Source organism: Dipodomys merriami, unplaced genomic scaffold, assembly GCF_024711535.1.
Source record: "Dipodomys merriami isolate MVZ:Mamm:240054 unplaced genomic scaffold, mDipMer1.0.p SCAF_31, whole genome shotgun sequence".
NCBI lineage: Eukaryota > Metazoa > Chordata > Mammalia > Rodentia > Heteromyidae > Dipodomys > Dipodomys merriami.
In genome coordinates, this window is record NW_027204604.1 from 13,946,917 (window position 1) to 14,016,710 (window position 69,794).

At 50.2% G+C, this 69,794-nt stretch overlaps 1 protein-coding gene across 1 annotated transcript; it reads right to left on the reverse strand.

Annotated features, from left to right (window-relative positions):
• Positions 1-522: 522 nt before the first annotated feature.
• On the reverse strand, positions 523-46,558 carry Pkp1 (plakophilin 1). The gene is made up of 14 exons (XM_070041850.1): positions 46,153-46,558; positions 35,084-35,190; positions 17,426-17,820; positions 14,428-14,572; positions 13,204-13,411; positions 11,709-11,886; positions 10,152-10,266; positions 8,672-8,827; positions 7,914-8,090; positions 6,780-6,933; positions 6,314-6,500; positions 5,775-5,859; positions 4,978-5,084; positions 523-2,989 (listed from the first exon to the last, which is right to left on the reverse strand). The coding sequence occupies exons 1-13, from the start codon at positions 46,352-46,354 to the stop codon at positions 5,010-5,012; spliced, it is 2,184 nt and encodes a 727-aa protein (XP_069897951.1). The 5' UTR covers positions 46,355-46,558; the 3' UTR covers positions 523-2,989; positions 4,978-5,009.
• Between the last annotated feature and the right edge of the window lie 23,236 nt (positions 46,559-69,794).

Here is a 69,794-nt window from a genome sequence, read left to right on the forward strand (position 1 = left end):
CTGGCCCTCACACATGGCACAGCAGTTGCTCCCACGCCACCCCTGGAATTTGCCACGTGTCCCGGGAGGCTCTCCATGCACGTGTCACCCCCTCATGGGTCTCTTGAGGCTGCAGTCCTCCACATGCTTGGCATTTTTGAGCCTTCTGCCTCTGCCACAGACAGTGCCTGGTGGGCAGAGTCCAGGTCCTTGGACATCACCTTTGAAGCTCCATGACCTGCAAGGCGCGTTGGGTGGCTTTTCCATTTACAAGCTGGGTGGCATTTGGCCTATTTGCCTCCACCCTACGCTACACTTTACTTATTTGTTAGACCAGGACAGCAATGCCAGCATCACAGAGGTGTGGTGAGGCTCACGTGGCTAAGGAGGAAGGGAAAGTAGCTATGATGATTTCATGTCCTCTGTTCCCATACCACTTTCTCCATTCTTGCCTGAGCATGGGGTTCGAGGGAGGGGATCTTGGCAGAAATAATAATCTCTGCTTGAAAACAATAATCCACAGCTTGAAAGATTTCAAAGAATTGCTAGCAATTTATTGATTTTCTCTATTTCCACCACACAGACACACAGACACACACACACACACACACACACAAGCAAGTACATGACATGGTATATCATACAGGGAAACTGGGCCTGACCCGCACAGGTTCTTATACAAACATGAAGCAAGGGTGGTGGTGGGCTGAAGAGAGACTCCCTAGGCAGCTCCCAGCCACAGCCATCCTCGTGGCACTGAGGTAACCAGAGAAGGGCACCTGGGCCTCCTGGGTTCCTAGGAGAAGGGTAGCCTCTGGGTGGCTGGACTGGGCCCATTGGAGAGAGTGCTGGTGGCCACTGGCTGATTTGTCTTAGGCACAGGAAATTCTGGCATCATTCCCAAGGGTCAAAAGCCTGGGTGACCAGCCCACCTGGCCAGCATGAGAAGGCACGAGAATGGCTCCTACAATCAGGCCTGACCTAACTGTCCATGCTGACCTCATTTGAGCAGCTGCCTCACTCTCAAAACAAAGGGTACCCCTTTCCCCAGACCAGCTCTTCATCCTGTGTGGAGGACAGAGGGGCTGCGGGAAGTGAGGACTATGCTTGGGGCGGGGTGGGGGGCAGTGCCCTGGGCTTATAACAGTTCCATTCGCGTTGGTTTGTTACTCTCTTGCTTTGACTATTCTGTACCTTCTCTTAGACTAAGGCCTGAATGTCTATCCTAAGGTCTGAATGTCCATCCTCGCAGGAGAAGGTAAGCTATGTGAAGACAGAGTGTGGGCTGCTTTCTTGGTATATCTTAAGTGCTTATAGCACTGGCTGGCACTGAGTGCAACCCTGCAAGCATATCTTAAGAAATGGATTGCTACAGGTCCTGGTGATGTCCTATGCCAAGACATCTTGATGGGACAGGCTCCCACATAGGCCCATGAGAGGGTGAGGCAAGCCAGGAGTAGACCTTCCACAACGAGCTAAATCTGGGGCAGCTGTTACAGACCCACAGTGCCAGCACACATCTGGTGAGGGGGCTTGGGACCCCTCTCAGAGGACAGTGTCTTCCATGATGGCTGCATCTCTCAATACGCCCTCCCGAGTCCAGAAGCTTTAATTCTACAGCTGGCACGTAAAGTAGGGTGAGCTGGGTGTCATGCAGAGGGGAGGAAGGCATCCTGTGTCTCTCTAGAGAAGGGCATGGCCAGGCAGTCAATATCTACCCAACACCACCCACGCCAGGCTGAATAAAGAAGCCCAGAACTGCTCTGTCCACCCCATCTGAAGGGCTGTTAGCACTGAGAGGCCTTCTTACCGGGTTCCCAGAAGCCTGCTGCTGCTGCTCATTTGAGATGCACAGTCTGGGGTCTTGGAGGGTGGCCCTGATGGATCTGTTATTCCAGCTCTTACAGATTTTGCAAAAGCAGAATGGGGAAAGGATGGCTGAAGTTCAGGAGAAGGAATCTGGGTAGCTCCTGGCTGAGATCTGGGCTGATTGGTGCCTTAACTGGGGAGGGACCCCAGACCCTTCCTTTCCTGACTGCAGACTTGGCAGGAAGCAGCTGGGTAACTTCCAATGCCCCTCCCCAGGTTCACTGGAAACAGCAGTAGGAAGATTTCCAGCCTCAGCCTGTTCTTTACTCCACTGTTCAGCTCCATGGACAGCGCTTGGACTTCAAGCACTGTTTTTACCTTCGTTTCCTGCAGCCGGATGTTTGCAGGTTCCCTGAAGGAAGGACTCTGCAGGTTGACTCAGCTGTGCATGGCACAGCCCAAGAGAAAGTCAGCCCATCTCTCTGCCCTCACACAGCTGAGCACCGAGACTCCCCTGCTGTCTCCACAGTCCACACCCTGCCCAACCCAGACCTCGTGGCACTGTGGGAAGGGCAGCATTGTCAGATGCAAGAGATGTTCCCACAAGATACACTGAGCCGTAACACCCCAGCCAACCTCCCTGACTGCTAAGGGACCTCAAGGGGGGGGACATTAGCCCCTGCCATGGCTATCTTCCCTGCACTCCTCCCCCCCCGCTAGATGGGGGATGCCCCGACACGATGTATTTCCAGCTAATTAGAAAACACCTGTGGCCCTTGTCTTAAGGGAGAGACGTGTAAAGTCCTTTGCTCTGCCCCATGAGCTACAATGGAACAGCACACCCAGCTTTTATAGTTCATGGTTATGCTGTTAGACTCACGCACACACATGCACACACATGCACACACACAAGTGCACTTGCACACTTACATTATACACATATATATATACTGTATCTTAGAGAAGGAAGTATTGACATCAGATTAAGCCCCTTTAACTCAAGAAAGTCCCCTCCCAACCTCCCCAACCCCCCTCTTTTGCCAGTTCCCCCAAGGAAAAAAAAAAGAATCTAAAAATATTTCCATCATCAACAGTTTTCAGGTTCGCTCTTGGTTGCATTTGAACTTTTTCAAATACTGCACAGGCTGAAGAGAATAACCCATCATCGAGGCCCAAGTCTTCTCAGCTGGGTTGTATCTTTCTGGGGAGAAAAGGGAAGAAAAAAACAACTGTTAAGCTGTAGTGAGATGTTTTCTACATGTATTACCACTCCTATCTTACTCACACCTGTGCTAAGATATGCTCTGGCCTGAGACTGGAGTCAGGGTCATCCTTAACACGATTGATGGTTACTCAGGATGGGTTAAAAAGGTGGCCAGCTTTGTCTTAACACCCCTGTCCCAGACCTCTACCACCACTATGCACAAAGCATCAGCCACACTAATTAAGAGTCTGCTGAAACTAGGCTGGACTCCAATGGCTCATGCCTGGAATCCTAGCAACTTAGGAGGCTGAGATCTGAGGATCACAGTTCACAGTCAGCCTGGACAGAAAAAGCACGGAGGCTCCTATCTCCAATTAACCTGGAAAGGGAGGTGTGGCTCAAGTGGTAGAGCTCAAGCCTTAAGCAAAAAAAGCCAAGTGAGAGCTCAAGGCCCTGAATTCAAGCCCCAGTACCTGTACCAAAGCAAAACAAAACAAAACTGCTGAATCGAATCTCTCCTTCCGGCTCCCAAGTTGCTCAAGCTCATCTTCCAGGAGCAGTAGCTGCAGTTTTAGTAGCTTCTTCTGGACCAGTGACAGCCCACTCTCTCCCCAGGGTCTCCTAGTAGTGGGAGGCCCCGTTCTCATCCCTAACAACTTGCAGAGGACTCTAGAACATCAGAGCTGCCTCCAGCGAGCCTCTGTATGTTTATTGACTTCTGTTTTTCTCCTCAGAAATACTGATGCTTGTTTCAGATGTATTTCCCTGAACTCCACTGCTGCGCTGCTAAGTCAGAATGCCTGGCTGGGAGCAGGAGTGAGCATTTTTAGCAGGCATCTCAGGTGATTCTAATGAATGCCAAGGCTTGCAAACCTTTGGCACAGTATTGGTTCAAGCTTGTCCACACTAGGTGCCTACAAAGCCTGGAAAATGGACCATAAAGAGTATGAAAAAGGGGGCTGGGAAGGTGGCTTAGTGGTAGATCGTGCTTGCCTTACATGCATAAGGGCCTGGGTTTGATTCCTCAGCACCACATAAGCAGAAGAAGCTGGAAATGGTGCTGTGGCTCAGAGCACTAGCCTTGAGCTGAAGAGCTGAGGGACAGTGCCCAGGCCCAGTCATAGGCCCTATGACTTAACAACAACAACAAAAAAAGTATAAAAAAAGTACATTGTGAGTGACCAAATCCAGAATGACACATATTACATAAACAGAGTAATCCACATAAATGGTACTACCTGAATTGTGTAGTGGACAACATAGTTGTACCTAGCAGTATTGCCCAGATCCTCTGCCCATTTTCTTTTTGTTGTTGCTTTTGTATTTCACTTTTTTTTTTTCTGCTGATACTGGGGCTTGAACTCAGGGCCCAGGTGCTGTCGAAAAGCCTTTGTGCTAGCATTGAACCACAGCTCCACTTCTAGTTTTTTTTTGGGGGGGGTCTGGTCGTGGGGCCTGAACTCTGGGGCTGGGCGCTGTGCCTCAGCTCTTCAGCTCAAGGCTAGCGCTCTACCACTGGAGCCACAGCGCCACTTCCGGCTTTTTTTCTTTTTGCTTATGTGGTGCTGAGGAATCGAACCCAGAGCCTCAGGCATGCAAGGCAAGCGCTCTACCACTGAGCCACCTTCCCAGCCCCTGTTTTTTTTTTAAATTGGATTTAAGTGTTTCATGGGCTTTCCTGCCCAGGCTGACTTCGAAATGAGATCCTCAAATCTCAGCCTTCTGAGTAGCTAGGATTATAGGAGTGAGCCACCAGCACCCAGGCCTCTGCCCTGGACGACATTCTTTATCACTAATGCCCTGTGGTGGGACAGCCCAGCCCCCTCTGCCAGGGCTCTACACAATTGTCCTCCCAATCCTTGTGTGGGTCAGAGCCAGATTGTCTGCCAGGCCAAAGGACGCTTCCATGTCCCTAATGAGACCAGGGCCACCGTGTTGAGTAGCCCGAGACACCCCTTGTGCTAGAGTGTCTTGATGATTCTTACCTGCAAGCCAAACTTGCTTCAACCATCTTTTCTTAGAACCGGGAGGTAAAGTTCCTAAAGTTGTTGGCTCCGGCCAGGCTTCCTAGCATATTCCTGTCAAAGCCTTGCTGCAAGGGGAGAAACACGAAACAGAAATCACATCCAACAACAAGACAGTGGGGGTGGCTGTAGGGTCAGACTCAGGCTGCTGCGGCTGCCTCTGGACCCTGGTGTGCCCTGACCACTACCTATGTGTGTGTAGAAGCTACCACGGGCCTGATTGTGCACCCAACCATAGGACCACTGATATCCATAAACTAGGAAGATACGTTTGGATTTTCACAAGCACATTCGAGTTTCCTATTTGCAGTTGCAGGAATCTGATCCAAGGCCTGAGAATTTAGGATAATACTTGTCACTCTTCACACAAAACACCACAAAAATCAGATGAGAGAGCACAGGCTATTTTTCCCTCTGCTGATCCCTGTCTTTGTTTTAAATCCCAACGAGAGATCTGGCAGAGTAGGCAGGTCTGTGTTTCTAAGCTGGTGGTTGCTGGTGCTGAGCTGTTCTTGCTCTAAGGCTCCACCCATCTTTCCTCCCTCTTGTCAAGTGGCGACTGCCCAGAGAGACCCAGAAGCCTGGGTAAGACAGTGAAGAGCACAAGGCAACAGCTTCCTGGAGCTGGGTGAGAGTGGCCCAAAGGTGAGACCCAAGGTTACAGAGATCACCTGCCTGAGACACACCAGTCCCCTCTCTTAGTCCTGGGACTTCCGTAGAGATCAAGTCGGGAGAGAGCTCCTGGTGTGGGCGCTTACCTGTCTGAGAACACCCTGCAGCTCCTTGCTGGACCACATATCCGACAGGAGGAGCCGCGCAGCCTCTGCAGCCTTGGGTGAGGCACTGCACAGGAGGGAAGTGAGTGAGAAGAGACGTCCTCCTCCCTCCATCCCACCCAGCCCTTGCCGTCTGAGTGACACAGAGGCCACGGGGCCCATGAGGAGCCCCAGCATTGTGCAGTGGGCACCACCCCATACTGCTGGGCACCTAGGAGTATCCCGAGGGCCAGGCCCACCACGCCAACCTCCCAGTTCGTGTCCTGAGACCGCAATGGAGCACTGGAGAACTACCCTCAGAGTTGGGGAAGCCTCCCTAGGTCTCCAGTTGACCCCCTGAGTATCCAGGACATGTCTACCAGCTGCAAAGTGCTCTGCCTCCATCCCTGCTTTGCAGCCCTGGGGCCTGGAGGCTGCACAGCACAGCCCCTCAGCACTCTCTGCCCTGGACGATTCCTCCCACCCAGCCCGCTCAGGGTTCTGGCGTGAGCAAGGCTGGAGGGAGCCCCTTCCCTGCCCACCTGCTGCGGCACAGGTTGACAACATTGTTGAGCATGTTGCTGGAGAAGTACTGCTTGGCCATCTGGGGCTGGGAGGCCATCAAGTTCCTCACGGTGTAGCAGGCGGAGGACAAGATGTCTTCCGAGTTGCTGGTGTTGCCGGTGTGGGTGGTGAGGAGCCTGGTCACCTCTGGGAACACCTGGTTCCCTGGAGAGGAAGGAGTGGGGAGTCAGGGCGGCTAAGGAAGAAGAGGCTGAGGGGGTTCCTACTGAGGCCGGAGTTCTGGGCTGCCCCACACCAGGCAGTCTGTCAGGACTCCTTGCAAGCTCCAGACGAAATGGACCTCTGCACACCCACTCCCCTCCCATCTCCCCATCTCTCCCAGGCCAGCTTCCCCTCAGGATACTGGGGAAAGCATTTCCCTGGGTGATCTTGCAGCAGGCTCTGGGAAGCCTCCTCTCTGATGAGGAGGGCAGGCATCCTTACCCATCGCTCTATGCAGCACAGGATGGCGGGACATGTTGCTCAGGAGGGAGGCCCCGGATCGCACCACATCAGAGTTGCCAGATTGCAGAAGGCGGGCAATTTGTGGCAGGCCTTTTTCCTTCAGTCCAATCAGCTGGCTCATGCCACTGGACATCTGCAAGAGAAGGCCCAGGGACAAGTTACCCTGTGAGCTAGCTTCCTGGGCACTGTGGCAGGCAGAGAGGCAGGTAAGCCAGAAAAAAAAAAAACACCACAAAGAAATTGTGAATTTGTTTTCTCTTTCATGTTGGAAGCATGGGCAGAACCCCAAGCAGCTCATACTTGGGTGACTATAGAATGCACCTGCTCATCTGTCCCCTTCTTGACCCTGCCCTCTGCTCTTGAGGAGGAAGAGCAGGTGTTTGTGTGGTGCACAATTGGCTTCTAGACTAACAGTGTCCACTTCTTCCCCCTACTCTACCTTCCTCAGCAGAATCTGTACACAGGGTCAAGGGCATTGGACTATGAACAAAGGGTCTGCCCATCTTCTTCCAACTTCCCTACCTCTGTAGAATTCACCCCCTGTGTGTTCACAGCTTGCCCAAGAACAAAGATGGATCATGGAGGATCTGGAGACATAATTGGAGCCTCTGGAGGGGCTCAGAACAACAAAGGTATGCTGTTATAACCTGTCTGGGCTGGTTTGGGGGTGTTCAGAGACCCCAGTTTCTAGTTAGATAAGTTTCCTTTACCTTCTTCTTTGTCCATGTCCCCTTGACCTGAGAATGGTAGGGAACAGCTGCATTGTGTTTGGTCCCCAAACTTAACACTGATTCTGTCTCATCTTCCTCTGGTGCGACTCACCAGACTCTCTTCTCACATTTCTCAGTTCAGACTGATGGGCACTGTTGCCAAACACACCGCGCCTTCCTATCCCCACTGCAGGCAGAGTGCAGGAAGCCACAGGACACAGGACAGCGGGCAGGCATTCCCAGAGGGCAGGGCCCTCACACGCTCGTGTCTAAAGCCTGAGGCTGGAAGCCTGTTTGTGTGTGATAGACTCGGCCAGAGACAGGACAGGCTGGTGAATAAAAAAGTAAGAAGCAGACCCTGGAGGGTGGGTTGTAGAGGGGCAGTGGAGAGGGGCCTCCTCACCAGTCCCTTGCTGGCCGTCAGGTTCTGCAGGGCACCCGCGCAGGCCTCCAGGGTGGCATCTTTCTTGCTTTTGCCCATGAGGTTCAGGTAGGTGCGGATGGCATCTGAGTGGTAGAGCCAGCTGCTGCCCTTGGGGTTGGTCTCTTCCTCAGGAAGGGGGCAGTCATAGTTGTTGTTCTGAGGACAGGGAGCATGTCAAGGGGGACCCTGGGAAGGGGACACCACCCACGCATCCTGCCCCGCCCCCAGTATCAGGTTGTGCATCCAGCTGCGGTGAGCTTGACCTGGCTTGGAGTCTATAAGCTGGCCTAGGGACCTGCCTGGCTTCTATAACCATGCTCGGTGGAGGAAGCCTGGCTTTCCCTCCTTCCACGGCACCTCTCAGGAGGCTTGAGAGAGGCTAGGAACTAAGGAGGGAGAGGAATCTGAGTTCTGCACTCCTCACAGCCCAGGGTCAGGGAGAAAGAACATGGGACACACTTTATGTATGCTATAGTAGGACAGACTGAGGCTGTAGTCTATCCTACCTAGAGCTTGTTGCCCTAGATAGGTACCTAGAGCTGCCCTAGGATGGTTTGGGTTCCTACAGCCCCAGGAACTCAGCTCTCCTCTGCAGGCAAGATGGACAGGGTGTGGCAGGCCCCACAGGCTACTTTGGCAGAGGCCTGTCCCCAGGGCTGCTTTCACATCCCAGAGGAAAAGGTAAGTAGGACAGTGGACCCGGTGGGAGCTTGGTGGGGCCAACGGACAGTGCTTACCATCATCTTGTCGCCCCTGTTGCTAAAGCAGCCAGTGGAGGACTTCTCGGTGTAGGCATTGCGGGCGGTGTACTCAAGCTGGCGGTAGCGGGTGGGGACCTCGGCATCCAGGCGGTAAGAGAGGTTGTGCAGGATACACATGCAGTTCTCCACAGACTGGGGGCAAATAGAAAGCACCTGAGCCACTGCTTAGCCCTGTGAGGCTCCCGGGCCCATCACCCACCCTGACCAAGCAGACACCTGCACATCCTCAATGTGGAAAGACCTCCCACAGACATTCCTGGACTTGAAGCCTGCCTCTCTCACTTCCTGGCGGTTTAAACCTGAGTGACTCACCTGGCCTTTCTGGGCCTTGGGTACAAATGTGACTTCACCGTACTCCTGGGAAGAGGATACAGCTGGCCCTCTGTTTCCTTGGGTTCAACCAACCATGGACTGAAATGATTTTCTTTTAAAAAAAAGTTCCATCTCGGCTGGGTACTGGTGGCTTACACCTGAAATCCTAGCTATTCAGAAGGCTGAGATCTGAGGATTGCAGATTGATGTCAGCCCAGGCAGATAACTTTGAGAGACTCTGATCTCCAGTCAACCACAAACATGTCTACTGAGCAAGTACGAATTTCTTTCTTATCATTTTCTCTGAACAATACACTATAACAATGAGGGTCTGAGGGAGTCTGACGGCCAGGGCTGTAGGACATGGGGGAGCAGTTAGACTTGGGGCTACTGAGGGGTAGAGGACATTGTATACAGAGCAGAAAAACACCTTGCTCAGAGGGAATGGGGCTGGACAGACAAGTGACAAGCTGTCCTCTGAGGCCCTATTGTCACTTTAGGGAAAGGAGATAAACTCTCTCAGAACCCAGGTGCTGTCACTCTGCTCTCCTGTCCCCTGGTGACCAGCAGCCACACTATCTCCTGAGACTTTCCTGTCCCCTGGTGACCAGCAGCCCACACTATCTCCTGAGGCTCTCACTGTTCTCCTGTAGAGGAAACAGCTCAGCCCTTGGGTCCATCTTCTCTTTGTGATTTGTCTTTTTTGTCTCAGGGGCCTAAATGTCCAGAGAGGTCAGTGGCCTGTGGATGCTTTTTTTTTTTTTATTTTGAGGCAGTGGCAGAAAGGTGTCATCATGGAAAGGACATGAATTCTCCTGGGGGAAACATTGAAGGCTCTTGAAGGCTGCAAGGCAGAGTTCAGTACCACTGCTAACTGCAGTCCCAGAGCTCTGCCCTCCTGCCTCTCGATGTCCCCTCCAGTGGCCCAAACTCTGTGTTCCTGTCCTGTCACTGAGCCAGGCCTCAAAGACACTGAGAAAGGGCAGCCTTGACTCATGGGGACTGGGAGAGAGAAATGTCAGGACCAGGAGCCCAAGCATCTGACCTCATGATTCCAGTCATGACCCTGGGCTTCACAGCTCTGGACACAGGGGACTGGGCTAGGGCTACGAGAGGAGGTGCCACCAAGGGGCTGTACCCTTACCTTGTCATCACAGCGGCTGGCTGCCACACAGTTCTGGACATAGGCCACGAGGGAGTCAATGAGCCCTGAGTAGTTCCGCATGGTCTGGCGGCCTGCATCAGCAGAGCTCAGGTTCCTGCAGGAAAGAACCAGGAGGGCATGAGGATGTGGACACGATGGAGAGAGAGCACAGGAGAAAGGGGAGGGAGTGTTGTGGGAAATTCATGAGGGTGAGGAGGAGCAGAGAAGAGCAGACAGTCAGGATGGGCTAATATTGGAAGTTGTGGTAGGAAGAGGAAAGAATGATAAAAGGAAGGAAATGAAGGAGAGAGGGAAGAAGGAAGGAGGGAAGAAGGGAAGGGGGAAGAGGAGAAGAAGGGAAGGAGGAAGGGAAGGAGGGGAGGGGGGAGGAAGGAAAAATGATTTAATCAGTTCTGCTTAGTGCTGGTTAGTGCGGTCTCTTGTGAACTTAGCTATTCCTCTTTTTCTTTCTGCTTACTTAAATCCTCAAACTTGGTGACCTTTTTGATTCTCAATGGCTCCATTGCAACTGGCAGTCTAACCTCCAGCCCTCTAGTGGCCACTTGTAGGGACAGAGGCTGGAAGTGCCCACTTGCTGTGTGCAGGGGAGGAGGAGGTTAGGAAGAACGGAATGGAGCTCAGACAGGCTTTGCTGGGGACCAGATGCACCTACATTCCTCATGGCTGTGAAGCAATCTGGCCTTTCTGCTGTATGTGGTGGTGGTGGGGGGCACATGCATACATGCTGTCTGTGTGTGTCTACTGTTGCCCTTAGCAATCCTGTAGTTCCATAGGATCCTTAATTACCCTGGCTTTTCATCTCCCCTGCCTCTCTGCTCCCTGGAGGGTCCCGGAGGCTGGCTGGGGAAAGCACAAGTTGAGACAGAAGCACATGCCAACTAGGCCCCACTCTGGAAGGTTCTCAGGAGTTGGGGAACACAAACCCCATTATAGCAAAGGGAGACCCTAGGGGGAATCTTGCTCTCCCATTTCTCACTTCACACAGTATCCACCCTGCAGCTTGTAAACCTCGGCTCCAAGAACAAACACAGCCAAATCCCCTCCCCACCAGCCCCACAGGGGCTTGCCACACCCTGGTGTGGAACTCAGGCAACTTTGGGCAAAGCGGGGCCATCTTCTTGCCAGTGAACATGGCACAGGGTTTTAGTACCACCGTCGGGAGGTGACTCATGAGAAGCCAATCAGTAGGTTTTTGTCTAAAAGAACATTCTTCAAGATAGTACAAGAAATACTCCCCTCCTCCCCCCTGCCCCCGGGGCTAGAGGAAGGGATATAGTTGAATCAGTCTGGATATTCAGATCTGGGTATTTTTACTCTTAGATTCCTAACCACGCCCACTTTATCTCCCACCAAAGGAAGTCTTCGCTCCATTCAGGGATGCTGCCAATGCCTGGACCTTGTCTTGGAGCCCACCCATGGGGACCAGAGCCAACAGGATGTTACATTCTTTGTCCTGGATGAATGGTGGCGGAGAGAGGGCTGCCCGGAGCCGCGCGTGGGCTGCGGGGGAAAGGCCCGTGTGCCCTCTGCTCTCACCTCAGGCAGCCTGTGGCATTGAAGAAGACCTCAGGATCCACCATTTCGCGGGACATGTTGCTGTTGCCATCACACCAGCCAGAGAAGGGAATGATGACCCGGTCGGTCAGAACAGGCAGGGCATCGGACACCAGCTCTTCCTTCAGCTCATCAGTAGAAGACAGGTTCCAGAGCAGCCCTACAAGGAAAGGTGTTCACTTCACCATATGCAGCCCCAGAAAACCTGGGGGCCTGGGTGCCACTCCCAGCCAAGGCTCTAGCAAATGGCTCTTCCAGATAGGCTTGTTCTACCAAACCTAAGTCTGACTTATGAGCCTACCCTTTGTACCTCCAATGGACTACAGGCCCTTTGAGGGTCAGGAACACCTCAGAGTTGCTGGTCTATCTAGGTAAAAGTTCTACATAGGCAACTGGGTGCTGGTGGCTCAGCCCAGTAAGCTTAGCTACTCAAGAGGCTGAGATCTGAGGATCACAGTTCAGAGCCATCCCAGGAAGAGAAATCAGAGACACTCTTATCTCCAATGGAAGAGCAGAAAGCTGGAGGTGGAGGTATGGCTCAAGTGGTAGAGCACAAGCTTTGAGTGAAACAGTCAAGCAAGAGCACAAGGCCTGAGTTTAAGCCCAAGTAGCAGCACACTATGCATACTGAAGGTGACCAAAGTATAGTTGATTGATCTGTGGTTTTACGTCTAAGTGAATACTATTCAGAATATTCTAATGTTTTCTCTTTTCCATCTGAAAATCACCCTAGGATTTCTTTCAGTTGTTCCTCCACATGGATTTACCTTCGTAGTCCAATTTGAGGTCTTCATGGTGCCCTCTGCCTGGTGCTTCATGTGTAAGTTCTTACCACCTGTTAACTCTGCCTTGCCAGCCTTGCTCTCCCTCACCTCCAAATCTCAGGCCCTGTTGCGGGAGGATCCTGCCTACATACCCACTTTCCTCCCCTTGCTCTCTCACCTAAAAAGACAATGAGCTTTGCTGGGAATGGTGGCTCATGCCTGTAACTTCAGCAACTCAAGAGGCAGAGATTGGGAAGATGGCAGTTCCAAGCCAGGCTAGATAAAAAATTAGATTCCCCATCTCAGCCAATAAGCTGGGCATGGTGATGGGTGTTTGCCACCATACTAACGTCATGAAAGACATAGATATGGGAGGATCTAGGTCTCAGGCCAATTCAGACCCTACCTGAAAACTAAAAGCAGAAAGGGCTCAAGAGGGACAGTACCTGCCTAGTTAGAGCCCAGTTCAAACTCCAGTACTGCCAAAAAAGAAAAAAGTCTTCCTGTGGGTGTGCATGTCACCCCAGGTCACACCACAGGATACCAGATGTGGCCAAGGTCGGTGTCATGGGACTTTTAGGGTACTCCTCTGGGATAAGTTGCATGGCTGTGCCTGGGTCTTGGCCCCAAGCATGGCCCACACCCTGACTGGAGGCCAGAGCCTGCGGTGTGACACCACCCCCTCCCGGACTGTCCATGCTGGGATGCCCTACCGGTCAGTTGTTTCTGGATCTCAGTACTCCCGGTTCTCCTTAGGAGGTTGACGGCCTCACGGATCCCGTTCTGCCTCCGGGTCTCCAGCTTATTGGTGGTACTCCTGAACACCAGGTTACGCAGGGCCCCAGCGGCAGCCTGCTGGACATTCTGGTTGGGGCTGCGGAGGAGATCCACCAGCTTGCAGATGCCTCCCAGCTGATACACCTGCGGAAGAGCCGCCATATTGCTTGGTTGGGGTTGGGAGGGCTGAGCCAGTTACTTTCTGCTCAAAGTATATTTTTCTCAGATCCCCCAAAAGAAAATTCTCCTTTCAATGCAGAATCCAAAGCAAATAAGCAGCAAGAGGTAGTGTTAACCAATTTAGACAAGAAGGCAAGAGACCTGAATTCAGACCCTAGCTCCCTCCCATTGTTGCTAGGAGCTTCACAAGTTGCTCCTCTGTCCTGAGTTCCATTTTCCTCACCTTGAGTGTGGTGGAGATGAGAAACACACATGAGTATACTTCACAATCACAAGGTTGAGCACAATCATAAGGGAGATGCATGGTAGAGACTTAAATGCAAGCTACACATGGTTTGTAGGACACCCATTTCTGGCACAGCATCCTTGGGCTGGACTGCTGAGCTAGCCTGGGATGTGCCCATCTAGCCATGTGTGTGGGCATCACTAGGCCCTGTTTTCTATCATAAGGTGGGGGGTAGGGGTTAGTGAGAGAAAAGAGGGAGAGAGGTACGAGAGGGAAGGAGTTGAGATTTGGGCATCATCATATTCTTTCATGGACTTTGAGCAAAAGAAATATCTGAACTCATGGCGGTCACTGAGTGACATGTCCTCTGTGACCAGATGGGGCCAAGCAACACATTCCCAGGTGTTGCTGGACACAGTGACATGTTTTCACGACAGCTGGCTTCTCTAACCTTCTCTGGTTAGAACTTGTGACCTTTAAAACCTCGACACTCAATGTGTAGCTTCTCTCTTCCTTTCACGTTGACTTGTACCTGCCCAATGTTCACATAACAGAGGGTCTGGCTCTGCCAATGGGAGTGAAGATGCAATTCTGACCTTGGAAAATTCCAGGCATAATCCTCACCCCTGGCAGCTTCTCAGGGGGAGAAGGAGCCAGCTGCAAATGCCCCCACCCATCTTTAAGTTCAAGAGCCAGGTGGATGCACCCAGGCCTGGTTCAGGCCTACGGGGGAGAAAGGCAAGCAGTCAGTTACCTGCTGTTTGGCAGATTCATCCTGGAAGCAGGTATGCTGGATGTAATAGGCTCCAATGGCCTGGTACTTCTCATCCTGGGAGGTAAGGTACTGCACGGCCTTGGGGATGGTCAGCCCACTGCACTCGATGTCCTCACTGCAGATCCTGAAAGGGACGGGGACAGCACTGGGGTGTTACGGAGGGAGCTGGGAACCCTGGTGAGCATGCTCAGAGTTCTTCCCTGTACACCCAACCTACTGCAGCCTCATCTGCCCTACAGAGTACCAGAACGAGTTAGCCAGGTCCACCTGGCGAATGCCCTGTGAGCAGCTCCCCCAGATAACGCATAGGCTCCCCGCTGCACTTTCCACTCAAGGAAACACTGGCTGTGACCATGCTCTCACTATAGGTTAAAAGATCCAAGCAGGTGAAGTATCTCTGCACTGAGCCGTATCTCTTCCCTATTTCTAAGAGGAAGTGCTCTGCCTATCCTGCCATCTCTCATGTTCATGTCTGCTATTGGAAAAATGGAAGAGAATGGCTGTGAGCCTATCCATTCCATTCCATCCATCCATCCATCCATTCATCCACCCATCCATCCATCCATCCATCACTAAGTTTAGCTGTCCTTCGTACACACTTACTTCCTGTCCTGTGCACACCACTTTTCTCTGGGTCAGGATCACTTTCCTGGGGATGGTGGCAAGAGACCCTCACGGCTGACTCTTCTCCAAGCTCCTCCATCCAACATGTTATAACTAGGGAAATGGTCCTAAAACCCTGTGCTCTGTGTGTTCTCCAGCTCAGAAACCATGAGCATTTGCCATACTTCAAATTCAAGTTCAAACTGCTTAGACTGACAGACATCACAGGACTAATGAGACATTAGTTACTTTATTCTTTGGGCTATTGTTCTATAGCTCCACTTCTGGCTTTTTTTTTTTTCTGGTTAATTGGAGATAAGAATCTCACAGCCTTCGATGTCCAGGCCTGCAGGAATTCTTAGATCTCAGTCTCCTGAGTAGCTAAGATGACAGACCTGAGCCACCACCACTCAGCTGACATTTCCTGTTTTAACTGAGTGGTCTAGCTCCAATGTGACCTCTTGCGGCTTCCCCAGTCCCTGTCAAGGGTATTCTATAATGAGGCTTTAGGTATCAGGCAGGCCTGAATGCCCACCCCAAGACTGTTGGAGCTCCATTCTATGAAGCCTTCTGGGGGGGTAGTCACCAGCAGCTTTTCCCCCTGAAGATGTCCTCAATGGCAAAGGCAGACCGCAGTGATACCCAGCCAGACCCCACAGAGGCCCTTTAGCCCTTGTAGAGACAGTCTTCTTCTCATTCATACCAGACTGGTATGTTGCTATAATTGGCACTCAACTGTCACAGTTTTCAGTGGGTAACCTACTTCACTTCTAGAAAAAAATCAGCCCAGGAGCAGAGCTTTCTGGTAATAGGATGGCAGCACCCAAGTCTGGTATGGACACCCTCCCTCCACCAGTTAGACGTCACTTCTGAATGTCTGTAACTCATCATCTCTCCATCTCTTCCGGACCCTTCATTTAAGGTCTTAGCTGCAGTGAGAGAAAGGGGGTGGGGTGGGGTGGGGAATTCCTTAGATCTGTTCACAATTGTCCTCCATAGACATTACAGACTTCAAGTAGGAGAGGTTCACTTTTCATTGGAGATAACTGCTTATCTTCAGAACTGTAGAGTAGCCGGAGTGTGAAAGGGTGATAGAGTCAGCTGTGTGGCCTTGGGCAAGCTAGTTAACACCTCTGTGCCTTGTTTCCTCCTCAGGAATACTAGTGACTGCCCAGAAGGGATGGTGGTTGTTAGAGATGAAGAATGCAAAGCTCCTGAGGCAGGGGGGAAAGTTGTTAATCATATCGCCCCCCCCCTCCACCCAGCAGACTGGGCTGTCCTGTTCCAGGCCATTACACACAGTAAATATTTGTCAAAGAAATGAATAGTGACCATTAGGTTGGGAAGTACAGTTGGTTGGAAGTACAGAGCACTGAGTACTGAAGGGCAGATGCAGTGTCACTCCTGACACGGATTCTGACAGGGATCCAAGCCACCTCGGGTCTGAGTCCGCACAAGACACCACACTGGGTCTCCTTCATTCACCCCAGCAGGGACCCATCAGCCTGGGACAAAAGGCAGCTCATGCCTGTAAGCCCAGCTACGTAAGAGGCTGAGATCTGGGGATCACAGTTCAAAGCCATTCCTAGCAGAAAAGTCTGTGAGACTCTTACCTGGAATTGTGGCTCAAGTAATAGAGTGCTAGCTTTGAGCAGAAAAGTTCAGTTATAGCACTCAGGCCTGAATTCAAGCCCCAGTATTGGCACACAGAGAGGGGAGGCGGTGATGGGGGAAAGAAAAGAAAAAAAAGAAAGGAAAGGAAAGAGGTATGTTCATTTCTTAGCACAAGACCATGACCCTCCGTTCTCATGTCTGTCCATCTGTCCTGTTTGTCCTTTGGATTTTCCTTTCTCATCACCTATTACCCCTTCTGGTCTCAGGGCACATTCCTTTGCTCTTTCCAAATGCCACTTCCCTAAGATCAGAGCTTCTTAGAATGGAGGGTGAATCAAAATCCCCTCGAGGGCTTGTGGGAGCACACACTGCTGTCCCCCCTCCCCGGCTCCAGCCCCAGGTGTTACTGAGTCAGATGGTCTGGGTGGGGCTTAAGAACAAGCATTTCTAACACATTCCCAGGTGATGAAGGTGTTACTGGACACAGTGACACATTGTCATGACCATTGGCCTCACACCGAACTTGTGACCTTTAAAACCACAATACTCAAATGTGTGGGCTCTGTTTCCCATTCATGCTGAAAATGCCCTGAGGCTCCCCTGCCCATGATCAGGGGGCCAATAAAGCTGGGAAGTCAGAGGCTTTACTTCTCTAATCTTCCTGGGGCTCTTGGCAAAGTAGCCAGGCTACTGGATTGCCTGCCCCGACCCCCACCCTGCCCAGTCCCTCCCAACTCCAGCACGGCCCAGCAACACTCACTTAGAGCTGGCCCTCGAGTGGCCGAAGGACAGGTCCTTGTTGCAGGAGATGGGTGGCCCATACACCGGGTCCTGCTTGGAGGTACAAGAGGGCGGGCGCACAGGGCACTTCTTGACAGCCTTCTGACCACTGCAGGTACTGTAAAAGCTATAGCGGTTCTGGGTGGTTTTGTGGCCCTTACTGCCCAGTGTGCCCTTACGCAAGGTGCCCCTCGGGTCGCAGTAGAGGTCAGGCTCGCTGCGGCTGGCCTTGATTTTCTGCATGAAGCAGATGTCGCTGCCCGCACCGGTGGTAGCACAGCTTCCCCGGGGATATTGCCGGCTCCAGTTCTCCGTCTGGCTGTAGGAGCTGAAGCGCCTGTTGTCAGGCTCCCTTTTGAGGGTTCCGTTGTAGATCTAGATGGGGAAAGAAAGAACATCTCAGTCAAGTCTGTGACCGGGGATCCGGGACCCAGCTGGCTGTAAGAACAGCCCCGCCACGGCATCCTGAGACTCCCAGGATACTTACAGAGCCATTGTCTGTGGCACTTCTTCTCCAACTGCAGGTCGTGAGCCATTATGGATTATGAAACCACTTTATGGGCAGGTTGTGGTTATCATTGTTAAAAAACAAATGTAGACTAGAAGAAGCTATCGGCAAGCAGAAACCACAGAGTACAATGCAGACCATAGTATTGTGAAACCGTGTGTGGATCTCTAGGACACGGCCAGGTATGTTTGACACCACTGATCTGGGCACACAGGCACAGTCCGGAAGAGGAGGGGCAGGCCAGAGAGAGGCTTTCTCAGAGTCATTCAGTGAGGCCTGGGCAGAACTAGGACTTGACCTTGTGTCTTTAGATCTTGCCTTGTCACCTTGGGCCAGCTAAGGGCCAGCACCCAGGCCTTGAGTTCAAGTTGTACTACTGGCACACACACATACACACACAAAGAGAGACAGAGAGAGAGAGACAGAGAAACAGAGAGACAGAGACAGAGAGAGACAGAGAGAGAGAAGAGAAAAAAAAGAAAAAGAAAAAAAAATTTCTACCCGACTGTTTTCCACTTTTTTTTTTAATACTCCTTGTTTTGCCTTCTCTAAGCCAGGACAAGAAGGCCCTTGTAGGGGAAAGCCTTCATGGGCCGCAGATGGATGATATTATTGCCTCTAAGCCTCTGATATGAGGAACTGCCAGCTAGGAGCCCCCCTGGCACATGGAAGTGGCCCTTCAGCTGCAGATCAAGGCACAAGGAGACCTCTGGGCTTTTGCTGTTGGGCTGGCCAGGATACAAATTTGGGCATAGGCTCAATCCAATAGGAATACATTGGGAATGATGAGGTGCCCCTAAAGCTCTGCGTGTGTCTAGTACAGAGGGGTTTGCCTCCCTTGGAAGACCAAAGCTGGAACTTGGTGGGAATTAGCTCTGGGACAGAGCTGTCGAGGATGACTTTCCTGGGAACTTATAAGCTGGTGGGTCTGGCCTGCTGGGACTTGTTCTTAGACTAGAGGATCAACATGGAGCCTGATAAAAATGTCTTCATACAGGGGCAGACTTGGGACTCACTTCGGCTGAGATGAGCCAGGGCCAAGTCCAGCCCAGAGCCTATCACTCTGGGGAGAGAGGGACACAGAGAGACAAAAAGAGAGAGACAGAGACAGAGAGACAGCGAGAGACAGACAGAAGCTTAAGCTGGTACAATATCTAACACATTCAAAGGAGCTTAGGAAGATGTGATTAATACAGAGAAGAGAAATAGAATGAAAAACCATTAATTTTAGAGGAATACAATGTTCTTCAATAGAAGACAATTTTTATAGCATCTTACATGGCTCTGTTGTACATAGCTCAACATGGTCACAATAATATAGACTAGATGCAATCCAAATTATCATAGGGTTCTCTCTAGACACTGAAAAGGATGGAAAACATGTCAGCACAAGGACAAGCAAGAGAGTGAGAGTGGGATTTGTGCAAGTCTCCTCTACACTGGATCTAGCCGCACAGAAGTAGAGACTGGCTGGTCTTCGTCTGGGTCCCTTTTCAACTCTGCCGGGAGTCATTGAGAACAGGAACCACCCATGGTGTGTGTTCTCAGAATAGATGGGTGTGAAATTACCAGTTTGAAGTGGCATCCAAAGTCCAGAAACCACAGACTGTTAACCTTGGCAATGGTAGTGCATGTCCCCTCAAGCAGACTCCCTGCTGTGCATTCCAGTGAGTGCGGCTTTCTTCCCCAGACCAGGTCAAACCAACCTTCTCCAAAAGGAGCTGGTCCAAGGGGATTGGGAGAGCACAAGTGGACAAGGACTTGGCAGAGACAAAGGAGTTGGACAGCTGTCTGGGCGTTTGGACATGTCATGAGTAGGTACTTGGACAGGTTATAGGCAAAATGTGCAACAGGGTCCCATGACTACGGCCAGTGGCCACATTCAATATTCTCATCTTGGGAAGGAAGGTGGCAGGTGGTGCTTTGGGAAGGAAAGCTGGGCACTCCCCAAACCAGGCTAAGCCGTAGAAGGAAGACAAGGAGCACCCTTGTTCTCAGTAAGTGACACACCTGGACGTCATCTCAGGCACCTCATGGGAAGTGCAGATGCTCTCTTGGCCCAAACCCAGAGAAGAGGTGATCCTTCTGATTAAGCCTGACAGGGATTCTGGGCTCTGTTCCCTATGCTGGGGAAAAAGCACAGCAAACAGCCCTGGCAGGCCCCGGCGAGGTGGGCTGCCCCAGGGAATGGGCGCTGGTTTATCTGCACAGATGCCCCCGTGAGACTGCATTTGCCAGCCCCCCCCACCAGCCACACCCTGGTGTCATCACCCATTCCTGGAAACCCCACCCCCAACCTCTTCAATTTTGGTATTGGTGGGCTATGCTGCTGAGTTTGATTGACGGCAGGATGATTCTCTTTAGTCAACACGGCCTGCCATTGTCACTTTAAAAGGCAAGAAGCACAATTTGGGTCAGATCCTGTCCTCTCTAGTGCTAGGAGGGGTTCTGGATCCTCTTGGAGACTCAGCTGAGACAGGCTGGTAGGAGCCCCCAATGAACAGGTGGCTGTGGCTGCTACCTATAAGGTAGAAATGTTACCTGTAGCTTAGGAACCCAGACACAGTCCTGAAGCTCACTGGGCTTGAACTTACAAAGTAGAAGAATACCCAGCAATCAGCATGGACCCAGAGCCAGGCATCTTTGGTGATGCCAATTGCCTTTTCAGTATGGCATTGGATAAGTGACTTAAGTCCAATGTGCCTCAGTTTTTTCCATCTGTATAACTGGTATTATAATTGTCCCCAAATGTATAAGTTCATTGGGAGAGGTTAGTGGATTAAGGTTTATAAAGTATTTAGGACAGTACACCACATGTGTGTTTGTTCAATAGGGATGTGTTCATCTCTTTGATGTCAGACTGTGGACAGGTTGGCTACCTTTAGGAGCTGGCTGAGGGTTTTACATGACCCACGCCGTGTGTGTGTGTGGGGGGATAGATCCAGGAAACCAGCAGAGCCCAGGAAGGAAGCCCACCTTTTATTTATGCCCTGTGCTAGGCACAGAAGATATCTTTTGGAAAAAATAGAGGAACCTGATCTGATCAGATAGTGCTTGCAGAAGGCGGGCAGGCTGTGTGCTGGGATGGTGACACTGGCAAGAAAGAAGGGCACTTCACTGCGTGTGACCATGAGTGGCCTTGGCCTCTAGACTACTGTGACTACAGTGACCAAACACTGTCTCCCAGTCCTGCCTGAACAGCTGCAGTCAGAAGAGAATGCGCGGGCACATGTGCCTAAGGCTTTGTTGCCAACGCTGGTCTCTAGCCACCCCCTCTCTCAGGAATCTGTTGGCAGCTTCCTCTTCTTTGAGCCCTCCTCTTTTTTTGAATACAAAGGACCCCTCCCATACACACACCACATTCCTTGTCTGGGTATCCCATGTTTCCTTGAGAAACTCCAATGGCAGGTGTGATGGTTCATGGATTAGAACATTTCAGACTCAACACTGAATAGCTGGAAGCAGAGCAGACCCTTTAACCAGACAGCAGACTGGGCTGGATGGCCAAGTTGTAGCTCAGGTGCACACATTAAAGTATGCTTTCCCTCTTGGATGACCAATCCTGGGGACCACAGTGCCAAGCAGACCAGGGAAGGCTGCTCTGGCTGGAAGCCTCCCTTAGCCAGCCCCTACTCTACATCCCAAGTCAAGACCTTGCGGTCCTTGTGATTCACCTGCCTTGCTTCCCTTCTCCCCTTCCTTCTTGAAGAAGTGTGGTATTTCAACCCACACTTGATTGTCCCCTCTCTTCCAGTTATCTTGTTAAGTCAGAAGCTCTCTGAGGCCCAACCCTCTGAGTAGACAAGGAAACTGAGCCCTGGAGTAAGACTGGACCAAAACAAAACAATAGCATCCTTAGCTCCAAGGCCCTGGAGGCCTGAGTACAGTCACCGTCTAGAGAGTTAGGTCGTCTGAAGAGGCCTCTAAAGTAGAAAACTGCATGAGACAGTAACTAGCCATTTAGGAAGAGATAGTGTCATGTGTCTTTCCATCCAAGCATCCTTTCTGCCTCTTCCCTTTACACTGCCACTGCCCAGACTGTGGTTCTAACTTTCCTCAGTTTACCTATGAGGTAACTTCAGCAGCTAGCACCAGCCCTCCCTCCACCTCCCCAAACCCATCCAGCCCCCCGGGCTCTGGTCCCAGCCTTACAAGACTATTACTTCCACCTTACTCAGGCAAAGCTTCTCTTGCTGGAGAGCTTAGTGTCTCTCATCCTACCAGGCAAGCATGACAACCTGCCCCAGCACATCCATCCAGACCTCTGTTCTCCTCCCAACACAGGCTCCTACACTGTCCCAATATCAGCCATATCCCAACACTCTCCATCACCTACTTTCAAAGCCTATGTTCATCTTTGACCTCTGCTTAAATCCATCATCTCCCTGAGGCCTCTGCTGCATTTCTCCCTAAGGGCCTCCAAGAGCCCAGAGCTGGAATCTTTCACCTGCACATGCACTCACCTGTGGTCACGTTAGTTTTCTAGTTACCAATGTACAGTTCTGCCATCCCTCCAAGCTCTTCCAGGAAGAGATGCCTTTTATGGTACCTAGCACTGGGTTGCACTCTCAGCAAGTGCTCAGAGAAATGGGAGCTCTGCCTGGTCATGAGAATTTGTACCAAGGATAGAGATTTCTGGGTGCTGATGGCACAAGTGTTCTCATGGCCTCTGGGCCATAGGAAGCCACTATAGATGAACTGAGCTGTTGGGAAGGCCAGAGGACTCTGGACAGGGTGAACCGCAGCTTGGGCTCAGCCTATGATGGTCCAAGATGCCTCCTCTATCCCAACCTGGCTGATAGCTGCTGGTTGGCCAAGCCCGGAGAGTTCTCTTTCGGCTCAGGTTAACCAGAGCGAAGTTGCCTGGCTCCTTGGGAACTGGCTATGTACTGGGCAGGCCAAGATGAAAAGGGTATCAGTGTCCCTAGCTATTAGCCCATTTTGAAACTGCGCTTCTGCCAGCAAGGTGGGGCTGGCCAAACCGGCTCTCCCGAGAGACACGCCCTGCTCTGCCCTGGGAGTCACACACCCCATTCAGTGCCCAATAGGGCCATTTTCAGCCAAGCTATCTCCCTATACCTTTCTCATGAAAACCATGGGATCCTTGTGTCTCGTGGGGCCTTAAGAGGGCTCCCCTGAGAAAGAAGGTTGGTCAGAAGCCCCTAAAGGACAGGTTCCCAGTGGCATTTTCCTCTAATCCCCACCACTGCCCGACTTGGTCCATAGAGGGCCTCAGGCAACAGGCACTAAGTGGCCCTCTTCCATCTTGCTTGTTTCATTTTAGCCAGGACTGGAAGACTGGGCAGACGCAAGCAGTCCTGGGCAGTGAGGTGTCCAGGAGGAGCACACAGAACCCAAGGCATGGAGGGCTGTCCCAGAGGGCCAGGGTGCTGCTTACTTGGCAGTCTCAGTCAGCCTGGGAACCATTGGGCCTGAGTCACCAAAGATGGCACTTCAGGAGAAAAGCGTCAGTCTCGGATCCCTCTGGGCACGGCTCATTCTCACAAAGTAGGGGACCCACCCTGGGCCAGGGTGTCTTCTTCTCCTGGCACATTGCTGTAGAGCAGCCTCACTGCTCAGCAATCCTGAGAAAAGAACAACCCAGCCTACCCTGGGAGGAGGCTGGGGTGGGTGGGTCTTCCTGTGAAATCCTTCAAGGCAGGGAGAATTTGGTCACTAGTTCCCTAGAATCCTCAGTGTCCCCCTCAGGGACAACCCCAGAAGCCACTGGTGAGCACCTGTGCGTTGAAGGGCAGTGACTGATCGACACCCCACTCTGTCTACCGAAAGTATGGATGCATGAGGCAAACGGAGACCGTCCAGCCCTGGGGTGGGGCATGCTTTGTCACCTGACCTTTTTAAATGCAGAAAATAAAAGGTTTTGGTGCCTGATGAGTTTAGACTTTCTAGAGACCTGGTTAATAATGGCAAGTGTCCCTATGACCTTTGAAGGGTGAAAACTTGAAGCACACATCTGTCAGTTGGATGAACAAATGTTTGTGGATAATTGGATCTTCCAAAGTCTCAAGGTAACTGAAAGCCTATGTCAAAATGACCCTATAAAAGTTGAGGTTGCAGCCTGTGAGTCTTAAAGGAGATGCTTGTGGCTCTCTCCAGGGAGGCTGTGAATCTGGAACAAAGGAGGCATGGCGGCCTTGTGAGCACCGGTCTCCACGTCCTCCCTGCAGGCATGCAGAAGGCCATGCATGGCAGTTCCTAGTGTCCAACGGGCAGCATGCAGCTGAGAGCAGATGCTCAGAAGTCACAGCCAGCTCCAGCACCAGCTCTGCCTCCCTGTACCCTGCTCCCTGCCCTATCATTAAACTGTGCGAGAAAGAAAGCAGATTCTCTGCAAGGCTTCTCTGTGACCCACCCCCTTTGCACTGGAGAAATAGGTTTTCCTCAGCTCCTGCCACTCCTTAGAACATCTGAGGTTTTCTATGCAGATATCTGTGGCCTTCTAGAAGGGAAATCCTGGCAAGCACTCATCTCATCATACACAACTCTCACAAGCAAAACACACGGCCCTCCGCCATCTCTCTCTCATGAGCTCAGACAGGTCAGAAGCACAGTTGCTTTGCAGCACATTCCATGGTCTCAACTGGGTTTTGAATCTGCGATGGTTTGTCCCAAGGAGGGAAGGCAAGGGGGCCATTCCAACTTGAAATAATGCCTGGAGTCTTAGACAATGGGCCTCCTCCTCAGGAGAGCACACTGAGGTCAGGACAATCTCCTTGGGCCACACGATCCCATCCTGCCCTGTTCTAGGACATGAGGGGAAGGTGGGTTGTACCCAGAAGCACCCTGTATACTGCACCAGGAGTGTCCCGGTCCAAGAAGTGGAGGTCAAAGCTGCATGATGTGTGCTTGTACACATACATATGCATGCGTTATACACACATACAAAGAGCCATATACATTCCCACTTGCTCTTATGGGAAAAATACACTTCCTTTTCTCAGGTGGGAAAAGACTTAAGAAGTCCCCTGGGCATGCCTCGGAACACCTTAGCAAAGGTGCTGTGGGTGAAGAGGGGTTCTCCACGCACCATCTTGGTGGAGTCTCATAGCACCGCCCACTCTCCCACCTAACCAATGAGGCATCAGGGCAGAAAGCCACAGTGTTAATTCTCTACAAGTATAATAAGCTCATACAACCTGAAGCTCATTCAAAACCACTTGTCTGAGATGTGGCAGACCCTGAACTAAGTCTAGTCTCTGTCATCTCTGTCCTCCAGACATCCTATCACCATAGTCTGGTAATGAACATGAATGAAATCTACATGGCAGAAAGCATTCATACTAGGTGGCTCTGGGCAGGAACGCTTCCAGTTCCTCTGGCCAGTGGCTGACCTGACTCCTAGAAGACTCTCTCCTAGGGACACCAAATCCTTGTCTGTCCTCTTTTAACTGATTGTGTGAAATTCTTGCAGACTTGTAAGAGTGAAGGATTGGGGATATAGCTCAGTGTGAGAGCACTTGACTAGCACATGTGAGGTCCTAGGTTCTATTCCCAACACTGTACAAAGAAAGAATGAGGAGGAAGAGGACAAGTGGTAAAACTATAGATGCTCAGCTGTGTGATATAATTCTACCGCCCAAAAATGAGAGCTGAGAGACCTTCTGGCCTATGGGACACTGGTGCAAGGGGACTTTGTGATCACAATAATGGGTCTGTCCTGGCCAGGACCATCAGAACAAAGGTGGGGAAGTGACGGTGTCTTCATCCATCCCTTACTGCTGGGCACACATAAACTGGGCTGAGGACACAGGCATTCATGGGAACATTGGTGAAGAGACTGAGCTCTGTAAGGTCTGGGAAACATCCAAGTCTTGCTGAGCTTCTTTGGATTCTGATGGTTGGGGACATAGTGCTCTAAGCCTCTGAGGGTGATCAGGAGAGTGATGGGATTCTGGCTGTCTCTGAATATCCCCATTACTGCCTCTGGCATCGTGGGACCTCCTGAGAGCTGATCAGAACCATAGGTGAAGATGGAATTAGTTGGGGCTTTCCTGGGCTTCCCCAAGTTGGTCCTAAAGGGCCATCTATCCCACAGATGGATTGGAAAGTCCTGAGCAGCACCGAGAGCTACAGCTGCTTGGACAGAAGCATTATTTTTACAGGCTCTATTAACCAACACATTCAGCTAGGCATGGGAGGGGTGGCCTCAGCAGGGGGCAGGGGCTCCTCTTCAATGCTTTTCTTCTTGGCCTTCAGCTTTCCACCTGATCTGCTGGGCCAGGCATAGAAAAATCACCCTGAGCAATGAGCTTCTGATGTAGCATCTCCTTGAGTGCCAGCCATGCACCATTGGTAGCTGTGTGGTACATTAGGGCAAAGATACAGTACGAAACAACATTGAAGCACACAGACTTTCCCATTTTCATTACCACAAAGTGAAAGCCAAGGCGTGAGACAATATATTTCTCTGTCACTCATCAGCCTCCCTTTCTGAGTAAAACAGGCCAAAGTTTTCTCTAGAATCAAATGACATTCATCTTCATTATCGGCCTTCCTTTGTGGCAAAGGACACGGTTTTGCATTACTTGAGTTAGAGGCAGGTTGCCTTTAGAAGTTAATGAACTGGAATTTGATACAATTTCCTTCAAACACAAGTAACTAATAGTTGATAGGATGATTTTGAAAGAATTGTGATAGTCATGTGGTTTTAGAAGTGCTACCACCCACAACGGGGCCTTGTGGGCAGGAAAACCAGCCAAAGAGGAAGGGACCCGACTCCAATCCTTCTTCTTCACCTGTCTGTGCAGCTTTGAGTCAGGCCTTACTGAAGTCACAGCCTCTTTCCCAGCCTAGCTCAGCCCTGTCATTGTCCCCTTCCAGGTCATGCCCTGGTGCACAAGTGTGGAGACAAGAGGGGAGGAGCCCTACGCCTCTTCTCTCCCCACCTGTGTCTGTAAGCACCCCTCCTTCCCCACCTGCCCGGTTAGATTTTGTTTTTCAGCTGAGTTTGCGCTCTTGCTCCTGGGGCGGGCAGGTAGGCAGGCAGGCAGGCCTCGCAGAGACTTGCCAGGGCCCTGGGGGAGAAAGCTGAGCCTCACCCTAGCAAAGGGTGGGGACGGCTCTTCCACCCACCTGGGAAATGGTGCTACATTTGTCTTGCTGGGCCCTGTGACAAAAGGAAAATTCTTAAGTCAGCCCAAGAGGTACCAGGAGATCTTCCCAGAGCCTCCTTTTCGTGGCCTCTCCTCATGGCCCTCTGTTTCCTGGCTGGAGATGAGTTAACAGGTTTCTCCTCTTGCCTCTCCTGGCTCCTTCCTCCTCTTTACCCACCCACCACCCTCCCCAAAGTCCACTGGGCTCTACACTCACTTGCCTCAGATATACCTGTGAGGTACAGCACGAGCTCCTCCATATTGCCATAGTTCAGCTTCCCTGCAAATTACATTCGAATAGAATTTCCTGCTTTCTACTGATCTCAGAGACTGGAGGGAAGTGAGACTATGAACACTCTGTGGATCCAAAATGCACCCTAACCCAGGGGATTGGCACATCACAGGGGCTTGATCTCTTCAGAGCTCACCGAGAAAGCAGAGCGGGCAGCACCTCACAAGCCCCTAGTTGCTGCTTATAATCCAAAATCTGAGGACTCATCTCCAAACCGGTAGGGAAGAGGGCTAGGGGATCAGCTGCCTCCACCCTCACTTACAGGTGAGGACACTGAGGCCTGCAGAAGTTTAAATCAGCAGTGTACTGAAAAAGTTAGCTTTTAATTATATCCTCTCTTATGCTGTCATTTCATCTGTTCGTTGTTCTTAACTATAGTGTAAGGATTTTAAAGACTTGTTTGTACACCCCCTCCCACCACACACACACACACACACACACACACACACACACACACACACACACACACACACAGATCCAAATAGTACTCTACTAAATTCAAGATAAAGAAGTTTACAATTATTCCAATTCTTCAAATCTCTCTGAAGTCTCAGAGGCTGTATTTAGAAAATGTTAGGAATACGGACCATTAAAAGGCCAACTCTTCTGGCAGCTTCTTTCTCAGGAGAAGACACTGTGTACCATTTTCTGTGGCCAAGGAATTATCTGCCTCTCAATGCCTGGTTAGGATAGAAGGAACTGAGCTCTGAGTAAGCATTGGCTCTCCAGCCATGCCAGGGCTCCAAGCCCTGTACACAGGGCATGGGAACAATGGGTGAAGAGATGCTGATTGGCCAAGCTAAAACTGGCTTCTCTTGTTCCAAAGGAAGGGTGACATTCCTTCCTGAGGACCTTCTGAGAAGGGCTTGTGTCCTGGGCTGGCCACACCTGTGTTTCCCACACATTACACAGCTGCTTCTTTGTGTCCCTTGGCAGGGATATCTCTTCCTGGATGTTCTTACATACTGCCCTGGCTTTTCCTTTTCTTCCCCTACCGGGAACAACACCTCCAGAACCTTGACCTGAGGTTCTACTGCTCTTTCACTGGGACAGAAAGATGGACAGGCCTTAGTACTGAGATGCACGAGATCAGAGAGGATTTGAAACCTCTAGAGCCAGCATCTTGTAAAGCAGCTGGAGTGATTCCTGTTCTTTGCGAGCAGTCAGAAGAATACTCTCAGGACACAGGCTCAGACCCGAGCCTCTTCTTCTGTCCTCCATCCTTCTAGCCAGGGCATCTGTGTTCTCTTCCCTTTCATTGTGCAATGCTTAGCTCCTCCAGAAACCTGTCCCGTTCCTGGAGCTCAACTTTTGGGAACACCATTTGTATTTATTCACTAGACCCTTTCCCCTTGCTTTTGTAGGTCTACTGTGGCTGCGTGTGGGATCTGTGCCCACATCCTCAAACCACTCTCCCCTGAGATAAGTTTTGCCTCTTAGCTGCTTAGAAAAGAGGGTTCATGACTATGGGATCCCTAGACCTGGATCTCTGTGGTGCTTCTGTTCCCCTGTTTCCTCACAGGGAGAGTTCCCATGGCAGCGATTTGTCTGTGAAAACATGCCACACGCTCGGCTGGTAACTTCTGAAGGGAGGGGTGCCCCTGGAAGCTGCCCATCCGCTCGCACTCACTGCCTCCATCCTCTCTCTGAAGCACACTCTGTCCCCTGGCAAGTAGGATCATTGCCTCTTCTTGTTGGGTGAAAGCCTGGGGCCCTTGTGGGACCCTCCTATCTCCCAGGGCTGGGTGGGAGTGAGTCACCAGCTGGCACCTGGGACACTGAGTTGGCAAACACATCAATCGCTCTCTCAGAGAGCAGGAGGATTACGTCTGTTTGGGAGGAAGAGCCTGTGGTCTACTCTCTTTCTATCCTCACCTGGACTTTTCAAGAAAAGACAGAGGCCAGGAGATAGGGACCCGGCTTGTACACATGGAGACTGGCACTCGGGGCTGAGAAGTGGGTGGCAGGGTAGAGGTAAACTGTGACTTCCAACTGAAGCTGGTTACTCAGTAGAGCTACATGCTATGCCTCAGTTTTATCCTCTATAAAGCTAAAGTAAATGAAGTCCTACCATGTCTCTTTCCTGTTGCAAGGGTTAATTAACTGCTGGTTTCCTGGTGCCAGGAGATGTTCAGATGAAAGCAGGGAGGAAGTGTGGAAGGCTTCATCCACCTGGAAGTCTTGAAAGAGGGATCTGGGCCAGAGCAGCTGACACTGCCTCTGACCTGAGAGAGGCCATCAAGGTCTGGCTTCAGGGCCTGTAGCTACTCTCAGCCAGCTATCCAGCTACAGGGAATCAGAAACACGTCTTGGCTAAGATCTGGTCTAACTGCTTTGTCCGATTATTGAGAAAACCATTGTGTAGAGCAATAAATGCCACTCCAGGTTCCTCACGTTGTATAAGCCGGGAGCCAGGGTCTCTGACGCTGAGGTGACATGGCACAAGCATTACACTTTGAGGTTATCTCAATTGCCCTTTGAGTCCCATTCCAGAGATGGCAAAGCCAGATTAAGAACATAATTAGTTAAAGGGGAGAGCCAAGTTGGGATTCAGATCTAAAATTCCTGGCCACAACCCAGGGCTCATACTTCCCTATCAGTCAGTCTCTGGGCACGGCCTCCATTAGCTGTGGGCAAAGGTCCTGCCATGTTTCTCTATGACAGACCCTCTTGAGGGCTTGGCCCAGGGCTCTTCCCTTATGAGAACCTTGTAGACCGTGCATCAACAGAGTAACTCTAATTGAGGCTAACTCTGCCAACCTGGAGAGTACTGTACTTGGACTCGCTGTCCCCTGCTGAAGCATGATGCAACCAGTCCTCATCTATAGCAGATGTTTATAGAGATTGCTTTGGGTCTAGGGTGGGCAGGCCCAGTTCCTTCAAGGTGAGGAAGTTCTAGCTTATTGTCATAATGGGATTGTTAAATAATGTCAAAATCAATTTGACCAGGGGTTGAGAGAAAAATCCAGGACAAAGGCTCTCCCTTACTATTTCTGGGTGATGAATCTCACTCTCAGGAGCGCCAGGCTAGATTTCTCTAAGCATGGCCGATTGATCCAATATGGCAGCTACCATGGTATGTCCTGTTCTAGATCTTCAGTTTGATGATGCCCATAAGACTTCTGTTCTCTATGGACAAGATCTTAGAGAAGCTAGTCTAGTCCAATCCACAAGCTTAGAACATTTTGTTGATGTGGCTCCCAGAAGAACTCAGTGCCCAAGATATGCTTCTTGCTTTGAAAGTAGGAAAAGCTTTAGCATTGGCGTTCATAGAAAAGGGGACTTCTATCTTACTCCAGATGCACTCTCTGGAAATCAAACTTACCCTCCTTTCCTCAACCATATCTGGGACAGTCCCAGTGATAAAATCCTATTTTCAGCTTTGGAATAGTAGGGCTACAAGGTATTCATGTGACCCATTACAAAGACAACTAAGAGGGACCAAAAGGTTTTAATTTCTCCCTAAAAATGGTTGCAGCATTTAGTAATTCTGCTTGGGTCCCTAACCTAGGTGAGAAGTGCTTATAGGAGATTGGTTTTAATTATATCAATGACCTTGGATGGCCAGACTTAGCAAATAAAAACATAGGATATATAGTTGTATTTTAATTTCAGATAAGCAACAAATGAATTTCCACCATAATTATATTCAAAATATTCTATTTTGTTGTATTTTGTCTTGGCCCCCTCCCCCTATTAAGTACTATAGCCACGAGAACGCAGCTCAAGTCATCTCCCATGTTTTTCCCATTAGAGCTTGATTGGAGCTTCAGAGTGGGTAGGGAAAGAGAGGGAAGGAATGAAAGGATTTGAACTTCTGGGTTTCTTACAAGTTCTTAGAACACAGTTGTACTGTTAAAACATGGACTTGGAAACCCATAAAATGCCATCACATAAGTAGATCTATCTGGGTAACACCAGGTTAGGAATTAGTAAGTCAAGGATTTAGGTGGCTATGCCATTAACTAGTGGTATGTCCTTCTAGAAATGGCTTATACTCTCTGGGCTAGAGTTGTCTCAAGTGTAAAATGTAAACCCACTGGGATTCAAATATATTAGTCTATAAGTCTGCTTCTAAGAAGCTAAGTCTGTCCAGTCAGGTCATGGGGGCGGGCCTTCTCTTACCCTTTGTCTCATCTCATTGGCTCCCTTCTCTTCCTGAGGTCTGCAGGACTCTGAGGCTGCAACACTGACTTCCTCTGAAGGAGGCTGCAGAGGCCAGTAGACATCAGAGAATGGGATTCTCTGGTCTTTTTCGGATCGATCTTTTCATTACGTCCCTGGGTACTTTTCATATGCCCAACTAACTTGCAAGCTTTATTTCATTACAAGACTTTATATTTGATTTTCTAAAAGTATAATATAAGCCAACAAAAACTTTTTTTTTAATTAGAAGGCTCTTGACATTGAATTAAGATAAAAATAGGAGATAACACTACTATTTTTTAAATGTTGTTTGAAAAATTTAGATTCTGTAGGTAATTTTAGAATTGCCTGCAGATCCTTTCTGTGTTTAAATAAAAGATATACTTACTGGTGACAAAGCTTGGTTATTTGAGGATAATTTGATACTTGGAATTGAAGCCCACATCTGAGCAGTAAGGTACTTAGGTCATATTGTTTCTGGTCAAATACAGGACATGGCAATAAAGAAGTGAGACTGGTAGCTCATGCTTATAATCCTAGCTACCCAGGAGGCTGAGATCTGAGGATCGTAGTTGGAAGCCAACCATGGCAGGAAAGTTTGTGAGACTCTTATCTTAAATCAATCACCCAAAAAAGCTGGAAGTGGAGCTGTGGCTCAAGTGGCAGATCCCTTGCCTTGAGCAAAAATCCTGAGGGACAGCTGAGTTCAAGCCCCAGGACTGGCACACACACACACACACACACACACACACACACACACACACACACACACACACACACACACACACACACACACACACACACACAAGACCAGTTCTTACGCAGTTCCTAAAACACACTAAAGATAGTTTTATCTTAACATTTTTATAGGTTCTAGAAACATTTTGAGCAGGGACAATGTTGGTGTAGGACAGAAACTACCAGTACAGCAGTTACCATCTGTGCTCTATTGTCTGGGCTTCTCTCAGTTTGAATAGAAGTTCATGGAGGGCAAAGTCAGAGTCTTTTCCACAACATCTGCAGCGCGCCTTGTTCACTGCCATGCTCCAGAAATTGCTTAATACCAGTTGGCTGACTGAGTGAATATAAAGTATCTTCAGGAAATAGTCCTTCATCAGCTCTCAGAAGCTCCTGCAAACCTGCTGACGATGCTTGTGCAGACGAACCACACCCTCCTCCCCACGCTGCCTGCCTTCCACCGCCATATTGGTTTCATCAGAGGGTGGGAAGTACAACATTCCATGGCAGTTGAACCATCCATGGGAAAATCCCACAGGCACTGGATTATCTTACCCCTGAGATCTCTATTACCATTTCTCCCGCTCTTCTTCTCCCTCCATCTGGACTCTGTTTGGTTTTTGCCCAGTGTTTGGCTGATTATATGTCTGGCTCCAATATTCAATTAATCTACTTCCTCCCTCCTCAGACCTCCTCCCACTGCCAAATCCTCGTGTGTGCTCAACTCTTCCCTGTTCCCATAGCCTCTCCTGAACTGAGAGGAGACGGGATGTGCCTCAGCAGCTACCCTGTCATGAGTCATGTCTGCAGTCCTGCCCGCAAAGGAGAGAGGAGGGTTGGGCCTTAGGGTGCTGGGAAGGAAAGGGATTTTCACTGGTTGTCAGAAAATGGGCACAGAAGGGGTGGGGACTCTTTGGGAGTATTAAAGACTAGAGAAACAACTGAGATTGAGTTAATTAAACAGAAGCAACCCATTCAACATAAGCCAGGTGAAATCTATGATTTTTAAATACCTCCTCCCAAATGCCATGGTAATATAGTCCATTTGGTAACATTCAGTTACTGATATCACCCCAGGAATGGAATAAACACACAGGTATCATCACTCCTATTTCATAGATGACAAAAAAAAAACCCGAAAACAAAGAACAGATGCCCAGAATGGTTACAAGTTTTATCTAAAGTTACAGAGGCAATAAGTAGTAGACCAGGATAGAACTTTTTCAGCCCTCCTAACTCCTGCATTGTCAGCATAGTTAGTCACTCAGACTGCTAGTCCAGTGGCCTGCCTTCCTTAGGTTTTACCAAATCCCTTTGCCTTAAATGACTAAGATGTTTTCTGAGTCTTCCTGGCCTATCACCCTTGACTTCAAAGCCCTTTCACATCCGTGCTTGCCTGGAAGCTTATTGGGAGTTAATCAGCTGTATCGGTGCTGCATGGAGTGTGTCAGTTGAAACAAAAAATTAGGGGGAAAAGGAGGAAGTAAATTTGTGCAAACCTAGTTTATTTTTTCCCCTTTAGTCTCCAACCTGCAACCACACTAGACACACACTCCTCCAAAATTACTCCCAACAAGATCTGAGGAAAGAAAGACTCAAGCCAAGGACCAAAGAACACCAAATTTACATACTGGCCCCTTTCTTGTACCCAGGACCCCAAAGGCCTCATCAACCAGGAGCAATAGCTGTGCTCAGTGTGGCTGGATTCTCAAGAGAGCAGAGCTTCAGCGTCCATTTACACAATATCCTGAGGGCCTCAGAAAAGAACTCCTAGGAACAATGTAGGTTTATGTTGAAAGTAGCAAAAATAAATGAAAATAATAGAACTTGGGATCTGGGAAAATCGCGGGTGCCATGTAGCCCAATACCCCTGATTTTTTTTTTTAGTAAGAAGAAAATCTATTGGTTCCTATAATTGTATCTAGAGCACCTGTCACAGGGGTTGGTACAGAGCTGAGCTCAGTAAATATCTGCTCAGTAAATGGATAGATGGGTGGAGAGGGCTGAGATCACAGAGTAAGACAGAGCCAGAGCCAGGATTAAAGGATTTAGAATAATCTCTACCCATATTCATTTGTAAAAATCCCCAAAATTGTTGTAATCTGTTTTTTTAAAATGCACATTAGTTCTTTAATCCTGACATTAAGCTAAAACAGGCTTTGTTATATCTGATTTACCTAGGAGGAGCTGGAGGCCCAGAGGTTGAAGTAACTTGCCTAGAGTTACATGATCAGTGAGTAGCAAAACCCAACTCAGTTGAACCTAAGTATGTTTGACCTGCAAACCTAACTAGTACTCCATTCCAGCACAAGAGTCACTGCAGGGAGCCCGATCTCCTGGCCATGGGAGACCCCTCTGCAGTCCCTCCTGGACACCAGAGCACACGGAGAAGGAAATACCCTTCAGAATTTTCCTAAAAACATCTGAACTGGGCCACTTGAAATCAAATTTCAAACTCATGAGCAAACCAAACCAATAGACCTTTAGAAAATGATCTTTTCTTATGCTTTTTCTAAAACACTCTTGCTTGAGACATTCAGAAATAGTCAATTAGCCAAAAAAGAAAGGAAGGCTGTGTACAGAGCCTCCTATGAGAAAATAGCTAGACAGATCACATCAGAGCTGCTCATCCTGATTCGACCAAGCAAGATCTATCTATCTATCGATCGATCGATCGATCGATCGATCGATCTACCTATCTAACTATCATCTGTCTATCTATCCACCTACCTATCTATCAATCTATCTATCTACCTGCCTACAATTATGGTTCTCTACCATGACTCCCAGACCAAACCCACCCAAATTCCAGGTCTTTTGTACCTGGAAATGGTCACTTACCGGATATCCCCATGAACCATTTCCTGCTTGGAACTTGGAGTAGTAGCTGCTCCTGCTGGTGGTCCCATAGTTGTTGTAATTGTCAGCCAAGCCATCATACATAGAACCTGAAGGCAAGGTAAAGAGATCAAGCATGGTCTTCAGCCACCCCTCCTCCCGAGGGTATACCTCACATCATCCCCACGGAGAAGCCCAACAAGAGCTCCTGGAAGATGAGGGTGGAGGACAGGCCATCTGCTGGCCATCTCCATCTTTCTCCACATCCTCCACAGCCATGGCCAAGGGATGGTTCTGAGACCTTCAGCTGACCCCTTCCTGGAAGCCTAAAGGTTCCCCTCTGCTGCTTGGGTTAAGTTGGCACCTACAAGTTAGGAGTTGGCCTGGGGATCCTTGTAGCATCGTAGTTCCAGCCCAGGGAATTACAACTCCATGTTCGATGAAGATCAGCTTCCCACTCGGGGAAGGCAAGACGGATCTCGACATTCCGGGTCCACAGCTCCAATGTTAGAGTCTCAATGCACCACAGGCTGATTAGAGTCGGATTCTGCCAGGACTCTGGACTCAAAACTACACCCAGCCTCCCCAGGTGACCAGGTACTCCTCCACCCCTTCCTTCACCTCCAAGGTCCTCCAGCTGGTGAAGGGGGAGTGATCAACCTCAAAGGCTTGCTGAGGATTAATTAATGTTTTCCCAGTGCTTGGAGACCCACAAATGACAGGCTCCGAAGGAGGACAGAGTGTCATTAGGGTTATTAGCAGCAAAGTGGCTTTGAATTAAAGAAAGCACAACTGAATTCTGGGTTCCCAGTGGGGTTTGTACCCCTCCTCTCCCTTCCACTGGATGGCCCAGGGACCCTAAGACACAGCCCCAACTCCATCCAAGCTGATCTGTTCCCAGCTGTATCAAGTCCTTGACACATGACCAGTAGGGACAGGCTCATGACTTTGCTCATACCATTCCTCTCGCCAAATCTGCTTTTCCTTCTTGGCCACAACCATCAAATCCCATCCATCTTCCCAAGCCAAGATGAAGACTCCCACCTCCTCCAGGAAGCCCTTTCTGACCAGCTCTCTCAAAGACTTCCTTATGGCCTCCCCTCTACATACATTCCCTCATCCACCCTCTCTCCTCACTCCAATACTATGGCTTGAACTCAGGACCTGGGCTCTGTCTCTTAGCTTTTAAGCTTGAGTATGGCATTCTACCAGTTCTACCATTCGAGCCACACCTCCACTTCCAGATTTTTGCTAGTTATTTGGAGACAAGACTCTCGTGGACTTTTTTGCCTTGGGCTGGCTTTGAACTGTGATTCTCAGATCTCAACCTCCTGAGTAGCTAATAGGAGCACAAGCCACCAGCCTGCAAGCCCACCCTCTCTGAACTTGCCACGTGGTGTCTCCTTCCCTTGGTGATACCGGGAACTCAGTGAAGGACAAGCCATTGCTCTGTAGCTTGGATGTCTACAGCAAGGGTGGCCCACACCGTGGGCACAGTGGAAAGGAACAGCAGGAGCTATGTGCATGTCTTTCGTCTAAAGCCATGCTAAGACTTCGCTATCTGAAATCCTGTCTAGGAAGAGGGCTAGGCAGCTGTCTCCCTCTGCTTCATTAGCCCCTCTCCTTGTGTTTCACCCATCCAGACTTCAAACCTTTCCCCAGGGATTAGATGGTCTGAGCTGGAGTAGTAGCAATAGCAGAAGGTTGGCTTTGGCATAAAGCCAGCCTCCTGGCTTGGTCCACCTCTCTGTCCAGTGCTGGATGATCCAGCTCCCATACTCCATCTTGGAGGACCACCTGGTTATTGGGCTATGGTGGTCACAACTTGCCCTTGGTGTTTAGAGGTATTGAGATGAGTCCTTGCCTGGAACTTGGGCAGATCGCATACTCTCTGGGCCTCAGCTTCCTCTTCTATTTAAAAGAAGGGGTTGGCTTCTCTGCACCCTTAAAACTCCATACGGTCCCATCATTCCAATGTTGTGTGATTATAGTGACACCCAGCAGAGCCCGAGTTCTGATCTAGAGTTGAGGGAGGGAGGGTGCACTCTAAGGCTAACACTGCTTCCTTTGTTGTTGGCCTTGGGTCCTCTTGGAGGCCTTCCCATCCCAGAGAGCCTGTCTAACCTCCAGGCCAGGGCCCAGGGCTGTCTTTTAGAAGCCATGTCCTGGGATTCTGCTATGCCCACTGAGCCTCTGACTTGCTTCCAGCCCCTGAGGATTCCTCTCAAGACCCACACTCGCTTCTCTAGAAAATCTGCTTTGTAAATGGACAACTAGAGACATTTCGTGGGCTGCGTCACCAGGGAAGGGGCTATCACCAGGCGCATACACAACAGTCTGGACTCCAGGGAGCCGACAGCCAGGTCTTGCCGGCTTCTCCAATGGCCAGCCCACTCCGTCATCCTTTCTGAGGCTTGGCAGGCCAGAGTCCGCTTGGCTCTCCTCTCGTGAGCGGGCATTTCTCACCAAAGGGCATGTGTGGGTGAGCCAGCTGCTTCCAGATGGAAAATCTGGGGTGGTGACAGACAAAAGAGTTCTACAGAGCCCCAGGGAGGCCTCCTGCTTCAAGAGGCACCCCGGAGAATCCCACTGAACCTCCACCCCTCGTGAGAGGAAATCTATCAACATGACATGTCTCTCCCCCACACCCTGCACCTGCCCAGCTGCCCTCTTACTCTCTTCTCCATGGGTAGGGAGGGACCGCCACAGGGGCAGGGATGGACGTACAGACGCGTGTGCATTAGAAGCCATAGAATCCCCAATGCCAGTCCCCATGTCCCAGCAGTGACTGGTAATGACAGCGCTGGGCTGTAACTCTCACTTGGTTGGAACCTTCCGGGTCCTCTAGGACTTGTCTGCAATGAAAGGGGGTTGCTTGACTCCTGTGACAGCGAAGCTGCCATCTCACCAGTTAGCACCGCTTCTCTTGCAGAAAGTGTCTGCACTTGGAGCAGAAGGTGGCAAAATAGAGAGTCCAGAGATGTCTCAGATCTGGAGAAATACATAGCAGTGTGCCAGATAACCAGAAGGATAGGAGGCAGGTGAGCTCCGTGAGATCACTGTTCCCGCACAGAAGCCATTTTCCCCTCTCCTCACCCTTTGGTGTGTGTGTGTGTGTGTGCACACGCGTGTACGCGTGCACACGGATACACGTGCGTGTGTACACCTGTGCGGTGGTACATGGGAGTTTGAACTCAGGGCCTCGTGCTCTTGCATAGTTTTTCACTCAAGGTGGGAGTTCTACCACTTGTGCTAAGGCTCCACTTCTGGATTTTTACTGATTAGAAATGAGTCTCACAGACTTTGCTGCCCAGGCTGGCTTTGAATAGAGATCCTCACATCTCAGCCTCCTGAGTACTAGGATTACAGGAGTGCGCCATCGGTGTCTGGCTAGCAATGTGCTCTAAGTCTTGAGTTCAACAACCAGAAGGTACTCTGGTACCTAGAGGCTCAATACCTCCATTGAATGCCAAATGGGCCAGGTCCATGCATTCTATGGGACCAGGCCTTCCTGTACCCACAGAGGCCTCTGATCACTGTGAGAACGAGGACAGGAGAGGAGCTGTGCAATTCCAGACACCCACGGCCACATCCTTGAGGATTTTCCTTCCAGGTCAGGGGCAGAAGGTAATCCTAGCCCTTACTTCACCCCATCCTTCCAGTCAAGCTCCTGCATTCCTCTTGCTCTCTCTAATGTCCCACTGGCAAAAAGATGGTGGCTTCTCAGTGAGGCTGGCCGGCCTGACTGTATCATCAGGGGGCTTCTGCCCAGGCTAAGCCACCTGTGAACCCCAAGACCCAAGTGCAAACCTCTCTGATCTCCTATTACTTCTTCTTTATTACTACTACATTACTATAAGCTTTATGAGCTGCTCTGTCCATACAGTTGGTCTCATCTTATGTCCACGTGAATTCACGCCAGGGAATCTACCACTAGGAAGATCATTCATTCACTGTGCCTGCGTCCAACTTACCTTCTGTGCCTTATGTTAAAAGGGCCACTCAACCTTTCTTACCCATGAAACCTTTAAAAATGGAGGCAGCTCCTCGGTTAGGTGGCCTGGAATTTGCAAACTACGGCCTGTCTGACTCACCCTCTCCCCTCACAACAGCATTCAAACAGGCCACACCCACTGCACCCCAAGCATTCTTTCTCTTCTTCTCAGCCAATCCCTCTCCCGGCATTCAAAACCTTGCACACAAATCAGCTCCTAAAGGTGACTCAACCTGGCTACTAGCACTCCAAACCCTCCAGTATAATCATGTCAGCACTGGCGTCAACTGATGCACTTCTGGCTGGCTTGTGTGCTCCTGGAGTATGGTATCTACACCCCTCTCTCTCTCTCCCTTTCTCTCTTGTCTGTCTGTCTGTCTCTCTCTCTGGTGTATATCTGCAAATCTTCCTTCCAGAAAGCACAGCCTGGATCTCCCTATTCAAGCCTGCAGCTCCTTCAATATCATGTTTAAAATTTTATTTCTTACAATGTTATTAGAAAGGTGATGTACAAAGGGTCACAGTTACAGAAGTCAAGTAATGAGTACAGTTTCTTTTGGATAATATCACCCCTTCCTTCCCCTGAGGGTTTTTTTTTCTCAAGGCTAGCTCTCTGCCACTTGAATCACAGCTCCATGTCTGGATATTTGGTGATTAATTGGAATCTCACAGACTTTCCTGCCTTGGCTAGCTTTGACTCTCAATCCTCAGCTCTCATCCTCCTGAGCAGCTAGGATTACAGGCATGAGCCACTGGAGCCTGGCTAAGCCCTCCATAGAGCCGAGCATGGGAGCTTCCTGTGGAGACAGGCGTGACACAGGGACAGGGCACAGTGAGCTACCATGGGGGAAGGCAGAAATGGCACCTAGGCACCTGGCATGGGCTGAGAGTAAAAACCTGTCACCGGCAACTTCTACTGTAGGCATCCTGTGTGTCTGTGCTGCCTGTGTGTGTGACGGGGAGGCAGGGAGTGAGGTGTGCATAGTAGTGGTACCCATGCTGGGGTTGGGAGTGGAGATGGAATGGGGATAGAGACTAGGAGCAGGGTTCTGTACTTTACTGCACAGCAGAATTGTCTGGAGTTTTAAAGTCCCACTGCCCATGACATTCTCCATACTGAGAATCTCTGAGAACTGAGCCTAGACATTTGCATTAAAAAAATCCTAGGTGAGCCAAATGTGGATGGTTTACACCTGTATCCTAGCTATCCAGGGAGGCTGAGATCTGGAGGATGGTGGTTCCAAGTTAGACCAAACAGAAAAGTCAGATAGACCCCATCTCTAAAATGATCAAAAAGACAGGTCTAGAGGTGAGGTTCAAGAAGTAGAGTGCCAGCTGAGCATGTGTGAGACCCCCAAGTTCAAACCCCAAGACCACCCCAAAACAAAATAAAATAAAAGCCATTCCCAGGTGATCCTAGTGTAGCCACATTTGAGACTAGTGGATTAGAAGTTTATTTCTGCATGTGAAGATGTTTAAGAGAGATTCGCTGAGTGGTATGCCTTGAGGGGAGAAATCTCTTTTCAGGAGATTCGGGCAGATGATTTGGGTAAAGTTCAATGAGAGAAGGAGTTATAAAACCTATTTCCAAATAGTGTTGCCCTCACAAAGCCCTTTTGCATGCTCTAACCAACTTCTGACAGCTCTAGACACCCAGAGAGAGGCGAGGACTTGCCCAAGAACGCAGAGCCGTCAGCAGTAGAAGCCAGCCCGGGCCACTGGCGCAGCACAAGTGACGTGGCGCAGTGTGTGTTCGTGTGCACACATGCATATCTTTGTAGATGTGTGTGGCAAAGGTGTGGCACACGTGTGGGATGCATGTGCATGTACACAGATGTACATGTGCATGTGTATTGAGCACAGGTATATATGTGTATAGGTGAGTATACAGACATGGGTGTATATGGCCACAGGTGTCTAGGTACATGTGTACATGCATCACCATGTAAATATGTACATGTGCATGCACGCATGTGCATACACGTTGTATGTCTCTGTGTGTCTAAATGTGTGTGTGTGTACATGTGTGGGTGTGGGTATGGTACATGCCTTTACAGTGCTCACTATGAAGCTGGCACAAGTGAGGATGGCTAAATATCCTTTCATTTTTGGGGGTTCAAACATCCATATACCTTCTAGAAGCTACATTACATCACAGAAGCACATATCAGGATTTTGTGTGTGTGTGTGTGTGTGTGTGTGTGTGTGTGTGTGTGTGTGTGTGTGTGTGTGTGTGTGTGTGTGTGTGTGTGTGTGTGTGTGTGTGCTGGTTCCAGGGCTTGAACTCAGGGCTTGGGCACTATCCCTGAGCTTCTTTTTGCTCAAAGCTAGCATTCTACCACTTGGGCTATGGTACCACCTCTGGCTTTTTCTGAGTAGTTTATTGTGATAAATCTCACAGATTTTTCTTCCCAGGCTGGCTTTGAACCATGATCCTCAGATCTCAGCTTCCTGACTAGCGAGGATTACAGAAGGGAGCCACCAGCTCCCAGCTACATGTTAGGATTTTAAACCTGAAGCAACTGTCATTTTGGCACATACTATTTGGTGTGGAAGGAAGGAATTTATATATTTTTTTAAACTCTGCCAATGGGCTTCACAAAGTACCAGATCCAGGAGAACGAACAGCCCTTGCAGCTAGACACCCGGAGTCCTTGGCATTTTTGCATGTGTTGTAACAGGCCAACAGATATTCTGGCTAAAACCCCAGCTTCGAGCCAAGATTACATGGTAAACAAACAAGAATTAGTTCATTTGAACTTTAATGAGTATGCTTTTCCACTGGAACAAGCTAAAGCACAAATATTTTTTATTATCTCTCATCTCAGCTAGGTCCTGAGAGTGAAGTCTGTCCACAGCCTATGGTCAGGAAAGGGCAACCTTTTGGGGAATCAAATGAGTAAAACCTTGCTCAGCCAGAGATGCATGTGGAGACACGGAGACACGGCCAAACACAAAGCAAAAGCCACCAAAGGGGGAATGGGGCTGCCAGGGCATGCTCCTTTACAGTGCTCATTATGAAGCTGGCACAGGGCTGCCCCCTAGGAGCCTGAAAAGCCTCAGGGACCATGAAAGGCCAAGCCAGGGACCCCTCTGAGGCCAGTGTGGACTGCCCCCCCCAGCCATACTCTAGATCCCTGACTGGAGGGAAACAAAGGCTCTGCGTTTTACATGGGGGAAGGATACTTGTGCAAAGGAGGAAGTGGGGAGGAGAACTTCAACCTGAGGCTGAAATGAAAAACTATAGGGATGGGAAGGTGGCTCAGTGGTAGAGCGCTTGCCTAGCATGCACGAAGCCTTGGGTCTGATTCCTCAGTACCACATGAACAGAAAAAGCCAGAAGTGGTGCTGTGGCTCGAGTGGTAGAGTGCTAGCTTTGAGCCAAAGGAGATCAGGGACCAGTGCCCAAGCCCTGAGTTCAAGTCCCAAGACTGGCAAAAAATAAAAAAATTAAAACTGTAGATGAACCGGTACTAATGGCTCACGCCTGTCATCTTAGCTACTCAGAAGGCTGAGATCTGAGAATTGCCATTCAAAACCTGCTCAGGCAGACAAATCTGAAAGACTTTTATCTCCCATCAACCACTGAAAAGCTGGAAGTGGTGCTGTAGCTCAAGTGATAGAGTGTCAGCCTTGAGCCAAAAAGCTAAGCGATAGTACCCAAGTCCTGAGTTCAAGAGCAGGTACCAGCAAAAAAAAAAAATGTTTAAGCCAACCTCACAAAGCAAATCAAACAGTGCTGGTAGGGCTAATAGGGCTAAATTTCTCTGGAAGAAGTGCTAAACAAACAAACAAACAAACTCTTCATGTAGCCTAGCTGTGTGGCTGGCGTGTGCTTGGGTTTGGGTCAAGTGAAACATAGCTAAGCTGTAGGAAGAGAGTCCAGGTGTGTTTACAAGTGGGGAAGGTGGATGCGTTTCCTTCTGGTCTGGATGAGCTGGGCACCAGCCCTGCAGAGGCAGCTCGTTCATTATCAACCCCTGGACGCCCCCTCCCACCCTCAGCAGATCAAGCTTCTCTAGTGAAGATGCTTTGTTGATGTTGGCTACCCCCCCCCATGGTTCCTCTTATTTCCTACACAATCTGGGACAAAAAGCATCTGACACCCTGACACACTCAGGATGCCCTGGAAAGTCAGGAGAGAGACCCTGCAAATGGGTAGCAGGTACAGGGCAGCCTCCAGAGGGGTCTTTAGTAACCAGGGTGAGGTATTTAGTCTACCGTGTTTTATGGAGAAAACAAGTAGTGAGGGGCATTTGGTGGCACATTTCTTCTAAAGGAGTCCTTCTTCAGCCCCCAGTTACTCAATCACCCCTTACCGATGCCTCAAAGAACCTAAGCCCAGCACCAGTGGCTCACTTCCATAATCCTAGCATATCAGGAGACTGAGATCTGAGCATCACGATTCAAAGCCAGCCACAGCAGGAAAGTCCATATGACTCTTATCTCCAATTGGCCATACACATATACACAAAAGCTTGAAGTAGAGCTTGAGTGGTAGAATGCTAGCCTTCAGCAAAAAAGCTCAGGGACAGTGCTCAGTCCCTGAGCTCAAGCCCCAGGACTGGCACAGAAAATAATCATAAAGGAGATGAAAAGAAACCAGCCAGGAGTCTGCAGAAAAGCAAGTTCCACTGTCAAGACCATGGGTAATGAATCCCTGGCAGTGCACCATAGAGTACAAGGGGCAGTGCCCCAGCTGCCAGGCACCTGGCCTTAGAATGAGGACTCTTAAATAGGTAGGCTCTGGACAGGAGCCCCTAGAAGACTAAAGACCCCAGAAAAACCAACTCTTCACTCTTAGAGAAGACTCAAGGAGCGATTGAGTCACAGGGGACAAGGGTCTTTCTTAGCTGCCTCCTTGTCCTTCCAGGATGGAAACGCAGGGAAACCAACAGGAGAAAGAGAGAACTGAGTTCCCAAGGAACAACTAGAGAATGCTTGGCTGTTTCTAATGGGGAGGACAGAGAAATCTGACAAAAACAAAGCCAGATAAACCAGAAACACCAGCTTCAGGGTGACCCAACCGCCTTTTCCAGCTAGGATGCCGCTGGGCAAACTGGCCCCCTTTGGGAACCTCCCCAGAGGCTGAGGGTAGAGCAGACACACCTACAGGGTCGGTTTCTGGACAGCTTGGCATCAGGGACAACCCATACCTGACTGACACCGCTGGTGGACCTCAGAATGGATGCTACCCACCAAGACAGACCATAAAAAGCACTCCACAAGATGGGCTTCCACCCAGCATTCCCATTGGTGGAGAGAGGAAGAGATGTTTGGGTGCCCAAAGCAAGACCGAGATTTTTCTGGTGCTGTGAGTCAGGAGCTGAGGCTGGTGGCATGAGAGGGCAGGAAGGGGACAGGTGGGTGTCAGGTAGAAGAGAGCGGCTGGCCCTGAGCTGTTCCTGGGGATATGGCTAGTACAGAGGGCACTGTGTTTTCCCAAGCCTACTTTCAAAAGTATATGCCTATAAGTAGCAAAGTGGGCACCAAAGGAAAGGCAGGTGGGGCAAGGGAAAAGAAACCTCGCCGGAGAGGAGCCAGAGCCCAGGCAAGGCCAAAGGGCACTCACAGCAGCTGTGGCTTTTAGTATGGAGCGGGGAAGCCCTCCGCCAGCCATTTTCTCATCCTCAGTTTTACCCAGGTGCTTCTCAGGACCAGAGGCAGTGGGATGACAGAGGCCGGCATGGGGGAATAAGGGGGGGGCATATGTGAGCAGGTGGGGGCTGCCCCCGGGGTCCATCTTCTTGGTCTCCTCCTGCCCTTCACTGTCTGTAGGGGGCCTAACTTAGTAACAAAGTTTTGCTTAGGCTGGACTAATAGGTATTTTGGTAAACAGGAAAGAAAGAAAGAAAGAGAGAGAGAGAGAGGAAGGAAGGAAGGAAGGAAAGAAAGAAAGAAAGAAAGAAAGAAAGAAAGAAAGAAAGAAAGAAAGAGAGAGAGAGAAAGGAAGGAAGGAAGGAAGGAAGGAAAAGAAAGAAAGAAAAGAAAGAAAGAAAGGAAGGAAGGAAGGAAGGAAGGAAGGAAGGAAGGAAGGAAGGAAGGAAGGAAGGAAAGGAGGGAGGGAGGGAAGGAAGGTAGGAAGGAAGGACAGAAGGAAATGGAAGATTTGCTAATTCAAATTGTTTGATTTTTACAGAGTCCTTTGTATTAAAGTATTTGTTGGAGAAATTCTACCTTGATGCCCTTGCCAGGGACCTCCCCCTCTGTCTCTAACTCCAGAGGTCCTGAGCTTTCATCTACCCTCCCCAAGTCCAGGCCCTTGTCACTCCCAGAGGCTGGTATGGGCGATAGGCCTGGAACCTGCGGGACTATGCGAAAGAGGAATCAGCTGAGGTCTCCCACCCCACCACACTCATTCCCCTTGCTCTTCAAAGCACAGCCTTTCCACCGAAGCTGGACGATCCAATGGGAGAAGGGGTTTCTACATTCCCTCTTGGGGAAAGAGGGCCTTCCCTGACCCCCTCCAACCCTGTGGTCCAGGGTCACCCTAGCCACAGGATGGCACTCTGCTCAGATATGCGGCTTCCTTGTGTCAGACTCCCTCAAAATTGGCCCGGAGTCCCCGGACTTGTGTCCACTCATGTGATCCCCCCTCACCTCTCCTGAGCCCACTGCCCCGCCCCACGCACAAACCCCACCAGGACTGGGCAGCGCCTGGCCAGGGCACTGGGGCACAGGTGAAGGCTCATGAGATGGCCAAAGGAACAGAAGGATGGACGTGGGGAGGTGGCACATGACCCTTGACCACCACTGGGGCTTTGGAAGGACACAGACTGAGGGACAGGTACCCCGAGCAGGACAGGGACAAGAACGCCGTCCAAGGGCTTTGGGAACGACTCAAGGGAGATGTCAGCCCTTGGCCGGAGATGCTCGTGGCTGTGTCCCCGCAGTGAGCTCCGCGGCCCGGCTCATGGGTCCACCCTGTGGCCCTAGAGCTTAGCGGCTGGGACATACCCGTGTGGGGGGGGCGCAGACGCCCCAGCACCCCCTCGTGTGCCCGGCGCCCGGTGCCCCGCGCCCGGCCAGGGCGCGCTGGGCCGGGGCGCACGGACGCACGCGCACCGCGGACCTGTACCTCGGTTGGAGTGGCTCAGGGTGGATGACTGGGAAGACTTGGACTTATGGCGCTTGACGGTCATCATCACTTGCTCCTGCACGCGCTGCCGGCCCGACGTGCCCGTCTTCATCTTCTGATCGGACGGCAGCGCCAGGGTGGAGTTGTCCTGGTCCTGGAAACATTCGTACGCCAGGGCGGTCTTGAGCGGCGCGTGGTTCATGGTGGCGGGGAGCAGGCGCGCGCGGGGGCCGGGATTGCAGCAGGTGGCGGCGGGCAGGGTCGGTGCGGCCGGCGGCGGCGGCGGCGGGGAGCGCGTCTTCCCACTCTCAGCGGCGCCCTATGGCCATAGAGTGAGGGGTCCTCGTCGAGGGCTCGGCAGCTGCTCCCGGCGCCTCCACCCCGGCTCGTCCCTCTCCAGGTACTGGCCGGGCCCGCCCTCCGTCAGACAGGATATACCACCCCTGCCCTGCACCACCCACTCGGCCGGCCGGGCCGGGCTGCGCGCCGCCGCTCAGACGCGGAGCTGCAGGGCACCGCAGCGGCGGGGAGGCCGAGTGCTGGGGGGGGGGGGGGGGAAGAGAGGGAGGAGGAGGGGGGAGGGCAGGGCTGCCTGTCCCTTCGGGCTTTTGCTCCCTCTCTTCCAGCGTCTCCCCGGGAGCCGCCCTCTGTCCTGTCCCCCCCTGGATCGTTCTGGCTCAGCCCCCTCCCCCAAAGCCAGGTGCCAGCCCTGAGAGTCGGGGGGGGGGGCAGGGGGGGCGGTGGCAGTAGCACAGCCTCTGTCTGCCCAGGGGCCTACCATTCCACTTCAAGGCAGACTGCAATGGGGACCAGATTGGAAATACAAAAGCACAAAGTAGCACTTCCTGGATTTTCTCCTCTATAAGATCAGTGGATCTCTGGAACTCCATACACAGCCCTTAAAGCAAGGCCTGGTTGGCAGAGTAAGCAACTTCGTGTTTTTGAATGGTTGATGTTAGCTAGTTAGCTAGTAAATTAAATCCTGCCCAGAGCCTTACTGAAAATCCAGAAGCTCTCATATCCTAAAATGATTCCTCCCCAAATTTGTTGTTTCAGGGCTGTCTTCCTACTCCTGGACACACTCACACCCATGGGGACCCAGCAGTATGCTTCATGCATGAGGAAGCCCATGCCAATGAATTCAGTGAGTGTTTTAAAAAGTATTTAAGAGAAGCCACAGGCTGGTGGCTCACACCTGTAATCCTTGCTACTCTAGAGGCGGACAGCCAAAGGATTTCAGTTCAAGTCCAGTCCAGGCAGAAAACAAAAGTTTGAGAGAGTCTAGTTCAACAACAACAAAAATCAGCAAAAACCAGATCTGATGGCATGGCTCAAGTAATAGAGCACCAGCCTGGTGTTGAGTTCAAATCCCAGTACCTCAAGTTCTTTTGGGGGGAGGGGGTCTTTTTAAAAGGCATCATGTCTAACCTTGCCTCTTGATGACTGGGCTTCTGGGTCTGGTCCATCAGCTTAGGTTTGGGGCTCTCATGGTGGTGTGATGTTGTCTCAGCTGTCATTTTGCTGTCAGTTGTGGCTGTCCCTTTTACCTTGCCTTTCTGACCCAGAGAGGCAAGAATAACGACAAAACTGTGGTGAGGGGAAACTGTGTACTACGGGAGGATCAGGAAGACTGAAGGACCGGCCATCTCAGGCATCACAGAATGGTCACTCTCCCATTTCCTAAGAGGTGGGAACCCAGCTCTCCCCAAAAGACCTCGCTGGGAGACACCTGCCCAGCAGATTATTCTAAAGCAAGGCATAGTTTCCTCTGGAAACCCTTCAACCCTTGGGAGTTGTGCTCCTGAGAACTTGGTGACAAGTAACTCAGAGATGCAACCGAAACCATGTCACAGTTAGAGGCAGAAGTCCCACGGCGCACATCCTTTGCCATCATTTGATATCGTCATGGCTTCCAGCCATGGACTGCCAGAGCCCGGCTCTACACGCCACTCACAAGAAGGAGTAGCTTGCCCACAGTGTCGTGGACAGTGTGGCCTCTATCCTAGCCAGTTGTGTTCACTCCTGGTCCAGTGTTCATTCTAGCACATGATCCAACCTCTTATAAAAGTCCTATAAAATGAGCATTAAAGTACAGTGTACACTGGTTATATAAGAGCCTAAGTGTACTATAAAGTAAACATGACAGCATATAAAAACACAACCCTATTGTATCATGCATTTGGCCTATCTGAAACCTAATATACAGCCACAAGAAACCTTAATTGCATCTTTAGATAATGATAATTTTGTTACCTTCTAGGATTTGGAAGAGCCCTGAAGGAGATAATAGAAGCAGCCCATATTCTTATTTTTTAAAAAAGTCTAAACAGATTATCTTTAAAAGTGTTTCCAGGTATGAAGTTCAGTTTTCTAGTCGCTTGTCTATTCCTTTTGCATTGGTATTGTTTTGTGATTCTACTGATCACTATGAGCAGCATTGGCAATGTGCCTACAAAGTTCTATGCTTACAAATTGGGCATGATGTTGAGCTCTTTCTATGGAGCATGTCATCCTTATAATGTTTTAAATCCTTATCATGACCTATGAGGTGGGTACTAGCTCTATCTATCTTCTTTTACAGATGAAAAACAAGAGGCTCAGCAAAGTGACCCAGCTGGTAATTGGCAGAGACAAGACCAAAGGCAGGCTTTCTGGATCGAGAGCCTGAGCCCTCAGTGGAAGTGAATTCAAAACCCTTCCGCGGAAGTCAGGCTAGCTGGCTAGTGAGGCTGGCTTCCAACTGGAAGCCAGCTGTGCCACTGACTTGTTTCATGATATCTCTTCAGTGGCTATGATGCCTTTGTCCCTTATACCAACTCTCTAGGGTGACTTGATACATTTGTTGGGAACGAATATCCATTCTAGCTCCAATCCTGTATGTCTGATGTTGTTCATGGGGTTTGTAGAGCAAGAGAATCTCGAATCAGTCTTTGTCCTCCAACTCTACCCTCTGCATCAAAGCAGTGAGGACTCTGAAAGAGGCCACAGGGCGGGCGAAGCCACCTGCCAGCCATTGCTGGGCCCCAGCAGCAAGTCTGCTTTGCATACGTTCATTTATCTAATCCTCCCAAGAACCATGGCAAGAGGTTTTTGTTTTGTTTTGATTTTTTTAGTTGAGGAGACACACTGAGAATGGCTAAGTTGGAAAGGCCTGACCTTTGAGCTAGGAAAAGAAGGGGAGAGGCAATCAACCCACACATGTGGGGCCAAGAGAGGGAGGAAGAGGTGTGCCTAGCCCGGAAGGACTGGTGTGGGGTTCAGGTGTATGGTTTCAAACTAGCAGAGAGCTGGAAGAAGAACCACCCTTATACTTGCCCCATTAAAGCACCCCTCCCCTTCTTTATCCTTCTCCTCTGTGCCACTCTTAGGGCTTGAACTCAGGGCCTAGGCCTTGTCCTTGAACTATTTTTTTACCCCTCAAGGCTAGTGTTCTATCACTTGAGCCACAGTGCCATTTCCAGCTTTTTGGTGGTTAATAAGACTCTCACAGACTTTCCTGCCCGGGCTGGCTTTGAACTGCAATCCTCAGACTCCAGCCTCCTGAGTAGCTAGGATGACAGGCATGAGCTGCCAGTGCTCTGCCATTTCTTTACCTCTATTCCTATTTTCCTTATTCTGCCCATCTCTCTGAACCTGCCCTTGGTTCCAGGTATTTAAACTCCCTGCAGGGCAGCCATGGGGCCAGCTCTCTATCATTAAGCCCTTTCTAGCTGAACTCCTCTGATGGGCACCAGGATCTTCAGTGGCTGCCTAAGGGCTCATGATGCCCCTGATGAACTCATGCCCCCTATCCCCAATCTCTACATGACCATTGTGTGTTTCCCCTTTTCATTCTATTTCTCTCCTAGCCTTCAACTCACTCACCTCACGCTGATGCCTGCCCCTGCCTTTGCATGAATACTATTCTTGTGTAGAGCATGCTGGGTCAGCCACTTCAGTACATAAGTACCCCACGGGGACCAGGTACCACACCAGCCCCAGGAGATGGTAAGATGAAGAACACCACCTCTTGCTCTCCCGTGGTTTACATTTCTAGAGGGTTGGACAAAGGGTACACTTGCAAATGAGCTAGCAAAATGACTCCAAATGATATTAGGCGCCATGGAGACATCCACTGAGAGGGATGCTTGCAGCTGTGGTGGCAGAGAGCGTGACAGCAGCAGGCCAAGGCCTGAAACAGCGAGGGTGAAAAGGCCGTGAGCCTGGCCTGTCCTTGGCACCCAGACCAGTGACAAGTAGGCACATAAGGGGCAGTCCGGCAGCACTGCCCCGAGTAACTGTCTGTCATCCTGGAAATGTTCTGTCTGCAGCGCTGTTTAAAATCAGCCAAGATGACACACACAGTTCCTAGACAAAACAGCCACTTTTCTTTTTCTTTTTTTCAAATTCTTTATTGTGAATAAATGGTTACATAATTTCCCAAAATTTCACAGTATTGTGGGATAGTGATGCTTAGTTAAAGTCACAAACACATTCTAACTTTCATGGGGCAAATGGTCTATCATGGTCTATACCAGTTATGAGTTCTATGAGCTTTGCAATACAGTTATTTCTTCCACATTGGGTGATATGTACATTTCTTTTGTTTCGCATAGCATCAGCTGTTCCCTCTTTCCCACTTGTTCCCTCCCTCCCATCACTGCCATTGAGTTGCTTAGTTCATTTTGGTCAATGTCCAGTGCAGCTGATGTGTCCCGCTGTTGTATGTTTTTCCCTGATTCCCTCTAGTTCTGTGTCGTCTTCCTGGTTTCCATCCGATGTGCACATATATATCATATATGTGATCAGCAGCATGGGGTTATTTAGTAGTGATTGGACCAGATGAGTGAAGTCCTTTGTTTCTTAAGTCTTGTTAATTTTGTCGCATCACCTTACATTTTGGATTTAACATCCACTTATCAGGGAGACCATGTGCCATTTGTTTCTTTGCTCTTTGCTTACCTCGCTCAACATGATTTCTTCTAGCTCCATCCATTTCCCTGCAGATGCCATTATTTTGTCCTTTCTAATGGCAAAACAGCCACTTTTCAAAAGCTCGCTTGCCATGCGGGTTACAATAGCTTCTGTAGCATCATGTGAACTTTCTGACTGTAAGTCTAAGAGTGACAAGAAGCCATTGGAAAGCCATAATAAAGGGGGTAGCAAGACCCCCCTTCTTTTTTGCCACTTTTGATTCTGTTATCTCTGCAGATGACCCCTAAGTCAGATTCAGCACCCCTCCTTTGACCCTTTGTACCTGGTGCCTCGCTGTGTGACAGCTTTAGGCCTTGGCTCTAAAGGCCAGTGTCTCAGGCTCCCCTTCTCCTGCGTGTTCAGCTGCTCTTGGAAACGTGTAAGGCCCCCAGCCCACCTCTATAGGCATCCGTGTGAATGTAGGGAACTTGTCTTTCTCAGTTCCCAAGAGAAACTTATATCAGGAAGCCACCATTTGTTCAATACTCTGCCTTGTCCTGGACACCCCAGGAACCCCCCCCCCCCTGCCAGGAAGTCATTTTACAAGAATCCCAATTTAATAGGAAGTCCCATAGAAACTCCATGGTAACTCCTTCACAACCCTGGATCCTAGCTGCCCTCAGTGTAGCAGGCCAGGAATGGACCAGATTCTGTCTTACTTCTGGTATGACCATTGGCATCAGGCTGAAGGGCCACAGGGGCTGGAAGGCATGGGGGGAGGCAGTGCCCAGAGGCTCCCACCTTGGGCAGGGAGGAAGGGAAGAGCTGAGGCCACATTCCCAGCCCTGCAGCAAGCATCTCAACTGGAGGACTTGGTCATGTAACCCCAGCTTCCCTATGCAGGAGGACAGGGGCTGGAGGACCGGCCTGTGTCCATGCAAATGGACGTACCATCCAGCTGCTCTGGAAGGCACTGAAGGGCAGGGCTGGCAGAAGGACGGGACAGGGAGCAAGGGCCTAGGCAAGAAGCCCAGAAAGGAGAGCCTGGATGAGTCTAGGGCGTGCTGGGCTAGCCAGCTGAGGGGTGAGGCCAAGGTGTGCATCCAGAGCGCCTCGGCCAACGGCCAGGGCAGTCTGGGAGCTGCCCTTCTGGTCTCTCGGGGTGCGGTGGGTGGAGCAGCAGACGGCAGGGAGGGACCATGATGAAGAGAGCGGTGACCCAGCCCCGTGCTGACAGGCTGCTGTCAGCACCCAGCTTGTGCTGCACCCTGCCCCTCCGCCAACCCAAATTCTAGCTCTGTCCTTTGACATGTCCTCCTGGAGTTTTGCCTTTCCTTTTACCCTCCCTCCTCCAGCTGGTGGTGCTGCTTTGAAATCCTCAGAGCCTGTGGCCCACCAGCTGTCTCTGGGACCAAAAGCCATCTCAGCACAGACTCCAGACTGGGCCCAAGGAGGATCCTAGGGAAATAAGAAATAGGACTATGGTGTGGATTGACGAAGCTGGGCCCCTCTTCCTGCCCTCCCACCCCAGCCCCCAGCATTGCCTCCTCTGCTGTATGACTTTGAACAGCCACTTACCCTCTCTGAACTTCACTTTCCTCATTTGTAACAGTAAGTTAGTTACACCTACTTTCCAGGTTCTTGTGACCTGGGTGTTACATATAAAATGTGCCCGATACACTGTAGGTCCTTAAGAAGAAACAGAACTTCTCCTGCCTCCTGCCTAACTGCTCAGTCTTGCACACTCTAAGCCAATCATGCAGAGCCACATTCCCAGCTCAGGCCCTTGATTCCTGGCCTCATAGTCCTCCACTGTCTGCTCTCCCTGGCATTGGGCCCATGTTCCTTCATGTTCTTCCATGTTCCTTGTGGCTTCTCTCCTCCTGCCCACACCTCTCCTCTCTGCCCTACCTTGAATGTGTGGTTCCAACTGTTCTCTGCCACTAGTGTCTGTGGACACAGCAGAGGTGGATATTTAGAGATCCCTTAGTTTAGTCTCACTGCTCATCAAAATTGACAAGCAAGTTCTAGGAGGTCTGGAGGTGTGGGCTTACAAATGTTTGGGTCTTTGGGTCTTGCCTTCCCCTTTGTAGGGGTACAAGTTGCCTCCTGTCTGTTCAGTAGGCGGTGGAGTAGGGGGGCTGGGTGATGGAGCTTCAGGCTTCAAAGAGAAACCAAGGCGGCAGAGCAGGAACTTAAGCTTCACGGGGTCCCTTGTTGGCATTGCTCTGCTGCTCTGGGCTGGGAGAATCGCTGGTGTTCAGGAGGTGGAGTCGCTGCCCAGAGAAAGGCCGTGGGAGCTACAGGGCTGGCCAGGAGCTTGGGGTGTGTGCCCAGAGCTGAGCAGGTCCCCGCATTCTGTATCTCACTGTCTCCTGCCCTGCCCGGCCTCCTGGTGGTGTGATGAGTCACCACCCTTGCCTGCAGGCAGGGCCGCCACACCCAGGGCAGCTGGCACTCCCCACTGCCTCTGCGTGGAGCTGCTGGGCAGGCAGCCTGCCAGAACATGGATGGGCACTGCCAAGAGGCTCCGGGCCTTGAGCCAGGCCAAGAACCTGCTGAGTGTTAGAGGCTCCTGTCTGCACTGCCCCATGGCCCAGCCAGGTGCCTTCTTCATAAGATCACCGGTATCAAGGAATGGCACCTCTGAGAGCTGAATGCAATCAGGCCTGGGCTGCAGGCTGCTCCCAAAGGGTCTGGAGTCTGCCCTGGGCCTAAGCAGGTAGCCACTACCAGTCATGTATGTCTGTCACTGCTGCTTCTGCAGGGTGGCTCATCGGATCCTACCACAACTCTTGTCCTCAGCCCAACCCTTTCTCCCCTCCCCCTCAGCCCCCAGATGTGCTTGGCGAGAAATAGCTCCTCCCTCTCCCGACTCTTAGCATACGGGCACTTCTCTCGTGCTCCTTGGCACATCATGCCATCCTGCTGTGCACCGTAAGCATTCTGCATCACCAGCACACCTACAACCGCACTCTGAACATTGACATGGCCCAATAAACGTCTATCTGGTCAACCTACATTCCATTCATGTGTTCTGTTACAACATCCCTGTGCCCAGATGCCACATGGTGAAGAACACCCACCATGCCCAGCCTTCAATGTCTTCTAGATAGGGCCTAGGCCTGGGCCCATGTTAACAGAAACCCCTCAATTCTCTGACACCCCATTCATCCAGTCATCTCTGCTGTCAGGCGGTTACTCGGCAAAGCTGGGCACAGCTGGGCACAGCTGGAGAGGCCCCTCTCACTCCTTTCCTAATTGGCATCTGAACATGCTTGGCACCTACTGATCCTGATCTTTTTTTTTTTTTTTTTTGTCGGTCGTGGGGCTTGAACTCTGGGCCTGGGTGCTATCCCTCAGCTCTTCAGCTCAAGGCAAGCGCTCTAACACTTGAGCCACAGTAACACTTCCGATTTTCTGGTGGTTAACTGGAGAGAAAAGTCTCACAGACTTTGCTGCCAAGGCTGGATTGGAACCATGTTCCTCAGATCTCAGCCTCCTGAGTAGCTAGGATGACAGGCGTGAGCCACTGGCACCCAGCTCTGATCCTGGCCTTGACTGTCGGATGTCAAGCATCTAGGAGACTCCCTGCCCCAAGGAAGACCTTAGGCAGTCTTTATCATAGAAGATTCTGTCTTCCACCCTACAGTTTTAGAAGCTGGTCAGTCAATCAGTGATTACTGGGTTGAGTTGGCAAGATGAGTCATTTTGGAATTCTTCTAGTGTCCCCCAGATGATAGCTTAAGCCAAGTGTGCTAGCTCCACAGCTCTCAGCTCTAGGTCTCAGGCTGGAGGTGAGGAAGGGGCTAGAGATGGTGAGTGAAGTAATAGGACGAGATTGAGATGGGATCCCTAGATTTAGGGAACACTGGACACCACAGAAATTGGAAAGGTGAGTTTGCAATTCAGGGTAAAGGGCTTTAAAAAAAATACTGCAGAGGGAATTCATTTGATAACTCTGAAAAAGAGTGAGTGCATTTCGAATTACCCATTGGTTTCACAATTTTGCCTCTGTTTCTTTTCCTTTCTACACCGTATCACGGTAACAGTTGCCATCGATGGGAACTAGTACTCCACTTAGTGATTTCCTGACCTACACAGCTGGGGATCTGCCCTTCAATCCCTCCAGAATTGTGACTGCCCCTTCCCCTCTGTTATCTCACCCCATTGTAAGGATGAGGGGACTGAGGCTCACAGAGGGCATATGGCTTTCCTAAAGCCACTGCTGGTTAGGGGCAGAGCTGGGCTTCAAAGGAAGCCCTTTGTGCCACACCCTACATGTAATAAGACATTGCTGAGGAACAGAGAACTGTCCACGTGCACACTTTTCAGTGGATGCTTTGGTGGGCTGAATGGTTTCACCTCTCCAAAAGGAAAAGTGTGGGGCTGGGAAGGTGGCTCAGTGGTAGAGCGCTTGCCTTGCATGCATGAGGCCCTGGGTTCGATTCCCCAGCACCACATAAGCAAAAAGAAAAAAAGCCGGACGTGGCGCTGTGGCTCAAGTGGTAGAGTGCTAGCCTTGAGCTGAAGAGCTGAGGGACAGCGCCCATGCCAAGAGTTCAGGCCCCACAACCGGACCCAAAAACAAAACAAAAAAAACAAAAGGAAAAGTGTTCGTATCCTACGTGTTAGGACCCATGACTGTGATGTGTTTTAGAAAAGGGTCTTACGATATAATTAATCTGAAGATCTTGAGCTAAGATCAGGTGTTTTTCTAAGTGAATACACAGGGAAAGTCTGAGATGCAGAGCCAGAGGCAGGGATAGGACTTACATTAGCACATGACAAACAGTGCCTGGGCCACCAGCGGCTGGAGAAAGGGTGAAGAGAGCCTCTAAAAGGGCGAACCCAGCCAGCACCTTGACTTGGGATTATGGTTCCCAGAACTATGGAAAGAACCGTTTCCTATTGGGTTTTGTTTGTTTGTTTTTATGCCGGCACTGAGGCTCAAACTCAGGGCCTCTTGCTCTTCCTTGGCTTTTTTGCTCAAGTTGATGCTCTATCACTTGAGTTGTACCTTCAGCTTTTTGGTGATTAATAGGAGATAAGAGTCCCGGGGACTTATTTTCTGTCTGGGGCTAGCTTTGAAGTGGGATTCTCAAATTTCAGCCTCCCAAGTAGCTAAGAGTATAGGCGTGAGCCACCAGGTCCTGGTACATTTCTAGTGTATTAAGACACCAGGTTTATGGCAATTTCTCCAGCAGCTGTAGGAAACCAATACTGACACTAACTCCGAAACTCTCCCAGCCAGGCTGTGTGAGCTGTCAGCTTGCCCCAGCAAACCCACTTGGCATGTAGCTCAGGGGGTGTGAGACTCATAGAGGTGGGGGTGGGAGATACTGGAATGACACAGTCCCTCAGCAATGACACAAAGCAAGGACCAGCTGGCTCCTGTCTAGCCCTGGACAGCCAACCTCTCACCCCTCTGCTCTTCCCCTGTGACACCTACCTTTGTTTTTATGCTTGGTTTCACCATACACCAAAGAAGAATGATGCTTCAGTGGGCCTGAACAGAGGGAAGCGGCCATAGCGACATCACCATCCGTCAGGAGGAATTTATGAAGCCAGTTACACCTGTGCCAGGAAGTGGGCGGGGCTCAGCCTCTAGTAACTGCCAGCCTTTCAGCCTGGTGGCCCATCATTTTCCTACTTAATAGGATGTCTTCAGGCAGTTAAAGGTAACACAATTAAACACAACAAGAAAACATAATAGTACTTTGTCTTTCAAAGCCCTTCCTTTCATTCCGAGAGCTCAGGCAGCTTTATGGCCCTTGGGAAGCTTCCTCTTACTCCTTAGATGGATGAACTGAGATCCTGAACAGGAAGAGAGCCAGAACAGAGGCTGGCCAAAGTATCAGGTAAGGCTGCCAGGCAAGAGTTTGGTTCCGATCGTCTTTTGTGGATCTGAAATATCACTAGACTTTAATTGGAAGCTTTTAAATTATTTCCTTATGGATTTTCTGCATTTTCTTGGAGGTGGTCAGAAGGGATGGCCTGCCCAGCTTGGTGGACATAAAAGGTTGGCAGGGCCCTATCTCAGATAGTACTCTATCTGAGGGAGATAGAGTACTACATGGTGGTCCTAGCTACTCAGGAGGCTGAGATCTGAGGATTATGATTTGAAGCCTGACAGACAAATCTGTGAGACTCTTATTTCCAATTAGCCAGCAAAAATGCTGGAAATAGAGGTGTGACTCAAGTGATAGAGCACCAGCTCTGAGCAAAAAAGCCCAGCAGGAACACAAGGCTCTGAGTGCAAGCTCCAGTAGTGGGGCACACATGCATCACACACACACACACACACACACACACACACACACACACACACACACACACACACACACGAATGGCAGGGTTCCTTACTTGACCTGGGACCATGCAGAGGTCTGAGCCTAACTTGTCTATCCACTTGCTATGTGACTTTAGACAAGTCACTTGCCTTGTCGGGGTTTCAGTATCCTTGCTTGTAAAATGAGAGTGTGGGAGTGGATGCTCTCAAATCTTAAGGTGCATCTAATCACTGAGGAATCTTGCTAAATGCAGATTCTGGGGTAGCAGGTCTGAGGCGGGGCCTAAGGCTCTGCATTTCTCACAGCTCCCAGTGGATGCCACGTTGCAGGTCTTCTGAGCACACTTGAAGCAGGTCTCAGGCAGCCCATTCAATCCTGATCTGTAAGATGCCATCACCCCATTGTTACCACCTTCCTCAGGCTGCTGTTGGAAGAACAAATAGGCTAATGTGTGTAAGGGCACATTGCAGGCTATACCATCCATCTTCTGTAAACATAGAACTTCTTTACAAAATGATTACCAGGGCAGGGAATGTGGCTTAGTGGTAACGTTCTTGCCTAGTGTGCATGAGGCCCTGGGTTTGATTCCTCAGAATCATATAAACAAAATAATAAAAATTTAAAACCATGATTACCAATAATATGATCAAAACTTGATATTTGGGGCGGGGCGGGGGGAGGCGCTGGTGGCTCACACCTGTCATCCTAGCTACTCAGGAGGCTGAGATCTGAGGATCACAGTCCAAGGCCAGTCTGGGTAGAAAAGTCCGTGAGACTCTTATCTCTAATTAACCCAGCCAAACAATTGGCCGTGGAGCTGTGGCTCACGTGGAAAAGCACACCAGCCTTGAGTGAAGGCTTGGTGTTCAGAGCCGAAGGAGTTGGCTCAAGATCAAGTTCCAGCATCCCACCAGCTAAGAACTCCCCAGGCATGCACTGCACAAGCAGGAAGTAAACTGACCTTGTGGACTTGTTGGAAGGGTCAAAATAAGAGGATGGAGAGCAGCAGGGGCACAGAGGATCCTGGGCATGGAGGACCACCTGTCACCTGTCTTCCTGTTAACCATCAGAAGTCAGGAAGATGAGGTTCCCTTTTCAACCTTAGCTCTAGTGAGCTAAGCTGCTGGGACCTGAGACAATGGTCACTAGTCCCCAGGTTACTCCTACAACACCAGGAGCCTCCACTTTCCTTCTGTTCTAGAGACTGGACCACCACATCCTCACCCCTCCCCCACCCGCACTGGGAGGGTCTGTGGACATGGGCCTGACCAACCACACCCCTAGCACTGGGGCTGTGCGCAGGAGGGAGGCCACTTGGCTTGAGTCAGGGAGATCCGCCTTTCTCTTCCGGTGGAAACCAGCCTGCTTCCTAAAGGTGCTCTGGGCTTGGCGAGAGCAGCAGTCAGTCTCCCTGGCATGGCCCCTCAGTCCCCCATGATACATAGCTTCCCACCCTCTCCCAGGCCTGGACAAAGACCTCCTTTCTGCAGGCCCTGGATTTCCCTTTTCTCATTCTTTCCCCTAGCATGAGCCACATGCAGACAGACAATGAGGTATTGGAGAGTGGCAGGCTCTGTGCAGCCCTCTGGACCAGGCCTGCCCTCGCTCCCCCAACCTGTGGCAGTGAAGTCTGGCTAGGTCTAAACAGAACAATTACCCTAATTGCTGTTTGTGCTAATTATATTGTCATCATTGGTCTGAAGGTAGCATGGGATTACTCACTCCGCTGGCCATGGAACAGGAGCCTCGCTGCAGGCCAGAGCCCAAGCTGTTGAGGGGTTGGGCCAAAATGCCAGTGGGACTTCCTGTGCCCAGCTCCTCTGTGTCTCTGTCAACCATGCCTCCCACTTTAGGCCTTAAGGACCCTTGACCCACAAGGAGATACCTTGTAGTTCCTAGATAGGAAGATTCAAGTGTATGTATGTTCTGTGTTCCCATAATATATTTCAGCGTGCAACCCCCTCCCCCCAAATTCTCTATAATCAGTTCTGCTGAACTGAACTCACAGGCCCTTCCAATGGTAGTAGTGGAAGGTGACAGCGATGAACAAGCAAACTTGCTCACTTAAGGTAACTGAGTTAGCCTGGATTCATTCAATTGTTTGGTTGAGTCAGCAATTCAAAATGGAAACACCCTATCAGAGCTGTTCTTGGTCATCTGAAGGGAGTTTCCTCTTTCCTCCTGTCCCAAATGTCTGTCTGAGGGAGAAGAGCAGTTCCAATCTGTCTTGTTTTTAGAATCGTTTGCACGTTTGAGCTAAGGGATCAAGAGAGCTCTCAGGGACAATGGCCGGACCCCATGCCTGCCTTGCCGGTCCTGGGCGCTGCTTTTGACAGGAACTCGTCCTTGCTGGGGTGTGCCAGCCTGCAGTGATCTGGCTGCCTTGCTCACTCCAACAGTAACTCCCTGGCAAATCTGCCAGTCAGCATTCTCAGCCTCATTTGTATGTGGAGCATGTGGAAGCCTCTAGATACCCTGCATGCCTCATGAAGGCTTAAGGAGTCAAGGGGCAAGAGCTGAAGGCCAAGCCTAGACTTCTCCCTCAGTTGTCTGTCATCTGCTGTTCTTCCCACAAAGACCCCGAGCATGCTGAGCGACTCGTGATTTTCTAGGTCTATGTCCTGCAAGGTGAGACACGACTTTGTATAAGGATCACTCACCAAACCATTCTCTGGGTGTTCTCACTTGAAGGCACATCACCTCCCCTCTCTTCTCTGCTCTTGAACCTGGTGGTGGAGAGTGGAAGAAGCTCCCGGTCTCCTCAGTCAGGGTGCAGAACGGTTTTCCTTCTCTTTCCTCTTCTTGCCCAGTGGAATTCTGTCTGCCTCATTCTTTCTTCTACATCTATCCATGGGCAGTAGCTTCCTGACTTAGCCTAATCACAAGAGAACTACAGGGACAGGAATGGGGGGGGGGGGAAGCCTGGGGATGACATCAGGAGAGATTTGAAATTCACCGAGTGCACTTCGCAGAAAAGTCAAAGCAAGCTGGGAACGAGCTGGGCTCAATCATTTCTGTCCCAACATCTCCTTCCTAGCTATGCCTTTTCTAGGCAAGAGAGAGCATGTGCAAAGCAGAGATGTAGGAAAGGTTCAGGGCAAAGCTGGAGACTATCACATGCCACACAAAGGAAAATCTGCACTGTTACGCAGGAGTCATAAAACTGATATTGGACTGTTGGGGTTCAACCTTCTGAATGACTCTCCTTTCCAAGTTCACCTGGATACAACAGCTCATTTTTATCCATAGATAGATAGATATATATACACATATATATACATATATATATACATATATATACACATATATATACACATATTTACATACATACATACATACATACATATATACATAGATGAGAGAGAGAGAGAGTCAGTCTTGGGGCTTGAACTCAGGGCCTTGTGTTGTCCTTGAGCTTTTATGCTCAAAGCAAAAAAGTACTCTACCACTTGAGTCACAGCTCTACTTCTGCTGATTAATCAGAGATAAGAGTCTCATAGATTCTCCTGCTTGAGCTGGCTTTGAACTGTGATCCTCAGATCTCAGGCTCTGTAAAAGCGAGGATTACAGGTCTGAGGCACTGTCACCAGTTTTTGTCCACTTTATTAATAGCATAAAGAACCTCGCTGCTGAGAGAGAGAGAGAGAAAGAGAGAGAGGAGAGGAGAGGAGAGATTTAGTAGAGCCACAAGAATAAAGAGATGGTGTGAGCCTCTGCAGACTTCTAGCTGGCCACTCGGGCAGGCTTTTGGCACCCGCATGTTTGGGTGCCATGATAACAAACCACGGACTGTTTTGAGCAAGGGCGGGGCCTCGGCTTCGGAGAATAGAAGCAGTGACGACAGTGCCTCCATTTACTGGGTGACTCCACCGACCTGGCTCTCATCATGGTCATGTCTCTTCTGGCCAGCAGCCAGTGTCCACCCTCTCTCCCACGCCTCCTGTGGACACTTCCCTGTGGACGAAACCTCTGTGAGTAATGAGTCATGCTGGGACCCAGACATGGTACATGGGAGTCTGGCGGTGGTGGAAAGAGCCAGCGGGCCGGACCGACTTTTCCCAGGGTGAGAGCCTCATTCTGGAAACAGCCCTGCCAAGCTGAGGACCCAACACCTGCGCACAGACAGGAACGGTGCTAGCTCCCGGAGGGCTCCTGGGGCAGCTCTGTGTGTGGGAAGCCTGTGGTCACTTCTACAGAGGCTACCAGTTCCATTTCCTGTCACTTGTCAGGCCTCGTATTGCTCCAAATGAGAGAACATTGGAATCATCCGATGATAGAACTTTTGTTTTCCCAAAGGCCCACTTCAAGCCAACGACTGTCACAGGAGATAGAGTGCTTGCCTAGCATGTGCAAGGCCCTGGGCTGTGTTCCCAGGCCCCTCAAACCACGCAAAACAACCACAACTCATTTTTAGGACTCCCTTCAGGTCTGGAATGCGGGCTTTGAAGGAACACCTGAGTGTGTGTGTGTGTGTGTGTGTGCGCGCGCGTGTGTGTGCTGGCACTACAGCTTGAACTCAGGCCCTCACACTCTTGCTTGGCTTTTTCACTCAAGGCTAGCGTTCTACTACTTGAGCTACAGCTCCACTTCCAACTTTTTGCTGTTAATTGGAGGTAAGAGTCTCATGGATTTCTCCTTCCCAGGCTGGCTTCTCGGTCCCCTCCACCCCCACTCTAGGAACCAGGGTTACAGACCTGAGCTACCAGACCCTAGCTCCAACCGATTGATGAACACTTTTTAATCATGGTAAGGAATAGGTCACACAAAAGCCACTATTTAAATTATTTTAAGTTAGTGCATTTGTATCGGGAGGAACAACAGTGCTCTCCATCTCCAGATCTTAGGTCACCCTAAACTGAAAGTTACCCCCCTCCCATCTGCCCCCCTACCCTCTCAGACCCTGGCAGCCACATTCTACTTGCTGTTGCTGTGATTCCTCTATTCTATGAATCTCTGCTAAGTAGACTCACATCGTGCTTGTTATTTCAGTCTGGGTTATTCAGCGTAGCATAAAACATCCTCCGAGTTCCATCATGTTATAGCATGTGGCAGAATTTCCTTCCTCTTTAAGGCTGAATAATATTCCACTGTGTGTACAGACCCTATTTTGTTATTCTTATTTTCCTCTATCAATGGACACCTGGGTTATCTCCACCTTTCGGTCTTTGTGAATAATAGCAGTATTATACAAATATATAGCCAGCTCCCCGTTTTCCATTCGCATTGTCTGACACCCAAGCATTTCTCCCACTTTTCACTCTGCCACTCCACCCTGTTTAGGTGCATTACCTACAAAGCCTTCTCCATTTCTACCTTTCAAGTCCTTTAGCTTGCTCAATTCCAAGAGTCTGCCTGCTACTTACTTACACTAAGTCCTGGAGAGGGTGAGGGGAGGGGGTAGGATGTGCATGTCTCCTCCAGGTGTAAAGCTTGCTCTGCAAAACTCCACAGCACACACCTATCCCATCAGGAGCGGCTTTCTAGAACCACCCACCAGGTATTACACACCTGCTCTGCTTCCCTACGCTTTACGTTTCTCTCCCCACTTCACACCAAGTTATGTTTTCTGAGTAATTTTCATTTCTCTCACTGTAATTAAAGCACATTGTTATCTTGTGTTGTCCTCAATAAGCTCCCAGAACAACCCCTCGGAGCCCTCTGTAATTATACATTTAGAAGTTCTCTAGGACCTGGGAAGTTCATACAGCTCCAGCCTCCAATCACCGCATTCAAAACTCAGACATCCGTTCTGTGGGCCTGTGCCCAGAACATGCCAGGGAGAAACACCAAGACTGGAGAGGAATGAAGCGTGGCCTTGTCTCTGGGGAGGCCGTAGGCAGGAGGGCAGGATTTATGGGCATGAGGCAATCCAGGGAACAATACAAGACAGATGTGATTCATCTGCTTTATATCAAAGCAAAGGGAGGGTGTGGACCGAGCTGCTCATGTTAGCATAAGCAATATGAAAAGAAATAGCACAGCAACTATGAGAACATGGTAGGGGGCAGGGCCTGGGAAGAAAGGCTGGGATCAGGCCGGAACACAGCATGGAAAAGCTAGGCGAAGAATCGAGTCTGAAAGAAAACAAGCTAGATGCAGAAAGAAAATTCCTCACTAGTGTTTCATGTGTCCAAGTGTGTTTATGGGGTATGAATTCAAGGACTAATTATAAAACCCAATGAGATGAAAAGAGATATCGGTGTTAGGAAAACAAATTGAGAAGGAAAATACAATTACCTATCTAGTAAGTGATTTCAAAAGTAACCGCCAAGGCTTAAGGTAGAATTGGCAGCATGGGAAGGCTTGAAGCCATCCCAATAAACGCAGAGGAAAACTGAGATCAAAACAGCTGGAGAAAAAATGGTGGTTTGGAGATGAGGCTCAAGTGATAGAGCAACAGCCTTGAGTAAAATAAGCTAAGTGGGAACTCAAGACCGAGTTCAAGTCCCAGTACTAGGAAAATGGAAGTTAAATGATTTTTTTAAAAAGCAAACAAATAAATATAAGAATAATTATCTGGAAGTATAGCTCAAGTGGTAGAGTACCAGCCACGCAAGCATGATCCCAAGATCCATGAATTCAATTCCCAGTGCTGGCAGATGTGTAAGCTCATTGTGAACAGACATTCAGTGAGCTCTGGCTGACGCAAGCTAAGGAGCCTGGGAACAGAGAACCCAGGTGAGAAAGGCTGGTGGCTAACCTTGGCTCCATCTAGAGACACATTTGTTGCAGAGCAAAACTATAAATGTGTAACACTCCTAAGAAAATGATGTAAGCAACAAAAATCAGGAGGTGGAAGAAGGGCAGGGCAGGCATGGAAGCATAAGGGACCATTTCTTCTTTCATACTAGGTCATCAGCCAGATGATATAAAATAAAAGCATAATTTGAAAAAAAATCGATGACTATAGCCTATAGAATGAATTTTTGAGGGAAAGATACTGAAGTTTGAACTCATAGCCTCATCTTGAAATGATTTTTAAAATAACTTTTTATGAGCTGGGTGCTGGTAGCTTATGCCTATAACCCTGGCCTCCTTCTGGAGCCCAGTTGACAGTCTGGGGACAGAAATGAATGGGATCCAGGAGAAGCTTGTTTTTTTATTTTTATTTCTTTATTCTGATGCTGGTTCTGGAGTTTGAGCTCAAGTCTTCTTGCTCTTGCTTGGATTTCATACACACACACACACACACACACACACACACACACACACACACACACACACACACACACACAAATTTGGCACTCAAACACAAGCCACACCTCCATTTCTCATGAATTTTTCTGCCTAAGCTGGCTTTAAACCACAATCATCTCAACCTCCTAAATAGTTAGGATTACCAGTGCCCAGCTCCAGGGGAAGGCTTCTGGAGGCTGCAAGGCTTGAGCTGGGTCTTACAAAATGGGAAGGGCTTGGAGTGGAGGAGGGAGGCATGTCTTTTGCCAGGCATCACATGGATTGACCTGTCTAGGCAGATGGAGAAGTTAGCACAGACTCCATTTTAAGAGGCAAGAGGGAGAATGCATGGGAAGAACATGCTAGACAGAAGCACCAAGCACCGGTCCTTCAGGGTAGATGGGAGACCTCCAGATAGTGGGAGAGCCATTGGCAGTGTGGAGACCTGTCCCCAGAGGCCTAACCCGAACAGAACTCTGAGAGAACACATTCCAGCAGGATGAACCAGGTCCCCATGAAAGGCTCCGAGGTAGAACCTTGTTACTGTGAGTAAAAAGGACGGTGGGTGTCCTCAGAACTAAATCCTATGGCAACAAGACCAGACAGGAAATGGCGCAGTGACTGTTTGATGTGGGGACCAGCAATCAGAAGTGGAAAGAAGCCTCGATTTTGGTTGCAGGCCCTGTGCTGAAGTCCCCATGTCTGAGAGAGGAGAGGCCAGGGTGGAAGCTGTGGTAGTAGCTAAGGTCATGGTGTTTACACCCACCCAGACCTGCAGGGCATGAAGACTCAGCTCTCCACTGGGGTCATGCTCTCAGACATCATAAATAGCTCTCCTGGCTCCTTTTGCCTCCCAAAAGGTCATTAAGTCATTAATTATACAGCAAGTGGCAATAAAATGGTCTTGGTCTTCCTCATCTTCCCCCAGCTCAGGGCTTCAGGATTCAAGGGCTCTATCTGGAGCCAGCTCCCTTGCTCCATCTGTCCTTTGCCAGCCATATGCATTGGGTAACTTCCCGAATAGAGGCAGAACTGTCAGCACAGGAGTGCCAGCCCCTCTACCTACCCACTGGATGACCATGGCAAAAGCATTCAGTCCTCACCACAAACATCAGGGATGAATCTGAACCCAGACGTGCAAAGGGACTCAGAATGTCCCCAGCAAACATCGGGCTGCTCACCATTGCCTTGATCTGTGATGTCTATATCTTGTCTCTCTCCAGGGACAGAATTCCTCATCCCACTCCCCAATCTGAGATGCTGAAATAACCACATGGGACACGTGGAAGCATCCAGGTGCTGAAGCCCATTCAATTTGAGTGGTATCACGGCTCTGCCTCTCACTAATCTTGGGATCCAGGTGAACTGGTCAACCTCAGTTTTCTCAGACATTAAATGGAGATAAGATTATCTACCGCATGTGCCTGTCATGAGGTTTAGACAAGATGGCACGGATAAGGTGTTTCCTTATTGTCCTGTTTGCTGTTTCCTCCTCACTCCTGGCTCTCCTGAGACTGGAAGCACTGGTGGCCTAGGGGCAGTGATGCTTCCTCTTGGCCCTCAGTTCTTTCTTATCTCTGACAGGCTACGAGTTGAGCCCAATGTGTAAGCCATTGGTCATCTGCCCTGCCCTGACCCCACATTCTGCCAAGCCCCATGCTAGACAGAGCCCTAGGATTCTGGAATGAGAGAGAAATCCATGGGAGATATATACAGATCACTGATGTCCAAAAGGAAGAGCATATGACCCATATATATAATTTCCTAACATACTCAAAAATGTTTTATTATGTCTTATTTATGCCAACCTATCAAAGAATATTTTGATCTTATTTAAATACGTCATCCGTGTAAAATTTACATCCTTTTTTCTTCCACGAAGTGTTTGAGATCTGTGTGGTACTGGAGAGAACATATTTTTTTTTTAACATAAGAGAACGTAAGCTGGGTGCCAGTGGCTCACGCCTGTAATCCTAGCTACTCAGGAGGCTGATATCTGAGGATTACAGTTCAAAGCCAGCCCAGGCAGGAAAGTCGTCCCTGAGACTCTGATCTCCAATTAACCACCAGAAAACTGGATGGGGCACTGTGGCTCAAGTGATCGAGCACTCACTTTGAACTGAAGAGCTCAGGAACAGTGTCCAGGACCAGAGTTCAAGCCCTATGACCAACCAAAAGAGAGAGGGGGAGGGGAGGGAGAGAGGGAGGGAGAGAGAGAGAGAGAGATCCCAAAATGTAGTGGTGAGGAAATTGGTATGGTCCAAGGAAGTACAATGAACCATTCATTCATTCATTCATTCACTCATTCAATAACACTGTGGATTCTGCCTGCATATCTCCCCAGGTTCTCTGCAGGAGGCCCCTGATTTGGGTCACCCCTCCCTCTCTGGTTGCAGCTATAGCCTGTCCCTTACCTTCCTCCCTACCCTTGGTGATATGAGTCCTGCTTGCCCTATCTAGGGACAGCTCTGTCCTAAGTTGTATAACATGGGTCCTCTTCGCAGCATCAGTGCTCATCAGGGGTCCTAGACACGGGAAAGGCAGGGAAGAAGAGGGGCAGAGACAAGGCACCCCTGGATTTCTGTCCCTGGGGGATTTGGGGCCATCTCCTCCTCTCTAATTTAGTTCCTCACATGTGGATGAGGCAGTCCAGTGGCAGGCCCTGACGGGAGTGGAGGAAGACAGGACAAATGCTGACCTCACAAGCTTCCCTTTCAAAGGGAATGGACTTGCTTGGCGCTCATGAGGTTTGACACAAGTCTGGAAGAGGAGTTCCTTACCACCCTGAAAGGCTGAGCAGATAGCAGGGGAGCTCCTCCTATGAAATAGGACATGCAGAACCCAGACCCCACACACCAGCACCAGCCTTCTCCTTCTGCCTCCAGCAGCTCTAGGTGACCCAAGCAGACAGTTGGACTCTACTCGGGAGCCCAGCCATCTGATACTCACGGTGGCATGGGTCTTCATCAGGCAGGTTGGGCCCCCATCCCCTACTTCCCTCTGGCCCAGTGCAGGGATGCTGGTCTGCACGGCCACTCAATTCCTGAAGGAAAGGAAGATCCCATGTTGTGGTGTCATCAGGGAGGGAAACATAACCCTCAGGCCTTCTGGTGGCCACAGTCCCATATCTTGTCCCCACTGCATACCTGGCATGCTTGTTGAGTGACTGGTCTGGCCATTGTTGTAAATCTTCCAATACAAGAGTGACGTCCATTGGAGCCAGGTTTTGCCCAACTCACTGGACTCTCATGACCCAACTTTCCCAGGGGATGGGGTTTCTGTCACGAGCTGTTGTGTCATCCTGAGTAGTTCCTGTGTGCTCCCTGGATGCACTTCCTCATCCAGCAAACGGGATAGGAGCCCCTGCTTGTAGTCGGTGGTGAGAACTGACGGGGTCATGGATATGAAGATTGACTCACCTGCTAAGCGCTCACTCTGTAGTTATCTGTTTCCTCTCCCTTTCACTGCTGTCCAAGGGGGAATGTACCCACCTATCCCCCCCGCTTACAGTAAAGGGGTGCCACAGAACCCAAAGATCTCTTGGGGGCTTCTGCTCAGGCATGAGGCTCACAGTGCCACTTCCTAGGAAGGGCTCATCCTCTGCCTCAGTGCCAACATCTGGGCACAGGCAGTACATTGACATCTCAGACAGAGGTTAGGGGACTCAGCGAGATTGGGGTAGAGCACAAAGTCAGGGTACATTAAGACCATGGGAGAGGATCTAGCTTGACCCCTAGGAGCTCAATAGGGTAGTCCTAAGTGTGGGTACCCAAAGACCCCTTTAAGAGGGAGTCACTATGTACAAGGAAGATAGATCAGTCAAGACAAGCCTTTCCATGTACAACACCTGGCACCAGGTGTTGGAGGGATGGATGCACAGGTGGTCAGGACACAGGTCACTATTCTCAGGAGGGTGTGAAGAGAAGGTGCTATGGCTTGGATTTTATACACGGAACCCAAACTTGTCAACATGTAAGGTTTATGCTGTCTACTGTACATACATTGTACTTCGATGACTTAAAAAAAATCACCAGCCAGGCGCTGGTGGCTCACGGCTGTAATCCTAGCTACTCAGGAGGCTGAGATCTGAGGACTGTGGTTTGAAGATAGCCCGGGCAGAAAAGTTCCCATGAGACTCTTATCTCCCATAAACCAGCCAAAACCTAGAAGTGGTGCTGTGGCTCAAGTGGTAGAGCATTAGTCTTGAGCAAAAAGAGGCTCAAGGACAGCATTCAGGCCCTGCGTTGATGCCCCACAACTGTCCAATAACAACAACAACAATAATAATAATAATAGATCACCAGAGGGCATTAGACCACCTCCCCCACAAGCAGATAGATAGGTCTGTGCCTCTTCTACATAGGTATGAGGAGAGATGGGTGTGGCTCCCGGTCTCCACTGAAGCCCACGACTGACAAGATGGGTATTCAGTCATAAGCCAAAGCTGGACACACCCATCTGTGTGCTTGTGCATGCATTTTTACCAGAATCTGCCCTCTGCCCAGACCTTGCTCCAGTTAGAAGGCCACACCAAGACCTGCGCCTTGAGTCCGGCCTAACTCCCTTCTGTCCTCAGCCCCACCCTTAGGGAGGCCCAGAAAGAGGATTTTTCAGCCCACAGAAGACCACTGACTGTCCTTCTCCTCCAGAGACAGGGTCCCATCCAACTGCCCCTTGTGAGGGAAGGTGGGGGTAGCAACCCCTTGTGGGGAAAGGTGGGGGTAGCAATGGGCCATTTGCAGAAAGAGGTTCTGGGGAGCCCTTGGGGAGCTGCAGCTGCCCCAGATGACAGGGCGTGCGCTGTCAGAGGCTTGAAGAGGCAGTCCGAGAGCCATGTCTCATCGCTTGGGAAGCCGGGTGCAAGCGCGGACAGCTCCCCTGACGCAGGTGGGGTGTGTGTGCGCGTGGGGAGGGGGGTGAGGGTGAAGCAGCTGCTGCCAGGGGAGCAGAGACTCTTGCCTGTCCTGCCTGCTGTGCCAGCCCTCACTGGAGAGCCTGCCCGGGCCGGCGAAGGAGGAAGGCCACAGTGGGGGCTTTCCGTGGCTCCAGAGGAGCCTGGAGTTGAAGCCCAATTGCTCTCCCTTAGCTTTTCCCTTCCTTGCTTGCTTGCTTGCTTGCTTGCTTCTTTCCTTCCTTCCTTCCTTCCTTCCTTCCTTCCTTCCTTCCTTCCTTCCTTCCTTCCTTCCTTTTTTTCCCCCCTCAAGACTACTTCTCTAACACTTGAGCCCTAGCTCCACTTTTGGCTTTTTAGTGGAGGTAAGAGTCTCTTGGACTTTGCTA

What these genes read in the sequence shown, in the direction of transcription:
- Pkp1 (XM_070041850.1), bottom strand. Translation starts at nt 46,354, where the DNA reads ATGAACCACGCGCCGCTCAAGACCGCCCTGGCGTACGAATGTTTCCAG. An exon ending in ATGAATCTGCCAAACAGCAG is followed by an intron (nt 13,412 to 14,427) that starts GTAACTGACTGC and finishes GCTCTTCCGCAG; the next exon opens with GTGTATCAGCTGGGAGGCAT. An exon ending in GTCAACCTGTGCCGCAGCAG is followed by an intron (nt 5,860 to 6,313) that starts GTGGGCAGGGAA and finishes CCTCCTGTGCAG; the next exon opens with TGCCTCACCCAAGGCTGCAG.